Source organism: Gossypium hirsutum, chromosome A13 (genome assembly GCF_007990345.1).
Source record: "Gossypium hirsutum isolate 1008001.06 chromosome A13, Gossypium_hirsutum_v2.1, whole genome shotgun sequence".
In the NCBI taxonomy this organism is placed as follows: domain Eukaryota; kingdom Viridiplantae; phylum Streptophyta; class Magnoliopsida; order Malvales; family Malvaceae; genus Gossypium; species Gossypium hirsutum.
The window spans coordinates 71,633,831-71,705,919 of NC_053436.1; the positions used below are offsets into that span (position 1 = coordinate 71,633,831).

Genomic DNA, 72,089 nt, shown 5'->3' on the forward strand with positions numbered 1-72,089 from the left:
TCCAAGAAAGCCAATTGATCCATCTCAGAAGCTGGATTCATCATCAAAGCTGAAGATCTCTCCTCAATTTCCCTTCAGGAGTTTTGGGTTTTCTTTATGTTTTGTATTCTTTATTCTTCTGAGATGTTTTCTTATTTAGTTATGAACTAAAGCCCTTAAATACCTAAGGGGAATGAAACCTAAGACGAATCTTGTTATTATTTTCTGAATCGTATGATAAATATTTAACTTGTTCTTAATTATGTGTTCTTAATTCTTGTTTTGATATCCCAGGATACTGATTCAAGATATGCTCTTATTCAGAGGAGGAATAGACCATGTCTAAGAGTACTTTTGTCATAATTAAGCAGAGTTGATTACGCACCTAGAAATAGGGTGACAAGATTTTGCCGGATTAGGGTGAAACCTAATAAGGGGATCCATAAATTGAGTTAATACAACCCTAAAGTGTTAATTAGAGAAAAGTCTTAGTTATTCAATCTAGGGATTAGACCATATTAGTCTTGAATAGGGATAATAACATAACTTAGGGATCTCTACAGAACAAGTTGAATGAATAAATCGTCCGATTCGGAGTCAGAATAACAAGTAAAGTCTAGTTGGATTTTTCCTTAGGTATTGTCTCAAGTCAATCGATTTTCCCAAAAGCAATTCCCCAATTCTTTTCTCTGGGCGTTCTTAGTTTAGATAATTAGTTAATTAAAACAAATACCCCTTTATTCTTAGGCTAGATAATAAAAAGACAGTCATTACTAGTACTTTTAGTTCCTTTGGATTCGACAATCCGGTCTTGCTAAAACTATACTTGTAACACCCCAATCCCGTATCCGTCGCCGGAATAGATAAAGGGGCATTACCAGTCTTGAAACTCATATCAGAACAGTAAATTTTTTTTTTGAACATTCCTTTAAATAAGTACTAGAGACAGTCAGGGATACAATTTAAACTTCTATAAGTAAACATTCAAAAGATGCCATTTTCGCATGGCTTATATACATTAACCAAAATATCCTCTCACAACTAGTCTATTCTATACATGCCATAAGATAATCCAAAACGTAGCAGTACCAAACAATGGATAGTGATAGTGTGACTAGTTGCTGATGATCCCCGAGCCTGTAGCTTCCAAATGAGATCTATAAAACAGAGGAAACAAAGTACACGGAGTAAGCATTACAATGCTTAGTAAGTTTTAAGATGTGTCAACAGATAACAATCAAATTATAACATAGTTGTTCGTATTTTTATTTCACTCTTCCTTCGGGCATACCATCCCTTTACCGAATATATACATCTCATCATATATAATAGGCAGATAAATTCTCACTTGATAGTGACCTCTTATGATCATAGGTACATTACATATTTTTTTTTCCTGACTTTCCACATTGACCAAATGCACAATAATCATAGAACAGTCTTATTGCTTTACTCACATGTGCATCACATAAGGACCTTGTGATTTAGTCTAAATCAAACTTAAATATAATCTCAAAATACATACCTGACCAACTTAACGCATTGAACGTATTTATTACCAATTGTTACTGTGAAGTTGTATAATCTTACGCTTTACTTGAATCTTCAGCAAAACCTTTAGTTCGAGGCTTACCTGGACAAAATCTCCACACGTAGTCATCGGGTCTTTAGAGCTCGGATATAGTACGAGCACGAAGCTTACGGACATTAATCAGTGATAATATTCTCGCATAAAGCCTGCGGGGTTTTAACCCGGATATAGTACTGACACAAATGCCCTTCGGGACTTATCACATTTATACACTTTCACATCCATCACATTGGCCACTCGGCCCTGTCACATATATACACTTTCACATTCATCACAACGGCCATTAGGCCTTATCACATATATACACTTTCACATTCATCACATCGGCCATTAGGCCTTATCACATATATACATTTTCACATTCGTCACATCGGCCATTAGGCCTTATCACATATATACACTTTCACATTCATCACATCGGCCATTAGGCCTTATCACATATATATACACTTTCACATTCATCACATTGGCCATTCGGCCTTATCACATATATACACTTTCACATTCATCACATCGGCCATTAGGCCTTATCACATATATATACACTTTCACATTCATCACATCGGCCATTAGGCCTTATCACATATATACACTTTCACATTTATTCAAATATACTTCACATACCACATATACTATCATGTACAGACTTGGTCTTGGCCGAATCTACATCCATCACTTTCCAATGAATAATTCAATTTTACGCCATACTATCATTTCATATTCGAATACTCATAAGCTTACAATATCACGATTTAGAATTCAAGTATGGGTTTAATCAATAGCTTATGAGCAACTAAAACAAGTTTTATCCATGTTTACAACAAAATCACATATTCACTACGAGCTGTTTTCCTGAGCAATGGTAACTAAATTATTTATAACCGGAGATACAAAACTCCAAATCACTTGCCGTTAATTTTCCTGAATATAGACTCGTATATCTTCCATCCATAAAATTTCCAGAATTTTAGGTTTTGCCAATCAATACCAGATTTTTCTTAAAGTTTCCCCTGTTTCACTGTTTGACTAATCTGACCACTCTTCACTACGAATCAAATTTCTCATTTTACAGAATTCAAATGTGTTGTATTTGATTTCATTTGAAACTAGACTCATTAAGGAGTCTAAGCATATAAATTTTATCTTATAACCATTTTTGTACAATTTATAATGATTTTCTAAAAACAGAACAGGGGATTTCGGAGTCATTCTGACACCGTCTCACACAACTTTAAATATCTCTTTATAGGAAATTTCTTTGCTCACAAGGCCTCTTTTATAAGAAACTAGACTAATTAAGCCTTGATTACATATTTTATTCAGCCTATAATTCCACACCAACAATTTATAGTGATTTTCTAAAATCACGTTACTGCTGCTGTCCAAAGCAAATTATTACAATTTGCTCTTAAATTTCCAAGTCCAAACACATATGAACTTACCATTTGAGTTTAAGACATATCATGGCCACATCATATCTTATTAAATCAACTCATTATGTCCTATTATGATTGAATTTACTCAACGTTTAATCACTTAAAACTTACCTCGGATGTTGTCGAACGATTTTGGCGGCTATTCGATCACTTTTTTCCTTTCCTTTATCCAACTTTGGTCCTCTAAGCTCTTGAGCTTAATCTAGATACAAGTATGACCAAACCTCCTCCTAATCCTCTTCCAAACCAAACATGAAGCAAGAACTCCTTCCTTGTGACAGCCCAAAGTTGACCCTAGTCGGGAAGTGGTTTCGGGACCGCTAAACCGAGTCACTAAAATGTTTGAATGTGATACTTATTGTCTAGAATATGTAATAATGAATGTGTGAAAATTTCAAGCTTCAATTTGGTTGATTTCATGTGAATTTAGTTAATAGAACTTATGTGAGAAAATTCTAAAATGTGATAGGTCAATGTGTGAGGACCTATTAGTGCATGTGGACAAAGGGGGGGACTTGCATGTCAAATTCCCCCCTAATGAGTAGTGGCCGGTCATGACAAGGAATGATGGGCAAAACATGTCATGAAACATGTTTTGTTAGTGGAAGAATAAAATAAGGAGTATGGGTAATAAAGAAATGGAAAACAAAAGAAAAAAAAATGTGTGTGTGTAGTGTTTGTTCCCCCCATTGCCGTGAGCTAAAGAAGAGAAAGGGGGAATTTTGTTCATCCTTTTCTCATCTTCATGCTTGCCAAAACTAGAAAGAAAAACAAAGAAAAATTTTCTCATCCTTTGGTTCATCCTTGGCCAAAAATTTTAAGGAGGAAAGAAGAAGAAAGGTGAAGAGATTCGGCCATGCATGTAGCTAGGCTAAGGTATGTTTGATGATGTTCCATGAGAGGCATGCATGTTTTAGTTGTTAGCTTGAGTTCTACCTAACCCATGGTCTAAATCTTGCTATGTGATGGAAATGGCACTTGACCATGGATGCATCATTCTTGGTTGATGTTTGATGTTGTGGTGATGAGGCATGAGGATGAGTTAAGATTCGGCCTAGGTGGAGGTTGTGTTAATGCCATTGCATGCAAAATATGAAGCTTGTTAATGATGCATGTGATGATGGCTTGATGATTCTTGAACCTCCTTTTTAGCATTTTTTTTTGTGTGAGCACATATGTGCATTGGTTGCTAAATGGAGAAGAATCGGCTAGCAAGATGTGTGCTAAGGCCGAATGTAACTTTGCATGTTAATGAGCAATGCATGTGTTAAATTGATGAAAAGGGGGAGGATGCTTTACTAGTGTGTATATGTGTGTATTAAGTGTTGAAATCGACCCCAAAAATGGACATGCATATTCGGCCAAGGGCAAAGAAATTAGCTAATATGTTGTGTTGATGCATGATTTTTGCATGTATGAGACTTTAATGTCTAATGTATAAATATGGGCTAAGTGCCTTGTGTTCATCTTTTGATGCCTAAATGATGAAATCAATTTATTTGTTTGATTAAGCTCAAGAGCAAAGGGGAAATAAAACCGATAAAGGGAAGGAAAAAGTGGTTGAATAGCTAGCGGAATCGTTCGACAACACCCGAGGTAAGTTCTTGAGTAAGAGAGCTTAAATTTCGATGTGATTAAATCATGCTCTATGTGTGGCTATTGAGCCGAATGTGCAAGGACAATATGTGCCTTGTGTTTGAGTTTCGTAAACGAAAATGAAATATGAATGTACCATGAATTATTGTTAGATGTGCATGATTAATTGAATGCTGTCCGGGCTAAGTCCCGAAGGCTTTGTGCTAAGCGAATATATCCGGACTAAGATCCGAAGGCCTTTGTGCGAGATACTAAATCCGGGTTAAGTCCCGAAGGCATTCGTGCGAGTTATTAAATCCGGGTTAAGTCCCGAAGGCATTCGTGCGAGTTATTAAAGCCGGGTTAAGTCCCGAAGGCATTCGTGCGAGTTGTTAAATCCGGGTTACGTCCCGAAGGCATTGTGTGAGTTACTAAAACCGGGCTATGTCCCGAAGGCATTTGAACGAGGAGCTATATCCGGTTAAATCCCGAAGGTACGTGATTTGGTAATGAATGAGCTTGCTGTAAAATTCCAGCGAATACTCGAAAAACATCCCAATATGGGGATATGTTACGTATGTGTTGAATTTAATCGAGCCCTTACAAATAAATGTTCGCTCAGTTGATAAACGAGCTACCGGCCTTCGGCCAAGTTAGTTTATTGTGTATGTACATAAGGGTTGTTAATGTTGTGAAGCAAGTTTGATATCGGTAAATTGCGTATTATGAAATATTCCGTTTAGCTAAATGTGTGCTATTCTTTGTGCATGCTGGAATTCCTTACTCAAACTTACTAAGCATAAATTGCTTACTCGTTACATTGCTCCTTTGTTTTATAGATTTTTGGTTCTCCAGCTATCGGCCTCGGGATCTTGAAGTCGAAGTCGCCCACACTATCAAAGGCTCTTTTGGGTACTATTTTGGTTGAATTTTGATATGGCATGTATAGGACTACCCATTGTTGTCTTTCGAGTACTTTATGAAATGTATAAGTGTACAGCCATGCGAAAATGGCTTGTAGAAGTGGAGTATGGCATTAGACCATTCGTATTTATGAATGTATAGATGGTTTCATGATGTAACTATAGTTGGAATGGAAGTGTTGAGCAAATGATCAGCCACTAGAATGGCTAAGTATGATCATATGCGGGCTTATGTATGACAAGGCCCTAGTTGGTCCATGAAACCCCAAATTAGGTAAGGTTCACTTTGAAAACAGAAGCTGATAGCAGCAGTGGTGTGGATTGGAAAAATCACAAGAATTCATAGGAGTGGAATTAAATAGTGAATAAATTATGTAATCGAACCTTGATGAATCTACTTTGATATGGAAGTAACGAAACAATCATAGGAACAGTACAGTAAGAGATATTCGGGTTCTTGTGAAACAGGGCCAGAATAGTTTCTGGATTCCCTGTTCCGCCTTTGGAAATTCACTATAAATTGACCAGAGATAATTAGGGGTCATACCATATATGTATGGATTCCTCTCTGAGTCTAGTTTCCATAGAAACAAACGGCATCAGTATTGAAGCTCTGTGTAGAGAGATATTCCAGTCGAAATGGGAAAAGGTCAGTGTAGTCGACCCCTGTAACATGGGAGACTTTGACTAATAAACTGTACTAATTGGCCCAACCAAAAATTCTAGAAAAAAATAAATAGGTGGGGACATGAGTCTAGTTTCAGGGAAAAATCACAAAACTGATTTTCGAGTTGTGAAACTCAAGATATGATTTTTGAAGCGACTAGTACTCAGACTGGGCAGTGTCTGGAAAAATTTTCAAAGTTTGTTAACATCTCGTGTCCGACTCCGGTGTCAGTCTCGGGTTCGGGGTGTTACATTTTATTGGTATCAGAGCTACGGTTTAGTCGATTCTAGGACTACCGTAATGTTTTGGGTCTAGCTATACATGCCATTTTATGTGATTACTTGATAGTGTGGTGATTTCTGGCAATTGTAAATGTATTTATTTATAGTAATGGATCCCGATCGTGACCGAGAGGTAGCTGATGATCTTGAGAGTGTAGCGCCTGCTCCCGCACAAGGGACAGTGCCGGCAGACTCTCAACCTAATGCTAGTAATCCGAATGATGAAGCTAGACAAGCATTCTATAGCGTGATGAATGATTGGTTTAACCAATACATTCGAACTAATATGGCTGTTCCACAACCTCCATTCCCGACAAATACTACCCCCGCACCTACAATACCACCGGTAACGGACCAAATAAGGTCAAATAAGCCCCCAGTTGACAGAATTCGAAAACATGGGGCTACTGAATTTAAGGCTATGGATAGCGATGATGCCGAGCAAGCTGAATTTTGGCTGGACAACACTATCCGGGTACTCGATGAGCTATCTTGTACACCCGATGAATGCCTAAAGTGTGCTATCTCCTTGCTACGTGATTCTGCCTACTATTGGTGGAGTACTCTGACTTCTATTGTGCCCCGAGAGCAAGTAACTTGGGAGTTTTTCCAAACTGAGTTTCGGAAAAAGTATATCAGTCAGAGATTTGTTGATAAAAACGGAAGGAATTTCTTGAGCTTAAGCAAGGCTCCATGTCGGTTACTGATTACGAGCGAAAATTTGTTAGACTTAGAAATACGCTTGGGAATGTGTTTCGTCCGAAGCTATTATGTGTAAACGCTTCGAGGATGGGCTGAATGAAGATATAAAGATGTTCATTGGCGTTCTGGAAATACGAGAGTTCGTGGTACTTGTTGAACGAGCTTGTAAAGCCGAAGAGCTTAGAAAAGAAAAGCAAAGAGTTGATGAGGGAACTGGAGAGTTTCGTAAAAGGTCCTCGGGAGGGTCTCTTCAACAGACATCGAAGAGATTTCGAGATGATGCGGGCCAGTTTAGAGGCACTTCGGGCCTTTTTGGACGAGATCGTGATCGACCCCCTGTGGGTACACGAGGCACTTTGGTCGCCAGTGTTGGGAATGAACGTCGAGACAGGACGAAATGCTGATATTACGGTAAATGGCATTCGGGGAGTTGTAGATTTCCTGACCGCTCCTGTTACAAATGCGGATCAGTGGACCACTTCATTAAAGATTGCCCGAGGTTGTCGGGACAGAATGCAAATCAGAGTGGGAGACCGGGTGCTACCACTGCTCGAGGTAGACCATCTGGAAATATGGGCAATGCTGGTGGTGGTCAGAGAGGATCTAGAGATGATATAACCAGATCCGAAGCCCGTGCGCCTGCTAGAGCTTATGCTATACGTGCCCGCGAGGATGCTTCTTCGCCTGATGTTATTACCGGTACATTCACTCTCTTTGATACTAATGTAATTGCTTTGATTGACCCCGGTTCTACTCATTCTTACATATGTGAAACCTTACCCTCCAGTAAGACTTTACCTATTGAGTCTACTGAGTTCGTAATTCGGGTGTCAAATCCCTTGGGTCGTTACGTGCTTGTCGACAAAGTGTGTAAGAAATGTCCCCTGGAAATTCGAGGTTCCTGTTTCCCGGCGAACTTGATGCTCTTGCCGTTTGATGAATTTGATGTTATCCTTGGTTTGGATTGGTTGACCGCGCATGATGCGATTGTGAATTACAAGAGCAAGACTATTGATTTGAGATGCGCAAATAACGAAGTAGTCCGAATTGAGTCTGCGGACTTAGAGGGGATGCCAGCTGTAATATCAGCAATGTTGGCACAGAAATATGTAAGAAAAGGGTGCGAAGCATACCTTGCGTATGTACTTGGTGACAAAGAATTAGAAAAGAAACCCGAATCTGTGCCGGTGGTTTGTGAATACCCGGATGTTTTTCCGGAAGAATTACCGGGTTTACCACCTGTTCGGGAGGTAGAGTTTGGTATTGAGCTTGTACCTGGGACTACGCCGATTTCGATAGCTCCGTATCGTATGGCACCAACCGAGTTAAAGGAGTTGAAAGCTCAGTTGCAAGAACTGACGGATAGAGGTTTCGCTCGACCAAGTTTCTCACCTTGGGGTGCACCAGTATTGTTCGAGAAAAAGAAGGACGGAACCATGAGGTTGTGCATTGACTATCGTCAGCTGAATAAAGTGACGATAAAGAACAAATATCCGTTGCCGCGCATCGATGATTTGTTCGACCAACTGAAGGGAGCCTCAGTGTTCTCAAAAATAGATTTGAGATCGGGCTATTATCAGTTGCGAATCCGAGATTCAGATATTCCCAAAACTGCCTTCAGAACGAGATATGGTCACTACGAATTCTTAGTGATGCCGTTTGGGCTCACTAATGCCCCTGCAGTATTTATGGATTTGATGAATCGGATCTTCAGACCGTATTTGGATCGGTTCGTAGTGGTGTTCATTGATGACATTTTGGTCTATTCAAGAGACGAGACCGAACATGCTGAGCATCTGAGGCTAGTGCTGCAAATATTGCGGGATAAGCAGTTATATGCTAAGTTCAGTAAGTGTGAGTTCTGGTTAAGAGAGGTTAGCTTCTTGGGTCATGTGGTATCCGCGTCGGGTATTCGAGTTGACCCGAACAAAATTTCAGCCATACTTGACTGGAAACCTCCGAGAAATGTTACTGAAGTTCGGAGCTTTTTGGGGCTCGCCGGTTATTACCGACGATTTGTGAAAGGTTTCTCGATGATAGCCACACCAATGACGAAGCTACTTCAAAAGGATGTTAAGTTCGAGTGGACGGAGAAATGTCAGAAAAGTTTCGACCAACTGAAAACTCATTTGACTGAAGCTCCAATTTTGGTGCAACCCGAATCAGGTAAAGAGTTTGTCATTTATAGTGATGCATCCCTACTTGGGTTGGGTTGCGTATTGATGCAAGAAGGTCGAGTCATGGCCTATGCGTCGAGACAATTGAAGCCACACGAGAGGAATTATCCGACCCATGATCTCGAACTAGCTGCCATCGTGTTTGCTTTAAAAATATGGCGACATTATCTGTTTGGTGAGAAGTGCCATGTATTTTCGGATTACAAAAGTCTCAAATATTTGATGACTCAACGAGACTTGAATCTGCGACAAAGACGTTGGCTTGAGTTGTTGAAAGATTACGAGCTTGTCATTGATTACCACCTAGGAAAGGCTAACGTGGTTGCGGACGCCTTAAGCCGGAAGTCATTGTTTGCTTTACGAGCGATGAACGTGCATTTGTCTGTTCTACTAGACAGTGTGTTAGTAGTTGAATTAAAAGCTAAACCATTATTGACTCACCAAATTCGTGAAGCTCAGAAAGTCGATGGTGAATTGGTTGCAAAACGGGCTAAGTGTTTTCCGAACGAGGAATTGGAGTTTCAAATTGATGATGATGATTGTTTGAGGTTCAGAAATCGTTTGTGTGTTCCAAGGAATTCGGAACTCATTTCGATGATTCTGAATGAAGCCCATTGTAGCCGAATGTCAATTCACCCGGGGAGTACGAAAATGTACAACGATTTGAAACGTCAATTTTGGTGGCATGGTATGAAACGGGACATCTCTGACTTTGTTTCGAGATGTTTAATATGTCAACAAGTGAAAGCGGAACATCAAGTGCCTTCAGGATTACTCCAGCCGATCATGATACCCGAGTGGAAATGGGATCGAGTCACAATGGACTTTGTGTCCGGACTGCCTTTGTCAGCAAGTAAGAAGGATGCGATATGGGTTATTGTTGATAGACTGACTAAGTCGGCTCATTTCATCCCCGTACGCACGGATTTTTTATTGGATAAACTAGCTGAATTGTACGTTTATCAAATTGTGAGATTACATGGGGTACCTGTTTCTATCGTGTCGGATAGAGATCCGAGATTCACCTCACGATTTTGGAAGAAATTGCAAGAAGCTCTGGGTACCAAGCTGCATTTTAGCACTGCTTTTCACCCCCAAACCGATGGTCAATCAGAGAGGATAATTCAGATACTTGAGGATATGTTGAGATGTTGCATCCTCGAGTTCAGTAGTTCATGGGAACGGTATTTACCTTTGATTGAATTCGCTTACAACAATAGTTTTCAATCAAGTATTAAGATGGCACCTTACGAGGCTTTGTACGGTCGTAAATGCCGTACACCATTGTTTTGGACCGAGCTTGGTGAAAGCAAAATTTTCGGAGTTGATTTGATTAGAGATGCTGAACAGAAAGTAAAGGTAATCCGTGAAAGTCTGAAGGTAGCCACGGATCGTCAGAAATCGTACGCAGATTTGAAACGAAAAGACATCGAGTATCAGGTGGGAGACAAAGTGTTCCCTAAGGTTTCACCTTGGAAAAAGATACTCAGGTTCGGCCGTAAGGGCAAGTTGAGCCCAAGATTCATTGGGCCATACGAAATCTCTGAACGAGTTGGTCCGGTTGCGTATAGATTGATTTTGCCCCCGGAGCTTGAAAAGATTCATGACGTCTTTCATGTTTCGATGCTTCGACGCTATCGATCTGATCCATCGCATATAATTAGCCCATCAGAGGTTGAAATTCAAGTCGACATGAGCTATGAAGAACAACCGATGCGTATCCTAGCTCGTGAAGTGAAGGAGTTGCGAAACAAAAGAGTTCCGCTAGTAAAGGTGTTATGGCTCAAACACGGGATCGAGGAAGCAACTTGGGAGACCGAGAGCTCGATGAAAGAACGATACCCAAACCTATTTACCGGTAAGATTTTCGGGGACGAAAATTTCTTAAGTGGGGAGAGTTGTGACAGCCCAAAGTTGACCCTAGTCGGGAAGTGGTTTCGGGACCGTTAAACCGAGTCACTAAAATGTTTGAATGTGATACTTATTGTCTAGAATATGTAATAATGAATGTGTGAAAATTTCAAGCTTCAATTTGGTTGATTTCATGTGAATTTAGTTAATAGGACTTATGTGAGAAAATTCTAAAATGTGATAGGTCAATGTGTGAGGACCTATTAGTGCATGTGGACAAAGGGGGGGACTTGCATGTCAAATTTCCCCCCCCTAATGAGTAGTGGCCGGCCATGACAAGGAATGATGGGCAAAACATGTCATGAAACATGTTTTGTTAGTGGAAGAATAAAATAAGGAGTATGGGTAATAAAGAAATGGAAAACAAAAGAAAAAAAAAATGTGTGTGTGTAGTGTTTGTTCCCCCCATTGCCGTGAGCTAAAGAAGAGAAAGGGGGAATTTTGTTCATCCTTTTCTCATCTTCATGCTTGCCAAAACTAGAAAGAAAAACAAAGAAAAATTTTCTCATCCTTTGGTTCATCCTTGGCCAAAAATTTTAAGGAGGAAAGAAGAAGAAAGGTGAAGAGATTCGGCCATGCATGTAGCTAGGCTAAGGTATGTTTGATGATGTTCCATGAGAGGCATGCATGTTTTAGTTGTTAGCTTGAGTTCTACCTAACCCATGGTCTAAATCTTGCTATGTGATGGAAATGGCACTTGACCATGGATGCATCATTCTTGGTTGATGTTTGATGTTGTGGTGATGAGGCATGAGGATGAGTTAAGATTCGGCCTAGGTGGAGGTTGTGTTAATGCCATTGCATGCAAAATATGAAGCTTGTTAATGATGCATGTGATGATGGCTTGATGATTCTTGAACCTCCTTTTTAGCATTTTTTTTTGTGTGAGCACATATGTGCATTGGTTGCTAAATGGAGAAGAATCGGCTAGCAAGATGTGTGCTAAGGCCGAATGTAACTTTGCATGTTAATGAGCAATGCATGTGTTAAATTGATGAAAAGGGGGAGGATGCTTTACTAGTGTGTATATGTGTGTATTAAGTGTTGAAATCGACCCCAAAAATGGACATGCATATTCGGCCAAGGGCAAAGAAATTAGCTAATATGTTGTGTTGATGCATGATTTTGCATGTATGAGACTTTAATGTCTAATGTATAAATATGGGCTAAGTGCCTTGTGTTCATCTTTTGATGCCTAAATGATGAAATCAATTTATTTGTTTGATTAAGCTCAAGAGCAAAGGGGAAATAAAACCGATAAAGGAAGGAAAAAGTGGTTGAATAGCTAGCGGAATCGTTCGACAACACCCGAGGTAAGTTCTTGAGTAAGAGAGCTTAAATTTCGATGTGATTAAATCATGCTCTATGTGTGGCTATTGAGCCGAATGTGCAAGGACAATATGTGCCTTGTGTTTGAGTTTCGTAAACGAAAATGAAATATGAATGTACCATGAATTATTGTTAGATGTGCATGATTAATTGAATGCTGTCCGGGCTAAGTCCCGAAGGCTTTGTGCTAAGCGAATATATCCGGACTAAGATCCGAAGGCCTTTGTGCGAGATACTAAATCCGGGTTAAGTCCCGAAGGCATTCGTGCGAGTTATTAAATCCGGGTTAAGTCCCGAAGGCATTCGTGCGAGTTATTAAAGCCGGGTTAAGTCCCGAAGGCATTCGTGCGAGTTGTTAAATCCGGGTTACGTCCCGAAGGCATTGTGTGAGTTACTAAAACCGGGCTATGTCCCGAAGGCATTTGAACGAGGAGCTATATCCGGTTAAATCCCGAAGGTACGTGATTTGGTAATGAATGAGCTTGCTGTAAAATTCCAGCGAATACTCGAAAAACATCCCAATATGGGGATATGTTACGTATGTGTTGAATTTAATCGAGCCCTTACAAATAAATGTTCGCTCAGTTGATAAACGAGCTACCGGCCTTCGGCCAAGTTAGTTTATTGTGTATGTACATAAGGGTTGTTAATGTTGTGAAGCAAGTTTGATATCGGTAAATTGCGTATTATGAAATATTCCGTTTAGCTAAATGTGTGCTATTCTTTGTGCATGCTGGAATTCCTTACTCAAACTTACTAAGCATAAATTGCTTACTCGTTACATTGCTCCTCTGTTTTATAGATTTTTGGTTCTCCAGCTATCGGCCTCGGGATCTTGAAGTCGAAGTCGCCCACACTATCAAAGGCTCTTTTGGGTACTATTTTGGTTGAATTTTGATATGGCATGTATAGGACTACCCATTGTTGTCTTTCGAGTACTTTATGAAATGTATAAGTGTACAGCCATGCGAAAATGGCTTGTAGAAGTGGAGTATGGCATTAGACCATTCGTATTTATGAATGTATAGATGGTTTCATGATGTAACTATAGTTGGAATGGAAGTGTTGAGCAAATGATCAGCCACTAGAATGGCTAAGTATGATCATATGCGGGCTTATGTATGACAAGGCCCTAGTTGGTCCATGAAACCCCAAATTAGGTAAGGTTCACTTTGAAAACAGAAGCTGATAGCAGCAGTGGTGTGGATTGGAAAAATCACAAGAATTCGTAGGAGTGGAATTAAATAGTGAATAAATTATGTAATCGAACCTTGATGAATCTACTTTCATATGGAAGTAACGAAACAATTATAGGAACAGTACAGTAAGAGATATTCGGGTTCTTGTGGAACAGGGCCAGAATAGTTTCTGGATTCCCTGTTCCGCCTTTGGAAATTCACTATAAATTGACCAGAGATAATTAGGGGTCATACCATATATGTATGGATTCCTCTCTGAGTATAGTTTCCATAGAAACAAACGGCATCAGTATTGAAGCTCTGTGCAGAGAGATATTCCAGTCGAAATGGGAAAAGGTCAGTTTAGTCGACCCCTGTAACATGGGAGACTTTGACTAATAAACTGTACTAATTGGCCCGACCAAAAATTCTAGAAAAAAATACATAGATGGGGACATGAGTCTAGTTTCAGGGAAAAATCACAAAACTGATTTTTGAGTTGTGAAACTCAAGATATGATTTTTGAAGCAACTAGTACTCAGACTGGGCAGTGTCTGGAAAAATTTTCAAAGTTTGTTAACATCTCGTGTCCGACTCCGGTGTCGGTCTCGGGTTCGGGGTGTTACATTCCTTCTTCCTTAGAATTTTCGGCCAAAAGAAATGAAAGAGGATGAACAAATTTTCTTTTTTTTCTTTTCTTCACTCACGGCAATGGGGGGGACAATCACACACATCCTTTCTTTTCTTTTTTTGTTTCTCATCCTACTAACACTAATATTTTATTGCCCATGCCCTTTATTTTATTAATCCTTACATAATGCGCTACCCCAACATGTTTATGACATGTTTTTAGCCATAACATCTTATCCACCCATGCTCTTTATTTTATTAATCCTTACATAATGCACTACCCCAACATGTTTATGACATGTTTTTAGCCATAACATCTTGTCCACCCATGCTCATGGCCAGCCACTACATATTAGGGGGGAAAATTGACATGCAAGTCCTCCCTTTTGATTACATGCACTATTAGGTCCTTGCAGATTAGCCTATCACATTTCAAAAATGTCACCCATAAGTCCTTTTGACTAAATTCACATGCAATTTACTAAATCGAAGCCTAAAACTTTCACACCTTCATAATCACATATTTTAGACAATAAATATCACATTCAAATAATTTGGTGACTCGGTTTAGCGGTCCTGAAACCGCTTTCTGACTAGGGTCACTTTAGGGGTGTCACAACTCTTCCCCCTTTAGGGATTTTCGTCCCCGAAAATTTCTACCGATGCATAGTTTAGGATAACGTCCTCTTATTGAATTATATTCATATAAACATTAGCTCATCGATAGCAATTGTAATTCATTATTGATTTCTCATCGATCTATAAAATCATTTTCTTATCTTAAAACAAATACATAAACATTTCTACAAGTATGCACATATATCTCATTTTCTTGATTTCATAAGCAATAATCACTTAATTTAATTCACAAATGCATTTCAAACACATATTAAGCACATATTAACATGTATAATTCACATCATCAACCCACATATTTTTAACCCACATTTTCATTCATGTATAAGCTGTAACCTAACCGAAAGTACACATATACTCAAACATCCCAATAAATATCCTTTATAACTTTATCACATCTCAATATTCAACTTAACTCATTTCCAAAAGAAAAGTCAACTTCCACGTACCTGAACATTTAGTTCATTTAGCACATTCAATCATAGTTAACGTTACCCGTATACAGTCGAATAGGCATAAAGCCTAATATAATACACTGGCATGAGATTTATTCTAGCGCATAACTCGTATATCCAAAATTATCAACATTCATCAAAAATTCTTTCAAACTTTCGAATGTCGAAACTTAATAAAAATAATTTCTTGAACAAGATTAACAAAATAGTGTCCATTCAGCAATAGGACATATAACTTCATATACCGAGAATCTCATAGACTAAATCCATAACACATTTTCAACTAAGCACTTAAGTGCACATATAACATAAATCCATTCCTTAACAACATATCCACAATTTTTTTTTATGTATCCACTTATAACAAAATTACAGCCGAAACAATAATCAATCGTCAATTTATATCTATTAATCCCTAATTCAAACTCAAATACCGAATATCATTATCTAATTAAAATTCAACATCTAACTTCAATTCTACTTCTTAAGATTTGTCAATTTAAAGAGCGTCGTACTTGTCTGAGTATGTCACTTACTTAAAGCCATAGTCCAACCATAGTCTTACATATTATCACATATCGAGTCGATGCCATGTCCTAGACATGGTCTTACACAACATCTCAAATCAATGCCTTCATCCCAGACGAGGTCTTACATGAATCTCATTTCACACACTTAGTGCCCACTGATCGATCTCGCACACATAGTGCTTGGTTGAAGAACTCGCACACACAGTGCCTCAATTACCGATTTCGTACACATAGTGCTCGGTTAAAAGAATTTGCACACACAGTGCCTCTAATCATTCGCACACATAATGCCCATATTCATTCGTTATTACACATTGAAATGACTTAACTAAGTCTATAAAACATCATATATGTACACTTTTAAACATATCATCTCATTTAAATTTGAATTCGTATAGTAATGAACACTTAAACTTTGCTCAAATTACCGGCACGAAGCCTACTAGGCACGAAGGCCCGAATACACGTCACCAGCATGATTGCTCTTCCGGACCTAGCCCAGATATAACACCAGCACGAATGCTCTTCGGGGTTTAGCACGGATATATCACTAGCACGAATGCTCCTCGGGACTTAGCCCGGATATATCACTAGCACGAATGCTCCTCGGGACTTAGCCCGGATACATCACTAGCACGAATGCTCCTCGGGACTTAGCCCGGATATATCACTAGCACGAATGCTCCTCGGGACTTAGCCCAGATATATCACTAGAACGAATGCTCCTTGGGACTTAGCCCGGATATATCACTAGCACGAATGCTCTTCGGGACTTAGCCCGAATATATCACTCTCAATTCTCATGTACATATACACATTAGTATATCATTTACATTACTTGAATACAAACACAACATGCTTATCGACCATTCAACTTCCAGTTCCATAGCCACATACAAAAATCACATTTATAGTCATAACACTCTTTCAAAATTGCATCACTTATACCCTTATAATTCAATCCAAATCGAAATTCAAATACGAGTACATGATACGTACCTGATCAACTTAATAATTTAGGCATATCTAAGTGAAGTTATATCGCAAATTCTCATAGTTAGAAGCTTGCTACAGCTCGATCGGGATCAAGATTCATTACAATACAGCAAACACATTTCAATAGCCAAAAATCATCACACTATCATTTTATCACTTTATGGCATGTATAAATAGACTCACGCGTGCTACGTTAGTCCTAGAATCGACTAAACCGTAGCTCTGATACCAATAAAATGTAAAACCCCAATCCCGTATCCGTCGCCGGAATAGATAAAGGGGCATTACCAGTCTTGAAACTCATATCAGAACAGTAAATTTTTTTTTTGAACACTCCTTTAGATAAGTACTAGAGACAGTCAGGGATACAATTTAAACTTCTATAAGTACACATTCAAAAGATGCCATTTTCGCATGGCTTATATACATTAACCAAAATATCCTCTCACTACTAGTCTATTCTATACATGCCATAAGATAATCCAAAACGTAGCAGTACCAAACAATGGATAGTGATAGTGTGACTAGTTGCTGATGATCCCCGAGCCTGTAGCTTCCAAATGAGATCTATAAAACAGAGGAAACAAAGTACACGGTGTAAGCATTACAATGCTTAGTAAGTTTTAAGCAGTGTCAACAGATAACAATCAAATTATAACATAGTTGTTCGTATTTTTATTTCACTCTTCCTTCGGGCATACCATCCCTTTACCGAATATGCACATCTCATCATATATAATAGGCAGATAAATTCTCACTTGATAGTGACCTCTTATGATCATAGGTACATTACTTTTTTTTTTCCTGACTTTCCACATTGACCAAATGCACAATAATCATAGAACAGTCTTATTGCTTTACTCACATGTGCATCACATAAGGACCTTGTGATTTAGTCTAAATCAAACTTAAATATAATCTCAAAATACATACCTGACCAACTTAAAGCATTGAACGTATTTATTACCAATTGTTACTGTGAAGTTGTATAATCTTACGCTTTACTTGAATCTTCAGCAAAACCTTTAGTTCGAGGCTTACCTGGACAAAATCTCCACACGTAGTCATCGGGTCTTTAGAGCTCAGATATAGTACGAGCACGAAGCTTACCGACATTAATTAGTGATAATATTCTCGCATAAAGCCTGCGGGGTTTTAACCCGGATATAGTACTGACACAAATGCCCTTCAGGACTTATCACATTTATACACTTTCACATCCATCACGTTGGCCACTCGGCCCTGTCACATATATACACTTTCACATTCATCACATCGGCCATTAGGCCTTATCACATATATACACTTTCACATTCATCACATCGGCCATTAGGCCTTATCACATATATACACTTTCACATTCATCACATCGGCCATTAGGCCTTATCACATATATATACACTTTCACATTCATCACATTGGCCATTCGACCTTATCACATATATACACTTTCACATTCATCACATCGGCCATTAGGCCTTATCACATATATATACACTTTCACATTCATCACATCGGCCATTAGGCCTTATCACATATATACACTTTCACATTTATTCAAATATACTTCACATACCACATATACTATCATGTACAAACTTGGTCTTGGCCGAATCTACATCCATCACTTTCCAATGAATAATTCAATTTTACGCCATACTATCATTTCATATTCGAATACTCATAAGCTTACAATATCACGATTTAGAATTCAAGTATGGGTTTAATCAATAGCTTATGAGCAACTAAAACAAGTTTTATCCATGTTTACAACAAAATCACATATTCACTACGAGCTATTTTCCTGAGCAATGGTCACTAAATTATTTATAACCGGAGATACAAAACTCCAAATCACTTGCCATTAATTTTTCCTGAATATAGACTCGTATATCTTACATCCATAAAATTTCCAGAATTTTAGGTTTGGCCAATCAATACCAGATTTTTCTTAAAGTTCCCCTGTTTCACTGTTTGACTAATCTGACCACTCTTCACTACGAATCAAATTTCTCATTTTACAGAATTTAAAATGTGTTCTATTTGATTTCATTTGAAACTAGACTCATTAAGGAGTCTAAGAATATAAATTTTATCTTATAACCATTTTTGTACAATTTATAATGATTTTCTAAAAACAGAACAGGGGATTTCGGAGTCATTCTGACACCGTCTCACACAACTTTAAATATCTCTTTATAGGAAATTTCTTTGCTCACAAGGTCTCTTTTATAAGAAACTAGACTAATTAAGCCTTGATTAAATATTTTATTCAGCCTATAATTCCACACCAACAATTTATAGTGATTTTCTAAAATCACATTACTGCTGCTGTCCAAAGCAAATTATTACAATTTGCTCTTAAATTTCCAAGTCCAAACACATATGAACTTACCATTTGAGTTTAAGACATATCATGGCCACATCATATCTTATTAAATCAACTCATTATGTCCTATTATGATTGAATTTACTCAACGTTTAATCACTTAAAACTTACCTCGGATGTTGTCGAACGATTTCGGCGGCTATTCGATCACCTTTTTCCTTTCCTTTATCCAACTTTGGTCCTCTAAGCTCTTGAGCTTAATCTAGATACAAGTATGGCCAAACATCCTCCTAATCCTCTTCCAAACCAAACATGAAGCAAGAACTCCTTCCTTCTTCCTTAGAATTTTCGGCCAAAAGAAATGAAAGAGGATGAACAAATTTTCTTTTTTTTCTTTTCTTCACTCACGGCAATGGGGGGACAATCACACACATCCTTTCTTTTCTTTTTTTTGTTTCTCATCCTACTAACACTAATATTTTATTGCCCATGCCCTTTATTTTATTAATCCTTACATAATGCACTACCCCAACATGTTTATGACATGTTTTTAGCCATAACATCTTGTCCACCCATGCTCTTTATTTTATTAATCCTTACATAATGCACTACCCCAACATGTTTATGACATGTTTTTAGCCATAACATCTTGTCCACCCATGCTCATGGCCGGCCACTACATATTAGGGGTGGAAAATTGACATGCAAGTCCTCCCTTTTGATTACATGCACTATTAGGTCCTTGTAGATTAGCCTATCACATTTCAAAAATGTCACCCATAAGTCCTTTTGACTAAATTCACATGCAATTTACTAAATCGAAGCCTAAAACTTTCACACCTTCATAATCACATATTTTAGACAATAAATATCACATTCAAATAATTTGGTGACTCGATTTAGCGGTCCTTAAATCGCTTTCCGACTAGGGTCACTTTAGGGGTGTCACAATACTACTGTTCGATAGGTGCACTTGCCAACATTACAATTATAGTTAGTTTAAGAACGAGTAATTATAAATATTTAAAACCTATCACGAAACCTCGCGATTACCATCTTTCATCAACACACATCCCAAACCAACGTGTGACGCATCACTATAAACGGTGAACTCCTTTCCAGACTTCGGGTGTATCAGCACAGGGGACTCAGTCAGTACAGTCTTGGGCTTCTTAAAAATCTCTTGCTGTGAATTAGTCCAGACAAACAGTACACCCTTACGTAGCAACCTAGTTAAGGGTACTGTAATTAGTGAAAAACCTTCCACAAGCTGTCGGTAGTATCCTGTCAGTCCTAGAAAACTATGAATCTCAGACATATTCTTCGGTCGTTTCCAATCCAACACCGTCTCAATCTTACGAGGATCGACTTATATCCCCTCAGCAGAAACTACATGTCTTAAAAATGTTACTTCCCAGAGCTAGAACTCACACTTGCTGAACTTTGAATATAGCTGTTTCTCACGAAGAATCTATAGTACCACTCTAAGATGCTCATCGTACTCATCTTCAGTCTTAGAATACACCAAGATATCATTGATGAACACCACCACAAATTGATCCAGGTAGGGCTGGAATACTCGGTTCATCAAGTCCATAAATATCGCTGGTGCATTAGTCAATCCAAAAGGGCATCACTAGGAACTCGTAGTTACCATAATGTGTCCTAAATGCCCTTTTATACATATCAGCCTCCTTAACCCTCAATTGATGATAGCCCAAACGTAGATCAATCATGGAAAACACAAAAGCTCCTCTGAATTGGTTGAATAAATCATCAATCCTCGGAAGTGGGTACTTATTCTTAATCGTTAGCTTGTTCAACTATCGGTAGTCGATACACATCCTCATTGTCCCATATTTCTTTTTCACAAACAACACAAGTGCTCCCCACGGAGACACACTGGGATGAATGAACCCACGATCCAACAACTCCTGAATCTAGGCCTTGAGCTCCGTAAGCTCTTTCGGTGCCATTCGGTAGGAGGCGATAGACACCGAAGCTGTACTCGAAATAAGTTTGATCCCAAATTCTACTTCTCGGCTCGGAGGCAAACCCAGTAGCTCCTTAGGAAAGATATCCAAAAAATCCCTTACAATTTTGATGTGTAAAAGAATCCCTAAAATCAGAAACACTTATATAGGCCAGATATGCCTCATATCCTTTTCAGACCAACTTTTTCGCCACCAATTTAGAAATCACATTAGTCAGAAAATCCCTACGTTCCCCAATCACAACTACCTCGTCATCCTCCTCGGTTCTTAAAACGACCCTCTTAGTCGCACAGTCTAGACTTACTCGGTACTTAACCAACTAGTCCATCCCTAAAATTAAATCGAACTCCCCGAACAGAAGTTCCATCAGATCAGTCAAAAATACTATCCCTTGGTCCTCTAACGGAACGTCTCTATACAATTTGCTAACTCAGATAGATTGCCCCAAAGGGCTCACAACATTCACCTCACTAGAAGTATTCTCAACTGGAATCCTTAAAGTTTCAGAGTAGAACCAATGTTTATTAATGCCAAATAAGGTACATCATAAATTAAAAACATACTCGTGATGAGGTTTGGAGCATCTCTATCCTCTCGTTGACGAGCTGCATAAACAAGAGCAGGCTGCCTCTACTCAGTCTGTCCAGCACATCTGCCCGGTGCTCTCAACCTACGACCTATGCCGTTACCACTCCTAGTCTGACCACGGCCCCTAGGTTACTACTGAATTACCCTCGGTGACTGTGCAGTACTAGAAATTAGAGCTTGCATCTGATCGACCCTCAATGAAAACTCTCGAACATGGTGCTCAGTAGACCCACATTACAAACATGCCCCAGTCGTCCTTCAACATTCATTCGGATGGCGTCTACCATAATGCTTACAAGGAAAGATCCCAGTAGGTGCAATAGGAGGCCCTACTCTAACTGGCCCATCAGATCTGGCCTTTTTCTTACCCCTCTCTATCTCTATTTTGACGCTCACTGCTCTTTACCTCTTCGGTGATCTTCTCCTTCTCTACCAAAATCGAGAACTCTCGCTCCCTCTGTAGAGCTATCAGTACCCTTAAATTATCTCTTAGGTCATTCTCGAACCTGACGCACCTATCATATTCAGTTGCCACCATACCTAGCGCATAGCGGCTCAACCTCAAAAACTCGACCTCATACTTGGTCACTGATCAGTCTCTGTGTGTAAGGTTCAGAAACTCATACCTACGAGCATCTATATAACTAGCACCTATGTACTTCCCCTGAAAGGTGGTCTTAAGTAATTCCCAAGTCAGACGTTCGGGCTAAGTGCCATCCTTTACGGTCAACCACCACTGGTATGCTTCGTCGCGAAGCAAGGATACCACACCCTTTAATTTTTGTTCTGAGGTAAAATCTAAATTATCCATAATTCGTTTGGTGGCCTCCGTCCAGTACCCAGCCACGTTAGGGGTGACTCCAGTGACACCCTAAATAACTCAGCCCTATTGGACAGGAGTCGTTTCGTAACCGACCCTCGGCCCTCAGATTTAGAATTGGGTGCAGCGACCCTCTCCAAAATCGTTAGCATAGTCTGGGACAATGTGTCATCTTTGGCAATGCGGTCTTGAGGCCCAGTCTCTATGGCAGGTGAAACCGGCATCTCACTCATGTCTAAATTTGGCATACTGCCCAGTGATGAGGTCTCAGCTCGAGCCCCTCTGTGAACTCTACCTCAGCCTCTCGTACCCCATCCGCGGATACCTCGTGCGCTCATTGTAGATTCAAAGCTTATCTGTATTAATAGTTTTATGAATCAGTTACAGTTTTAATATTTATTTGCAAATATATTATGCAAAATAGTATCAGAAGTTTAAAGTTTGTTATCACAAATCGTAGTCTCTGTCAGTTTTCCCTATAGTCTCAGAGCACACTAACTATAGTGTTTTCACTGTATACTATCTATAGTAGTTCAAAATATGCTAATAATATTTTCAGATAAAACTTATCAAAGTTTCAAAAACACTTACAGGATCGGTGACGGAGACTCGGTGTACCATATACTCAGTCAAACTATTTAAAACCATTTGTAAATCAGTTCTTTGAAACTAAACTTTTTAAAACCTAAAACCCACAGCCGAGTTTTGCAACCTGTCTTTGATACCACTAAATATAAAACCCTAAACCCTGTCTAGACATTATGGTCAAATTTTTCGATGTCACATGGAATGGGATTTGAAAATGAGTTTGTCAAATTAAAAACCGTTCCAGTTAATTAACTTTTATCTTAATCCAGAGTAAAATGCATGTTCTTTGTTATGTCTAAAATCGTATCTTTTTAGTGAAAGCTTTAGAAACGTTTATTTTTGGAAAATCGTTCGAGTTGAAAGAAACCTTTGTTTTTAGCAAAAATCGAGTTTTTACCATCTAGTCGTACTAAAACCCTAAAGTAGTTAAAATCCAAAATTTAAACCAAATAGTCCAAAGTCTCAAATTTACACAAAAAATACCCAAAATTATGTAAGTTCAACTAAGTCAAGGCTGTACGGAACATTGATGGTCATCATCGAGTGCTCCATCGCACCGATCCGTCTAGAACTGGGGATTACCTGTACAGATTAAAAGAAAAAGAGTGAGTTTCTGTAAGCTTAGTGTGTAATCCCCACAGAAAATACGCATACAGATACACATCAGAATACAGTCAAATACAGTCTGGGCCTGAGCCAATTACAGATTCAGTTTGGGCCTTAGCCCAACCAGATACAATTTTAGATATAAATTAGAGCCTTGGCCCATATCAGATACAGTATGGGTAACAGAAATCATAAATCATAACCCTACCCACCAGCCTCTACACACCATCTCCGACCATCCCTACACACCATGTGGGGTTTAAAACACCCACCCATCCCTACACACTATGCTGTACTGAAATGCGGCACACAATCAGAAATTTATAACTGAGCTGTCAGATAACCAGCTTAAGAGCCTTTCAGAACACTTTCTCAGAATATCATCAACCCACTTCGATGCAATGCAACATACAATAGACGTCATGCTATTATGCAGTTAACAGTTCATATATTCAGTTCAACATACATGCTCAGTTCAGATATCGTACAGATAGTTCACATAATTAGGGGTCTAAGTAATGCTTATCGACCCTATAGTAGGTTTACATTCAACTTGGGCGACCCGTGCAACCTTAAGAAACTTTTCAGGAACATTGGCTCACATGCCCATGTGGCTTGCCCTGTGGGCCCACACGCTCGTGTGGCCCACACTGCCCAAATTTGCTTTGAGCGTCCCACAAGCCAATGTGGTTTACCCGTGTGGTCCCATACGTCCGTGTGGCCCACACAGCCCAAATTGGTCTAGCCCGTGTGTGGCACACGACCTACCTGGCCATCACACGGTCGTGTCTTATATGCACGACCTGGCTTCGTCGATCACACGCCCATATTCGGTCACACGGCCTACCACAGAGGCAACCACATGCCCGTGTGCTGTTGACAGAATACTTTTTTAGCTTTTCGCTGAACTCCATTTTCTAAGTTTCAGGTACACACTTGTATCTTTTTTAATGCCTAACCACTCCCTAGCACTCCAAGGCCTAAAATCAAGATACTCATCATCAGTTTATGGATTTACAAGTGAATTCAATAACCAAGAACGAATGAAAACTCGACTTACACCTAACGATACCCTCTGTTAAACAATGCTAAAACACAAGATACGCGATTTATTGCCCACCGCCTCTTCCTACGCCATTAACAGAAGAAAAACACATCACTAACAATCATTATCAATCCATAATGGAAAAGACGAGGAAACTTACTGAACCCGCGAAAACAATGTAGAACAACCGAAGGCAAATTGAAAATAAAATCGAACAGAAAATAGGGATAGGGATATGGGAATTTCGATAGAGAGGGAGAAGAGAGAACAAAATTTTTGCAAAAAGAAATCCAAAAGAAAAATCTTGATAACCCCCTATCCCAAATCCCCTTAATTCCCTCCACCAAACTCTCCACTACTCAGATGTCTAACACAACTCAAACTCTCTCTCTCATTGCTGAACAAAAATATTACCTACACAGGGATTTGAACACAAGACCTCAAACACAGCAACACTCCACTTAACCACTAGACCAGTAGGCCCATTTTGTTATAGACTTACCAATAATTAAACATAAGCACATAAGCATACTGAGCAAGGTTAAGGCTTTATTCAGAAAAATACCAAAATTTAACCCAAGTAAGGCTTGAACTTGGTACTTCCCATACACACCCAGAACACTTAACCACTGAAGCTGATACACAGTTGTGTCAAAACCCACAAATGCCGAAATTAAAAAAATTTAGGGCATTACAGTGTCGATGGCTACGATGGCGACGTTTCGATAGCCAGCAGTGGTTGGTCTTCGATGGTTGAGCAGCGGAAGAGTTATACTTCTACTAGGACTCTATCAGAGAATTTGATTTTAGATTAACTATTTCAAAAATAAGATTATTTTAAGAGTTTACTGTTAAATTTAATTTAACGTTTATCCTCTATTATTTTAATAAGATTTAATATTAAATTAATTTGATATTTATCTTGATAAATATTATATTAGTTTAATATTAAAACGATTAAGTTTAATCATAGTTTAACTCTTTAAACTCTTCAAATATAAAGAAAGTCTTAGGTCATTATTTAACAGACACTTGAATTCAAGAGAAAGTTGTAGAGATAAAATTTTCTAAAGAGATTATTTCAGAAAATTTCTAGAGATATGTTTCTGATTTATAACTTGACCCAAAAGTTTAGAAAAATTATGAAATTATCACACTGGTAATTTTCATGAAAAATTTTCTAATCCGAAGCGAGCCTATATTCAGTAGATGAGAGCTTGAAGATAGCGGAGGAGACTACTCGGTCGAAGCACTCATCTTAGACGAATTGAAAAGGTACAATTTTAATTAAGTGTTTATTACTTTAGATATCACAACCAAGATCTTGTTTTGGAAAATAATTTAAAACTTTGTTTTTCCTAAATTTATTTTCCGCTTTGTTTTTCAAACCCATTTTTTTCAATATGTACTAGCATAAATTATTTTCAATTTATAAAAATAGTTAAGTATTATAGCTTGTGGATTCAAAGGTGTTAATATCAATCTTATTTATGTGTTATACTAGTTGAATTTGAATATGTATGAATATTCCTATTATGACTGTGAGAAATGGTAAATGAATAAAATGTGAAAACCTTAATTGAGTTGTATTGGTATAATTGATAATAAAAAAGTAACTAGAGTGCTATAGTATTGGGTGTCTGTGAGTGTAAATTGATAAGTTCTCTAGAGCACTGAGTGTCAGTGAGAACATATTTCTAGCTCCAAAGTATTGGGTGTTCGTAAGCATATATCGATGTATTCAATAGTTCTCTAGAGCATTGGGTGTCGATGAGAACGTATTGTTAGCTCTAAAGCACTGGTTGTCTGTAGCATTGATGAATTAGTTAGTATCCCTAGAGCGCTAGGTATTTGTAATAGTCTACTTTTCAGTGAGGTCGAAAACGATGGATTTAGAACCCCATTTTTGATTATTGAGTCCATAAATATTATTATTTAATATTTGTCAGTCTATTTTAGTATATTGTTGAATTTTGGTGTAGGAATTTTATTGATTTGATAGTTAATTAAGGTACAAGTGTAACGACCCTAAAGTCAGTGATTTTCGAAAATGAGGCATCGGGATCTCGTTCTTGTAAATATTTTTATGGAGTTATTGTATAGGTGGATTGCATTTTGAATAAGTAAATTTTCTGAATTAATGATTAATTAAGGAATAAGGGCTAAATTGTAAAAGCTTTAAAATTTAATCGCTATGGATTTTTAATTTTTAAAGGGTTCAAATAGTAAATAAATTAGAGTTAAAATGGAAACTTGACCATTTTAAAATGGGTGGACGGTTAGTGCATAAAAGTTGAGTGATTTTATTTTAAAATTTTAATTAAAAACCTTTATAATTATTATGTTAAAAATAAAATAAAACAAAAAGAAAGTCATTATTTTTCTATTCCATCTTCTCCATCGTTTACAGTAAAAATGACAAGAGAAGCCCCAACTTTCTGCCCTCTTACATGGTAAGCTATTTGAAGTCATTTTCCGTAAATTTTATGTTTTTGAGATCGTGGTAACTCAATTTAGTTAATCCGTATGTTATTTTTCAAAACTGTTAAAATTTTAAAATTTTGTCATTGATGAATGCTTGAATTTTGTGTTAAAATGTTAGTTTTTAAGGTTAGAATTGAAAAAAGACTAGTTTGTAAAGTGAAAATTGTTAGTTTTGAACTTAGGGGCTAACATGCAATAATTTTGAATTTGGTGTAAAATTTTTGTAATATAGTTATTTGAGGGCTTTAGAAGGATGAAATTGAGATCAATTTCAAATTTGAGGCTCCAATTTGAAAGTTATGGAAATTTTGGTTTTAAGGACTAAATTGAATAAATTATGAAACTTTAGGAAACTTTTGTAAAATAAAAATTAAATTTTCATATGCAAACAATTATTTGATATAAGGTATTTGAGAGTGATAAATTGAAATTTATTATCGTATAGATCAAGATTTGAATCGAGTCGAAGATAATCGTGGAAAAAGGGACAATTACTGATTAGTCCCTGTAGTTCAACTTGTTTGCTGATTTTGTCAGGTAAGTTTATATGGTAAAATCATATTTAAATTGTTAGAAATTTGAATTATGTATGTATGAATGTTTAGTTATACTTTGGAATCTTTACGATTTAGTACGAAATGTGAGATATTGATTAATTTGTAAATGTATTGCAAATGTGATAATTATAAACTTGTATGAAGTCCTTATGTAATATCTCATTTTGCGGTGGGGTTAGAAACAGAGGTTTCAAGACCACAATTCTGATATGTGAGGTTGTGTTCTAGTATTTAATTAATGTTTATGGAGTTACATTAGGGACGTATTAAATTTTGGTGAAGAAATTTTAATGTTTATTTAGTTAATTTAAGAAAAAGGACTAAATTACAAAAGATGGGAAATTCTAGTTATAATTGAATTATATGGATTAAGTGGTTTAATTATTAAAGGAGGGAGGACTTATGTGGTAATTAGACCATAGTAAAGTCAAATGGATGGTTTTGCATGTTGAATTAGCATGTTAAATAAAAAGGGTAGAATTGTAAATTAATAATAAAACTAAAGTAAATTAATAAGAAAATAAACATTTTCATTTTCCAAAATGAATTGCAACCAAAATTGGGGAAGAGCACAACTGTTAGAAAGCTTTGAGTTCGACTATTACAACCTCTTTGCGTGTAAGCTCGTTTTAAGCCCGTTTCTTGTAATTTTTATGTTTTTGAGATCCTGCAACTAGGTCCAGCTAACCCATAGCTTTGTTTTGAAGCTGTTAAAGATTTTAGATGTTGCCATTGATAAATATTTGTTATTTTGATATTAAGTAATGAAGTTGAAGTGTTGGTTGTTGGATTAAATTAATTTATTAAGTGATTTTTGATAGTTTTAGTTAATGGAGTAAATTGATAAAAATTTAAAGTTTTATGGAATTGGTGTAAATTGTGGACTACCCTAGCATAAGAAATTTGGTTGACTTGGGAAATTGTAAAATTTTGCTAAATTTGAAAATTTTGAGCTTAGGGACTAAATTGTGAAAAATGTAAAAGTTTAGGAAAAATGTGTAAATAATGAAAACTTGAGGGTCTCATACATTGAATTGAGTTTGAAATATATGTGAATTTAATAAATTTAATTTAATTACTATATAGATTATGAACAGAGTCAAAAGGACAATAACCAAGGCAAGGGGAAAATTGCAGAGTAGTCCTTGCATTTTAACCGGAAGTGATCGTAGGTAAGTTCATAGTGTTTTGATACGTAAATGTAAATTTGTTATTATGTCATTGTTTTCTAGTTAATTGTATATATATGACAATTTTTATTGGTTACCTCTATAATATCGATTATTGCAATTGAGTACGTATGAAAATAAATAGTTAATGGTTGCAATTCTTTTGATTGCATATTATTTACATTAATGCATTGAATTATAGTATGTGTACGAAAATGATGAAGTGCCTCTGAATGGTGAACGTGTATCAAGGTAACGAACTTATGTATAATGCCTGTTGAATGTAGTAAACGCTTAGGATACGATTGGCATGCCATTAGGGTCAGTATGCACGCTTGTACGGGTTTGCACTTTGGTGCCTCTGTTTGCACTTCGGTGCCTCTCATCACACATTTGTGCCTCACCATAGTGTACGAGTCAAGTTACCAGTTCATCGGGCTATTTAATAATTGAATTACAACTTATTTATGTGCTTAAAGTTTATTGCATATTCATAATACTAGTAAGTGAAAAATATTATAATGAATTTCTTGGTTACATGTATGAATTGCTACATTGAGGAAATATGATTCATGGTATGTTAAGCTCTTTGAGAAGGGGTTATTATGATATATTTTAATATGTGAACAATTACTAATGTAATTTGTGAACTTGTATTTGGTTATCAGGAATTATAAATTATCTTTTTTAATATTTATTTTGAATAAGGTAAGTTAATTTGATGTTTATACGATGAGCTTACTAAGCTTCTTTAGCTTACTTGTTTCATTTATGTTCTTTTGTAGTTGTCAAGTTTGCGGACTAACCAAACGGATCGATTGGAAGGTCACACTATCCAACTATTTTGGTGGTTGTTGTTTTCTATTTTGGGATGTGGCATGTATATAGGTGTTTTGTTGTGAATATGTAAATGTTATGTTATAATGGTAATTCTAGTGAAATGGTTAGTTTTGAATGTATGTATTTGAAGTGTTTTGGTTTGGTAATCATTAATGCTATGGATTAGGTCATGATGGTTAGTATGGTAACCTGATGTGTTTATATTTTGACCAAATTGGTTGATAGTTTGAGCATGAATAGATGATTAATGCCATTTGATTTCCTAGCTAGGATAGTGGACTGAATGATCTTTGATTGTGGTGCTTTTAAATGGCCTATTGGTTAGGCATAGGATGAATGAAATTTTAACATGTAATTGGTGATTTGAATGTGTTTTTAAACCATGGAAATTAGCTAGTTATGGTATGTCTTGTCTTGCAACGAATAGTGCATGAATTTGCTTATTTTAAGGGTTAGAAATGGAGCACGCGGCCTGGGACACGAGTTGTCACACGGCCGTGTGACCCAAAATAGTTTGTTACACAGTCTAGCACACAGCCTGCGACACGATTGTGTGGCCCTATTTCGAATACTCACATGGGCAAATACACAGGTTGGGATACGACTATGTATCTTGAATTTGATTGTTCACACGGTCTAAGCTATGTCACACGGCCATGTGACCTCTATTTTACAAATTTTCAAGTTTTTCTATAATTTTTTGATTTGTTTAGATTTGATCCTAGATTGTTCCTAAAACTATTTTTAATGCCACGTAAGCAAGATTTTAGGCCCATAAATGTATTTTTACCCTGAATTGATTTGATTTTTAGATGTTTATAATTTTATTTGTTTAACTATTTTGTGACGAAGTCAAATGTTCTGTTTTGCTTGGTAACTATAACATCCCATTTTTTATTGTTGTCAGAAACAGTGGTTTTGGGACCACAAATTCGATCAGTAAGTTTGTATAATTGGTATTTAAATTATACTAGTCAATAATAATTTTTATATTGAATTTTGATTTGATAAATTTTAATTAATTGAATTAATGGTTAATATAAGTGGTTGTCCCAAAAGTCAACTGGTTTCGAAAATAAGGTATTGGGACCCCATTTCTGTAAACCGAGCTCGTGAATATTTTTATTAAATTTTAGAGAATAATTATTTTGGTATGTGAATGTTTGGTTCAGAAATTTTAATGTTTAGATAGTTAATTAAGGTAAAAAGATTAAACTGTAAAAGGGGTAAAAATGAATTGCTATAGATGTAAAATACTAAAAGGACCAAAATGGTGGTTAAACCATTGCCAAAAGTCCAAGCGATGGTGGATGTCAATTATTTCACTAACCTTCGGGTTATTTGTTCTGTAGGTCCTAATACTTTAGGGTTAAATTGAAATAAAGCTTAGTTAATTAATAATAATAGAATAATTGAATGATCAATTGTGTAATTGGACCTTCCTTAAAATGGCAAACGGTAGGGGAAAGAGAAAATCTCAGAATAGTCCCTATATCTTTGTCATCGTTGCAGTTTAGTCGGTGAGTTCATTTGATTTAATTTTAATACATTTTTAGAAATATTATATGAAATTAATTGTATAATGTTGGATTATGTTGATGCATGTATTTGAAAATGGAAATAATGAATTGATATGACATCGATCACTGATTGAGATATTCTAGGCCAATGAATGTTTGAAACTAATGCTTGCATATGGAATATGAGATAGTAAGATATTCACGTATTGTTTTGTGATGGAATGCTCAACCAATGAACATAAGATAGAGTATGATTGGCATGCCAATAGGTTATTATCCATGCGGTACAAGATTGATTTGAGTAGTGAAGATGATTTCTGTATATTCTTCGTTCACTAGATATGCCAAGGTCCTGCATTTGTTGCAGACTATCGTGTTATATTACAGTGTTATCTGGTGTGCTAGATGGTACTGGCTCTTATATGCATCTGGTGTGTTGGATGGTTAACCGTGTACCGACATCCACTTATCGTTTATCGGTCTATGTTTATTTATCTCTAAAAATTATTAAAATGTGGAACTAATTTGTACTATTGTACTAAGCATTACTCACCTGTTGTGAGCCGTGATTGTCAAAATTTCTGAGAATAACTTTATTGACAGGAGCTCTGTTTAGTAACCTCGTCATTTGATTTATTATGTTTATTCGGTAAGCTTTATCATTTTAATTTACAAACTTACTAAGCTATATAAAAACTTACTCATGTTATTGTTTTATTTCCCTATAGATATTGTTTGGGAAAGTCAAAGATCAGATCAACCTGAAGAAATCACACAATCGAGGATCTTGGTAGATTTTGAATTTGAACTTGGCTTATATGGCATGTAATGAGGGGATTTGAGTTTGTTTTGTAATAGTCCATAAGTACTCATCTTATATAGTTTGGTGTGCTTATCATGTTGTTTAGTTAAATGGCTATTGATATGTGCATGCATAATGCAAGTTGTGGTTGATTGGAAATAGGAAAGTGTAAGTCTTAACATTCATTATGGTTTGATACTTGTGTGATTGCTAATCACTAGGTTATATACTTGTGAATTGAGATTCTAGTTTAAATGATTTGAATAACGAATGGTTATATGCAAGCCTAATTCTAAGTTTAATTATAAGTGGGTGAGCATGAAATGGTAAGTTGGCATGAGTTAGGTATGGTATTTTTGGGTTTAAATGTTAGTCAATTTGAGTGTGTTGTGGCTTGTGCATTTTAACTATTAATGAAATGTATACATTTGAATTATGGTGTCAATGATAGCACATTGGCTAGGCACATAAGTGGATCCTTTTGGCATACTTTGAGTGCTTTAATTTGGTAATAGAGACGAAAATAGGTTATGGGTGTTACAGTAACACTCCGTAACTCTAATTCGATAACGGAGATGGGTTAGGGGTGTTACAACTGATGGAATATGGAATGTGTTATAGTAAAAGTTATGTACATGATGATGCTACAATGATATAAAGGTTACGAATTCAATATTAATGCCCACGTGAACTTAGTAAACTATTAAGATACGATTGGGATGCAAATAGGGTTAGTTACACACTTGTACGGGTTCGCACTTTAGTGCCTCTGATTTCACTTTGGTGCCTCTGTACAATTGATGTCCACGAAACCAACTAAAAATTTGACTAATGCAAGTGCACTTGTCAATTAATAGTATAGCTACGGTGAGCATATATATCATTCCCACAAAGACTAAAAGTACTAATAATTACTGTCTTTCTATTATTTAACCAATAAATTTTAATGATTAATTAAAACTAAAATTAACTAAATTAATTAACTATGAATGTGACAAAGAATGAATCAAGAAAATAGTCGAGTAAACAACCAAGAAGTGAAACAATACCCAGGAAAGAATTCACCTGGATTTCATTTGTCATTATAAATCTAAATTACGCAATTACTTTACTTAGTATCTTGATCCGTAGGAATCCCTAAATTCTGCTACAATCTCTCTTCAATAATAAGAGCAACTAACTCAAAGTTGATTAATTGAAATTTCTTTCTAATTAAAACCCATATTATCACATTAAGTCGATCTATGGATTCCCTTATTAGATTTGAGTCTAATATAGTAGATTTATGTCATCCTGTTTCTAGGATTGCATGTAACTCCACTTAGTTATGCTAGATCTACTCTTAAACAGGGTCTATTTCTCCTCTGATTTAAGCACATAAAACAGGGCTTAATAATATAGAAATATTAAACCAAAAATTAAGCATATATAATTGATAATAAGATCTAAATATTTATTGCATAAAATAAAAATCAAGCGACAAAATTCATTATAGGTTTCATCTCCCTTGGTATTTAGAAAATTGGTTCATGGTAGCAAATAAAAATATCCAAAATACAGTATAACCATAAGAAACAAAGAAACTCATAATATTATCAATAATATCCAAAGAAATCAAAGAGAATCTTCAATCTTGATGGAAATCTGCTTCAGGATTGGCTCCAATGATGTTTTTCAAGTTGTTTTCTTAAGTATTCTATATCGCTCACTCCTATCTTCTCGTTTTTGTCTTATATAGGTCTTAGAATACCCGAAAAACCCTAAAAATCGTATTTTTTCATTAGTTGGAGTGTAATTTGCAAAATCAACATGGCCTGCCACATGGTAGTGTAATAGCCCATGTGGCTCACATAGCCGTGTGTCTAAGCCATATGGAATGGTCTAGCTCATGTAATCGCTATACCTTGTTTTAATTTTTCGGTTTTCGCTCCTTTTGCTCCCAAATGGTCTTACAAGTATAAAAACATGAATTTAAAGGTTAAGAGCATAAAATTCATTATTAACATAAAAAATCACTCAAAAACGCATTATGAATGAGACTAAAACATGTTACTTTTAGCATTATCAACAACACTATGGTGCTTTCTAGTGTGGTGTAGTTACTCATGTATCCAAATTTATTTACTAGTATTCATCGGGCTAGTAGATTAATAGACAAGGGAAAGGATTGTTACATCTTATGAGACTATGTTTAAATGGTTATATGTTGAATAAATGATACGAATGGCATTGAATTGGTATAATGTATGTGTATAGTAATATCTTGAATGATATATTACTTACAATAACATTATATAACTTGGTTATTCGTGGAGCTCACCTTATTACTATGAAATGCTATGCTAGGTTTACTGTGTTGATCCATTACTTTGAAATGTATAATTTGTATGTTAAGGTAAGTTAATGTTTATTTCATATGAACTTACTAAGTATTTGTAATGCTTATCTCATTACTTTCTTTCCTTTTTTTTTGTAGATTTGGGCTTCCGAGACATGATGATCGGATCGTATAGAAGCTCACACTATCTATCTATTAACTCGATAGACTTTACTTATTTTGTAACTCGGTATTGTGGCATGTGGATAGGTGTTTGTCTATGTGTTTCTTGTTAATGTTAGTTTGGGTTGAGATTAATATAATGCTTAATATTGTAATGTTATGTGTATATATGTAAAAACACATGTTTTGGTATGTTTGGAGGTTAATGGATAAGTTAAGTATTTGAAATAAAAATGTGATGGTGAATTGGTAAGATATGACATTCATAGTGTATAATTAGCATCAAATGGAATGGGAATTTGATAGTAATAAATAACTTCCATTCATGTTAACATATTTGGTATGATTTGTTGTGAAATGGTGCCAATTGTGACATATTGGTTTTAGTTGGTAATGTTTGATCTATCATCAATTGATATTTAGATCATGTTTTGGCTTGGTATGGTAAAAAGTTATATGAATGTATTATTATTGTGTTAAGTTATAATAAATAATATTCGAATTGTTATTGAGTGTGATAACCATGTTAAAATGGATGATTTTGGATGATTATGAATTAAGGAATGGTGGGTTGGATTGGTATATATTGGTTTGATTTGTTGTCAATAAAATTGTGAAAAATGCTGGAATGAAAGTTTAGAAATAGTTGAATGAATGCTTAGACATGATTTTGGAATGGTTTGGTGTAGTGCATTATGCACCATTTGAGCTAAAGGTTGGCTTGGCATGGAATAGGTACCAAATGGCCTAAAATGTAACAAAACAGAGTCCAGGTTGAGACGAGATGAGAAACTCTCCTCATGCAACATCGGCTTAATAGTTTGTGACGTATCGACATCAAGTGGTCGGACGTCACAACAGGAAAACCTGTTTGGCGATGTCACAATGTAAAGAAGGTGATGTCATGACGTCGTCCCTGGATTTTCAAAACTTTTCAATTTGGTCTTAATTCATGTTTGGGTAAGCTCGATCAAGTCTTAGACTTCGTTGTGAGTCATATTATGAATATGCTTAAGTTATAATTATTTGTTTGATTGGTATAATTATTGTGTTTTTGTCAGTAGTTGCTTCGAAAATGATTGTAGTATCCTGTAACTCGGACTCAACGATCAAGCCGGGCAAGGGTGTTACAGTGTTTTTGAGAACCAATGTTAGCTCTAAAGCCATGAGGGTTCGTGAGTGTATATTGATATAATGATTCGCATATTTGCCCATGAGTTTAGAATTAATTAATAAATGCCACATGTAAGAAAATTGCTATTGGCTACTCGATCTAAAATACGTTGAACTGTGCTTTGGAATTGAATAATTATTAAAGAATATATTTGTGATTAGTTATGGATAAAATTACCAAATTGAAAGAACATAGTGAATATGTGTTATGATACTTGAAATTGATATGCATATATACCCATAGGCTACATCAATTTGTTAATATGCGAAATTGAAAATGACCCATGATTTATTACTTAAATTATTTTGTAACAAAACCGAGTTAATTTGAATTATTCTAGTAATGTAATGTGACGTGACATATCACAATGTAATCATGATAATGGAAATTACAGTGTTGGTTTGTAGTTTGATTATCCAATTAAAGATGGATTTAGAGCTGGAAAAGAGATTTATACTTTGGAATGTGTAGTGGAACACAGGTTGCTCCCAGGGTAACTACCATTATTATTATTGCTCAGAGAACTAGAGAGAGTATATTAATCCAAATCTTAAAGATTTTGAGTGATAGAGATTTTTTTTATTAAAAGAAATCAATTTTAGGGGCGATGGAAACAACTTTTTAATTGAAAATTTAAGAATTGAGTTAAGATTGGGTTTTGATTAAACCCACATCACCTCACCTAGAAAAAAAACACCAAAATACACTTTTTTTCAATTTAATAATTAATTTATATATTCTTTAATTATACATTTGAAAACTTTTATAAGATTTTAAAATATTCTACTATTTTTTAGATTTTAGTTAAATATTTGTACTTTTTATCATACATATTTTTATTTAATCTTAAAAAATTCAATATAATATAAAATATTTAATATTTTAAGTCGGGTAAAATGAAAGTCAAAGAAATTATTAGTTGAGATTTTGAAGTTTTAAATAAAATCAGCTTTTGAACATCAGGGGAATTATATCAAGCTCGAAACCAAAAAAATCACCCTGCTTAGTTCTGTTGTTATCTGTCTGGGGATTATGATTGAGCATTAAATGGTAAAAGGTCCGAATTTTTATTGTTTTATTTTTCAGAGGGCATTTTTTAAGTGATTGGGGGGCTTCCGAAAGTGGAGTTGAACTAGTTAATGATTTTTGTACTAGGTGTTACATCTTGTTGTACATCAGTGATCACCAACCGAGTCCTAAATAAGATTCGAGTCACCTACTCGTGACCCGAATAGGTCCCACGAAATGATTAAGTGTGAAGCAAACTGCGAGAGGATAGTAGGAGAGTTTATAAATCTAGCTCACAAGGCAAGCTTGCAGATCCAGCTTGCACAAACTGAGTGAGGATCATGGCCCCAAACCGCATATACCTAATGTGCTTGTAAAAGGCCCAAGGTGCTCACAGAAGAGAGATCACGTGTTCTGCAGGTGACCTAGAGTGAAACATATGTCCAGCAGGCCTAAAGCCCGCTCAAAATGTCAGTCCTAGGAAAAGAGAAGGCCGCGTACATTGTAGGCGATCCAGGGAAAAACATGTGTTTGGCAGGCCTGGAGCCCGCACAGAGTGTCAGTCCTAGGAATGATAGATTCAAGACAAAACAACGGGGTTAAGTGATGAGCTGTGATAGTACAAATACTCGAATGCTCTTGTTGATGAGATACAAGACAAAATGACTCAACAATTGGTGTAGTAAGCGTGGACAGACTTCTGATCATCAGATTCTAGCAAGTTTGGTTTTCTTTTCTTCAGTCGAAGAATATAAATGGCTCACCCAAATGGGAATTTTCTCTTCAACCTTTTGTCAGAATAGGCAGAGCCTCAAGCTCTAGAGGTCAGCATAATGAAGCGGATTTGTTTGCCGGATGGTTCACCAGGGAGTTTTTGACTCTCTAGACCTGAATGTTTCCGCCAGCCAAGGATTGTCGCTTCCTCTTAACCAAGAGGCACCTCTATAATAGTTCTTTGCTCTGTAGGAGCAAATGAGGTTCATGAGGGAGAAAATGGCTGCTCAAGAGGCATAGTTCAAGCAACAACAGGCTCTTCAATATTAGCTACTAAATAACTTTGGCTTTTAAGACAACATGAACACATGGGATAAGGTCTCGGTCATACAAGTGGAAGAGTGGCAAAATAAGACGGACGAGTTACAGAGGGATGTAAGGGCGTTACACTCTGAATTTAAGGACATTGATTGATTGTTCTACTCGAACAATTCATTAGCCCCCTAAGATCGCAGTAGTGAACTTCCCATATGACTTCAAGGTCTTAAAGGATAAGTTTGAGGGAAGAAAGGACACGCGAACCCACTAGATGCAATATAAAGACTACATGAATGTATTAAGGCATCAGATGCAGCAAAGTCCAAGGCCTTTTCAACGACGCTTAAAGGAAGTGCCAAAGACTGGTATTTGTCCCTTCCCTAAAGTTCGATTAGGAGTTTCTCCTAGTTGGGGTAGATGAATCTAGAAAAGATCTCAAGGATCTCAACCAGAACACATAAGGAGATATTTTTTCGAGGGCAGGTTTGAAGCTTATACCCCTTGAATGCCACCTATGCCTACATTTTCAGCCAAGTCAAGAGCCTTGGCATCTTACCTAAACCACCCTCGATGAGGAGCACTGTAAGAAGATTAAATTCAATATATAGGTGTGCCTTCCATGATGACATGGGAAACAAAACTAAGGATTGTTTCACACTGAAAGATGCTATAGATGAGACAGTGCAAAATGGTGAGCTCGCAGAGTTTATAAATCAGAGTGGCCCCAATAGGGTCAAGGCTCGCATAATGATTCTAAGGGTAAATAGAAAGTTAAAGGTATCATCCATGTAAATGTAGGCACGGATAAAGAATGGATAAGTTCTAACATAAAGTGAAGGGCACACATGAAAAATATGATGTCGCTTAGCACTCTCAAGAGGTCACATCAGCAGTAAGGGTGGAGTGTTGAATGTAGTAGTGACAAGTTAGTCTGTGACAAAGAGAGTGATGACCCGATGGTTGTCTTAGCGACAATTGTATGTTTAAAAGTTAAAATAATTCTTGTAAGTAGTGGGAGTGTAATTGAGCTGTTGTCTTGGGATGCATACCAAAAGATGGGGCTAAAAGAGCAGGCTTTGTCTAAGGCTAGTCTGTTGTATGGCTTTGTGAACCATCCCATTAAGGTGAAAGGCTCGATCACCTTACTAGTCACCTTAGGGGATGGCGAGCACACAACTGCGGAGTATGTTCATTCTACATGGTAGACCACCCAATGGCATACAATGTTATCTTTGGGCAACCGGTAATGAGGATGGCTAATATAGTGGTCGCAACATTCTGCATGAATATCAAGTTTCTGAGAAGAACTGGGGTTAAATTCTTGCACTCAGTTCAGTAAACTACGAGACAATGCCATATGTTACCTATTAATCGAGCACGAGAACCTATTGCCAAAGGACAGGGTTCACAAGGGACATTGTTAGCGAATTAGGTCCTACATTTAAACAGCTTGGACACAAGGGATGATGAGAGAAGTAAAAAAACTTGAGAAGAAAACCATTAGAATCTCGTTAGCATTGGTGGTGGAAGAAAATAGCGTACTGTCAAGTGTTTAAAAGAAAATTTGGTCATTTTTGCCTGGTCAACAGCGGATAAATTGGGGGTGGACCCTCAGATAATTGTCCACAAGTTGAATGTTATCCCAAAAGTAAAGCCAATGAAGCAAAAGAAGAGGAAATTCGCATTGCAGGTGGTGGAAGCAGTAAGACAAGAAATAGCTAAGTTGCTATCGGTATGTTTAATCAAGGAGGTAGAGTATCTGGTTTGGGTATCGAATGTGGTCGTGATGAAGAAAGAAAATGGAAAATGAAGAATTTGCATCGACTTCACGAACTTCAACAAAGCGTGCTCTAAAGACAATTCTCCCTTACCTTCAATTGACTGTTTAGTTGATGCAGAACATGTAATAGGTTCATGAGCTTCATGGATGCTTTCTTGATCTATAATCAGATTTTTTTAGATCATGGCGACCAAGAAAAAATGGATTTCATCACAGAAGATGGGCTTTTCTGCTATTAGGTTATGCCTTTTGGCCTTAAGAACACAGGAGCAACCTATTAGAGGTTAGTGGACAAAAATTTCAGAAACCAAATAAGTCACGAGCTTGAATTCTATGTGGATGACATGTTAGTAAATGGCGAGTCAATGGGGGAACATGTGCACAGCTTATCTGAAATGTTTGCAGTCCTAAGGGCTCACAACATGAAGCTAGATCCTGAGAAGTGTGTCTTTGGCGTACGAGCAAACAAGTTTTTGGGCTTCTTGACTTCATAAAGAAGGATAGAAATGAACCCAAAAAAAATCTAAGCGATCATGGAAATGCCTCCCCCGCAAACCATAAAGAACATACAATGCCTCACAGGCAAAGTAGTAGTACTCAACAGATTCATTTCTAGGATGGCAGACAAGTGTCTCCCTTTCTTCAAAGCCTTGAGAACCTTTTCTCATGGACTGAAGAATTTCAGAAAGCCTTTGAAGAATTGAATTTGTATCTTACCTCCCATTCGCTTTTGAAATCACCTCAAGTAGGAGAAACCCTCTATCTTTACTTGGCTACCTCAGAGGAGACAATTGTAGCGGTGTTAATTAGATCAGAGGGCATTCATCAATTTCCAGTGTATTACATTGGCAAAGTACTCCAAAACGATGAGCTAAGGTACTCGAAAATAGAAAAGTGTATTTTTTTACTTTGATAATTGCAACTCATAAGTTGCGACAGTACTTCCAAGGCCACCCGATTGTTGTTGTGACCAATCAGCCCATGAAAGAGGTATTGTCCAAATTAGACACTTTAGGAAGGGTAACAAAATAGGGTATCAATCTAGCTATATTTGGAATAAATTGCACTTTGTGAACAATGATAAAAGCGCAAGTGCTAGTTGATTTTATGGTGGAGTATTCTTTTGAGAAAGCTGTTGGCACAACAGGTAATATAGTTTGCAATTTGGAATATAGAATAACGAATATCCTAAAAAATTGAATTTTACATGAACACTGTTGAAAACTAACAATCCAATCTATCATATTTTATGATGAGGCATGATGAATTTAGCACTTTATACGAAGATTTCTTTTTCACTTGTTGTGCACCATTTAGTAGTTAACCCACCTCTAGAAAGTGTACATGCAATTGATAATTCAAAAAGTTGGCTAGTGCACTCCTAATTAACCCCAATGGCAATGAATGGTAGTATAAATTGTCATTTAGGTTTCAAAAGTCCAAGAAAACCACTGAGTATGAAGTTTTGGTATCAAGATTGCAAACCTAATTGTCCACACAGATTCACAAAAGGTGGCAAAACAGATGAATGGTGAATACGATGTAAAAGAGGCGCTGCTAAAAACATATCATACAATCGCAGCTCAGTTTCTCACAGGGTTTGACAAAGTTTAGATTAAACAGTTCCTGAGAAGTGACAACATACGTGATGATGTTTTATCCAAGTTAGCATCCTCTATTGTCATTGAACAAAAAGAGAAAATCCTACTCGATTATAGAGAGACCTCGAGTTATGACATACCACAAGTACTATGCATGGATGAGGAGGAAACTTGGATGACCCAATAGTTTTTACTCTCCAAGGTAGACAAGATAACCAAGGGAAAAAGGAGCTCGTGAAGCTACAACGTAAAGCTGCAATATGTCATTATTACAAATAACAAGTACCTGCATAAACAATACGTGAATTGAATATTTGAATGTTGAGAACTCATTTAATCCCATAATGAATTAAAACAACACATTTTGTCCTATGTTTGATAGATACACCTTTGGTCTGATTGATGAGCTCAGGGAAATAGCTAAAGTAAAAAACGCAGCATGCGATCAGCAGGTGGCTCGCAACTACAACACCAAGGTTAAAAACAAGCAGTTCCAAGTGGGCGGCCTTATTTCAAGAAATACCGAAGCTAGTTTACCAACTTCCCAACAAGGAAAAATGACTCCAAGCTAGGAGGGGCCATATAAAATTGTAGAAAAAATTGGTTATGGAGCATATAAGTTAGCAAGGATGGAAAGCCTAATTGTACCGCGAACATGGAATGCCGGACACCTTAAAAAATATTTTATATAGTTCCTTACTCCTCGAATAAAAGATGTTTTCTTGCTGATACTTATACTCATCAAAAACTCAAATGGTTAACGAGAGTTAAAAGCTCCCAACTGTCATTCTAAGGCTTGCAGGTTCAATACCACAACCCTCAAACAGTTAGCAAGAGTTAAAAGCTCCCAACTATTATTCTAATGCTCGCAAGTTCAATACCGCAGCCCCAAATAGTTAGCGATAGTTAAAAGCTCCCAACTTTCATTTTAAGGCTCGCAGGTTTAACATTGTAACCTCAAAATAGCTAGCGGATTTATATTCCCAACTAATTATTTCAAAAAATAGGCCTAAGTTCAAAACAACTCGCGGATTTACATTCCTTGCAGAGTGTTTCAGAAAATATGCCTAAGATCAAAACAGTTCCCTACTAATTATATAAAAAAATAAGCCTAAGCTTAAAACAACTTGCGGATTCACAATTGATGATTTTCGAAAATTTGTTTAAGTTAAAGATTTGATAGCGATGAAGTCATACAATAAATGTGATAAGTTCACAGAAACTAAAAGGTTATAACAATAGTTAATAAAAGCAAATTTCCTAAAAAAAATAAAACTTCATTTCATTATAAAGAGGGAGATACAAGGTTACAAGGATTACAATAGGTTAAACATCAGTCAAGACCATCACAGGTCTCATTCTCTCTCCCCCTCTGCTCGGTAACTTCAATGTTGCCAATACAAGCTCAATTGCAACATTACCTCTCCCCACTTCCTCAGCAACCTTAATATTTTCAATAGCAGGCTCAGTAGCAGTATTGCCAATAACCACAACACTTGTCTCACCAGGACCATCTTCAAGGTAAAAGTTCGTCAAACCCTTCCATTTTGCCGTGAACTCTTCCCATACAGTCCTTGAGGGGAAGTGAACATCAAAACCTAAGTTATCTATCTCTACCTTGCAGAGAGCATAAAAATCAATATGGCGAGCATTGAAGGGACCAACTACAACTTGGGTATGTAGAATGATGTTGGACTTAACTTCAGCAAAAAGACCCAACATGGTCTCTATAGAGCTTTTCCTAAGTCCCTCTAGGGCCTCAGCACACTTCTACTCAGCTCTTAGTATGGAAGTTTCATGTTCAGCAACAAGGGTGATCTTTGGTTACCTTATAGTCCTCAATAACCCTTATCAGCTCAGCCTCTAAGGCCCTATTCTTATCTTTATTGGTTGCAATTTCGGCAGGCAGTTCACCGATTTTTACTTGATATACTCCCAAGTTCCCAACAAGATCCTAGTTCTACTTGTACAACACTTCATTCTACCCTCTCATTTCTAGAAATTGCTCATGATCCCTCTCACGTAAGGCTACGAGCTCTTTATAACGAGCCTGAACCCTATCAACATTTTCTTTAACACCCAGGCTAACTGTGATAGCCTTAGTGAGCAAATTATGTAAAAAGAGGTAACCTGGGTAAGTAGAGTCACTTCGTAACCACTCGACGATCTAACACCACGTATTCGGTCCTTAATAGTCCTAGGAACTGAAACTTCAACACCTTCTATCACCCCTTGCAAGTCTCTCGCATTCATATACCTATGAGTTGAAATGAGCTTGCTATTATCTTTGGCAGCAAATTATTCAATAGAAGGTAGAGGAGTAGGAGCACAAGGTGAAGCAGGAAGAGGAGGGTTATCAACAACAGTAATGGAGGAAATCACCCAGGGAGCAGATTTTGCAGGAAAGGCAGTACTGACAATCACCATAGTAGAAATCCCAATAGGATCTTCTCTCATTTTTTCACGATATTACAATCTCCCACTATTCATCTCTTCCTCACTATTGATTACCATGTTGATAGCTCCTGTCCCAATTCTATGCTTTTTGTGTACTGCTAGAAGTCTAGTTCGCAGACCCAAAGCATCTTCCATCTCTACAGAATTGCTAAGTGTTTCCTCAGAGTCACTTCCTAAAGCCTAAGTAGTATCTGCACCACCAACAATCCTAACATTAGTGGGAGCAGTTAACCCTTTCTACCCACGAGGAGGCCACCATCTATGGACGAGGCCTTATCCCGCAATAATTGTAGAAATAGTTTGCAAGCTCCTTTCGAAGACCGGTCAAAATTCGGCCCTAGTTATCATTATTAATACTATTATAAATTCCATGTGACCATGACCAATTTTCAATAGCTGCCCCTAAGGCTTCGGCAACTTCTCTACTATTACTTAGCCTATATCAGTTAGGACTATGACCCTCCACACAGTACGAAAACACATTCCTCACAGTGATGAGATCCTCGATGATCGAGAGACTCCCTCTGCGAAGCCTTTTCAGTTGAGCTTTCCCATAATCTGTCCTTATGGTCCGCTTAAACAAAGACATATTCTGGCTCGACATGGACCACTCCGTATGAAAACTGAACTCGTCTGCAACCTTGCATCTAACCCTAATATGTTTCTCTCATTTTAGAGCATCGGTTCGCAACTATTGTTTCACATTTCAAGCGATGAGAGAAATAATAGAAGCTTGGCCAATCCCTTCAATTCCGAGCCTTCAAAAAATATAGACTCTAGAAAATGACAAGCTTTGGTGCCTCATTTAGGTGATGGCAGTCAATGAAATACGACACTGCAATCCACCAAAATAACCCACAAAATTGCCCAGGAGCAATCCATATTCGCTTAGGAGGCTGCAGAAAAACGGATAAATGGGTAAATGAAACCCAGCCTCCAAGACGTGGACGGGAAGTAGGAAACCACCATCGCTTATGTCACTAAAGCTATGCTCCCCCTCGGAACAGAGAACTCATACGCGAAATGAGGAATTTTGATCCCCCCCACATGCAAACTCCGTCTCACCTATTCATACTTTATGGTACATGGAACAACTTTAGCCTCAACGGAGGTCTTGGAAACATGTTCTCACAGTGGGAAACGTGGCAATAATCGGTCGTCGGCTCCTCTCATTCTAGGCATATTCGATGAAGGAAAGAAAAGAAAGAGGCAGAGAAAATTTTCTTTTTTACCATTAGAAAGATATTTAGTTGATTATGATTTCAAGAGTGAGTAAGCGTAAATATTAGGGCTTCGAAAAACTCCTCTTTTAAAGAAAAATTTCCTCACGCTTTGAAAGTTCAAATAGCCGAGAAGTTCCAATAGTTAGATATGTGCGAGCATGACCCGTCTGAACATGTGATGAAACATACATCATATTCCAACGACCAACGCGTATCCCACAAGCTACAATAAATGCGAAATGACGGTATAACACTCCTTAGGCCCAATAGGGGGACTATTGTTATACATTAATGATCACCAATTTGAGTCCTAGATAAGATCTGAGTCACCTACCCGTGGCCCAAATATGTCCCACCAAATGATTGAGTGCGAGGCAAACCTCGAAAGGACAGTAGAGGAGTTTGTAGATCTAGCTTGCAAGGCGAGCTCGCGGATCCAGCTAACACGAATCGAGTGAGGATCACGGCCCCAATCCGCATATACCCAAGGTGTTCACAAAAAGGAGATCACGTGTTTTGCAGGCGACTTAGAGTGAAACACGTGTCCAGCAGCCCTAAAGCCAACTCAGAATGTCTAGAGAGGATCTTAAACTGTAAGAATAGAGAGGATCGCGTACACTGCAGATAACCCAAGGCGAAACACGTGTCTGGCAGGCTTGGAGCCCACACGGGGTGTTAGTCCTAGGAATGATGGAATCAAGACAAAACAGTAGGGTCAGGTGGTGAGTTATGATAGTATAAATACCCGAATGCTCCTGTTGGTGAGATACTAGACAAAATGACTCAACACATCTTAAGTAATACTACAAGTAATATTAATTTTTTATATAATTATAGGTATTTTATTTATTTTACAGTTTAAGATTAATTTTATTTAGACCAAGTGGTGTTTGAGTAAAGTTCTAATAATGACTATTTTAATATTTGAATTCAGTCCAAATTTTAGGAAAAGTTCTTTGTTACTCATTCCGATCACTTTTATGTTGCAAGGCAATTTTGACTTGTAATCATTGATTTAATTACAACAAATATTAAGATTTTATTTGTAATAAGAAACTGGATTGAGTTTATCACTATTATGAGTAAAGACTGGGATGAAAATCGGAAGGATGATGACCTTCATGGTGAAAATCTAGAAGATTATTTTGTGGAGATTGATCAGAAAATCATAAATTTTGATGAAAAACACAACTTAAGAGCATCAAATCTACTCAAAAAGGAGTTTTCTTTACGGATGCATTTCTAAGATTATTTTATCACAATTGATGGTTGTATCGATAGTGAATTTTTCTCTCAAGATGTATGTGTACGAGTAAGTGTCAAGTGTTGTTGATTGTGTTGTAACAACTTTAACAACACCGTCGATAACCTTACTTATCAGATTGCAATTGCATAAACCAAACCCAATTTCGAAATCGCAAACTAAAATAAGTGTTCCGGCACGTAACCCCCAAAAAAAGAATGTATACAAGTATATACTAAAAAATAACCACAGAATACTACGAAACAGCATCCCTCACCAGGTCTGACTTATTTATACAGAAATGAATAATGTATATATATATATAAAGAAGAAACCAGAACAATAATCAAATAAACATAAATCATCAAATATCCAAGTAAAATCGACTCTCAGTGATGAAACTGCAGACTGGTGACTGAGGGTCTACTTTAAGCTACTACCATAGAACTATAGCCATGGACATCATCCCAATCGCCACCCAATGAAGCTTCCCTGGAAGGAATGTGTTGGCTGAAAACACGATAAAATATCAGAGTTTGAAACATAACATGGAAGTCAAATATGAGAAAGCCGTTTAGTCAATTTTGAACAATTGAAAACACAAGTAGTATGATGTTGAAAGGCAGCTATAATTTTGAATAAGGACTTGAAAACTGATATTGGTTTTAGTTTGACTTATATTTTCTTATGCCATGAAGTTGGGTTTAGTTATTCAAAAGTAGGGGTTATTCAGATATCGAATTTGGAACTTCTGTCTATTGAAGCCTTAAACAAAATAATATTTAATCATTAGAGGTACTTCACCTTTCCCTACTCCACCATCGGGTGTAACTTCTTGACTTTCGACCGTAATCCCGAGGCGGGAGCAATCGGATCCGAGGGTACCTTAGAAATCAAGAAAACCATGAGCTTGATTAGTTTCTTTCAATTCTGTTCTTCAACTTCAATTAGTGTTCACAAGAATTTGGAGTTAGAGTCCATACATTGACTGTAGCAAGGGAAGTATGTCCTATTGAGAAGATTGGAAAACCCAGATCTGCATTCGCATACGTACTTGTATGTTGCAGTTTTGTTGCAGGTTCCTTCTCCACAGTATGCCCAATAGCAAGCTATTAAACCAAGAAGCTGTCAACTATGGAAGATTTGGGGAGACAAAAAAAAAAAGAATAAAGATTAAGATGTAGAGTGATTACGATCAAATAAAGATGAATTGCGAGGAACTTCTCGCTGAGGTACTGGAGGAGGAGCTGGTTGACAAGAGTAGTCAAGAGTGCCTGCGACAAGAAACAATAGAAACTTGCTCAATTAAACTGCATGAAATCGAATGATATAATCTTCCATGATCCAAACATAACATAGATTGTTTACAGTTGGGAATAACGCATGGCAGAAACTTATGATCATCATCATCATCACTGTCGTCTTGAGTTCTTTTCCAACCAGCATCACACTCACAGATGTAGTTCAAAGGGTAGCTTATGTCCGCTTTGCATGTTCCCTTTCCACAATCAACATCATCACACAACCTATCTGTTTTTCAAAACCAAACAAAAATAGTGTTTCATATACTTGATTTTCAGTAGTTTGTGTCACAGATGAAGCAACTTAAAGTGAGGAAAGTACCATAGAAAGGAGATAGAGCAGGAGATAAGTCACCTAAATCTCCATTGACGGCTACGGGTAACAAGATCAAGAACAAAGCTGCGAAAGCTAAGATTTGGTAGGATGCCATTTTCTCACAGGGAGACTTAGATTGTACTTCTAACACAAGAATCTGATGCTAGTGTTTCGTTTAATTAAAGGGGTATTTATATATAGAAGTTATCATAGATTGAAATTTTCTTAGGTACCCAAAAACATGAAAGAAAATATATACATATATATTATAAGGTACAACAATTTTTTATTTTACCTAAAAGAATCTTCTACAGGCTGAAGAAGAATTCAATCTAAGGACTTAAAATAGTGTATTATGTTATAGTTCAGGTTGAATTTCAACAATCCTATGCCATTTTCTACTCTTTTTTTTTTATTTGAATTCTAATTTCAGTCTTTTTCATCAGTTTTAGCTTTCAATACTCAAATTATATTTTATTGGAATTTCTTTTCATTTTTCTATATATATGTATGCGATATCATATTATCAATATGGCTGCATTCGTTTTTTTTTTTTTTTTGGTAATGGTCGTTGGTTACCTTTTATTATAGTAAATTTCCTCTTGGAATTCGCAGCTTTTTTTTTCGAGGAAGCAGGCAAGCAGCCCTTTTATATGTACATCGTGATGCACATGTGATATATTCAAATTTAGACAGATTCTAAATATGAAAGAATTTTAATTAGAATAAAATTTAGAGGTTAAAAATTAATTTTAATTTCTCAAAATTTTTGGAATCTCGATTTTACCGTTAAATCAAATCATCGTGTTTATTTTATTTAAAATATATGTTTGATGTTTATATTATTTGAATATAACATATAAAGATATGTTAGACCTTATAAGAGTAAGAGTATCAAGTGGATAGAGAAATTTCAAATTCGGATTAAACAAATCCGAAAGAAAAAAGTATTATTAAAAATATATATATTTAAAATTTAAGAATAAAAATATTACAATATTAATATAAAAACATTTAATATTTTTTTAACCACAAAATAGAATATCAAATCAGCTTAACTTATTAAATTATACTATATTATGGCTAATGTTTTGGAATTGGATGAATAGACAAATCAATTAGGCCACCAATTTTCGATTCATCTGGTTTAAATTAGATAAATTATTAAAATTTTAAAATTTTATAATACTATTAAAAAAAACATAAAATTCATAAATAAGTTGATATTAATTTACAATCAGTCGAGCTTTTACTTTAATTTTTCAATCTGACTCTATCAAATTTTCTAACCCGTTAGTTTCTTTTTCCTAGACAAATAAATGTACTTATGATGTTGAAATATACACTCAAATCGAACAGAAGGTAAAAGAATCGGAGTAACGTAACCTAAACCTTTGGGGAAATGGGATTTTTTCTATTTGTTTATAAAGGTGAAGTGGGAAGTTTGATGCTAAATGTCAAACAAAGAGATTGCCGTCTCAGTTGGTAATTGTAGAATACAAGTTAGAAGCTTCCATTGTTCTCAAATTCACATTTATGTATATAATAAAACACACACCTGGTTTGTTTTGGTTTTATTTTATGTATTTTGCTTCTGTCTTGTTTTCTCAAACGTGGTTTACTTTTTTTAAAGAAAAAAAATCTCTCGTTTTCTAACGTATCAAATTTTAAAAATTTAGCTTTGGTTCTAGATTAAGCCTAGAAAGTCAATATTTTTAATCAAAGGTGGATCTTAGAACACGGTTCGATTTTCTTTCATATAATTTTAATCCTCTTATAACATCATGCTAATAATGTACATATATTGTTTTTTATTATTCTGCACTATCTAAGTTTTATCCTTTTTAACTTTAAAAAGAATTTAGAAAACTACCCATATCCAAATAAGCAAAACAATTATTGCATACATTATCTTTGCATGCATCGTTTTGATCCTTTTAGGCTCGTCAATAGCAGTATCACCTTCGTCAGAAGAAACCTTCTCAAGAAGATTGTCTTGAGAATATCATTTTATAATCTAACTCCTGACGGAACAATTTTTAGAAAGGTGTTAAAATTTTGGATTATGGAGTCAATTTTTTTAAAAAATTAAAATGTTTATCAAAGTCATATAAATTAATACATAATATTTCTTTTTCATGTTGTTCTTCATTTACGGCATTACCAGGCTTTCTTTTAAAATATTTTCTCATTTCAGTTAAACATTTAACAAATAAATCTAAGTCTTAAAAACATAAATGTTTTCATAAATACAATATACAACTAGTAATTTTCTTTCACAAAAATAAAAATTACTTATTGCTTTTTTATGTCATGAGAATGTAAGATATCAAAATTTTAAATACAAGATTCATGATAATCTCACTAACAACAATTATTTTTAAATAAAAACAACTAAATTTCTAATCAATATTCAGGAAATTTAATATTTTAAACAAAATAATCCTAATTTCTTCAAAATTTTATATTAATCAACCTCTAAAGTTTATTACCCAATCACAATGTTAGGAATCTTAGACAAAATTAAAATCACAAAATTTCTATCATAAGAAAAGCCACAATCATGAGATTAATTAATAAAATATGATAACAAAAGAAGAGTTGTTATCAAATAAGGAAGGCCAACATCTTGTAAAAATTCTAGAGAGAGTGAGACAATAAAAGAAATTTGAGATAAACGTGGCGAGTATTGAAAAAAAAATTAGGGATTTTTGAATTTTAGTGAGTATAGAGAAATTCATTTATTTTACATAAAATAATCCCTTTTCCAAAAATTTGGCAAGTCCTTCTCAAATTTTAGTTTTAATTTTTTTGGGGGATTAATACATTTATTATATGTATTTTAAAATTAGAAGTATTTTCTTTTTTTTACTTTTTTCTTGAATGTGGCTCTGCCACTAATAACTACGTTACTCAAGGTACCTCAGTCAACACTTTGACCATGAAAGGGTTGGCTTATAAAAAGACTTGCCCAACTAAAAACTCTTGCATGCTTACGATGTGGACTACTACCAAATCACATACAGATTCACTTGCAGACTTCTCTTATCACAATCAAGTGCAGGTGCAATAAAGTCTTGGTAATTTTACTACCAATCCTCCAAAATATGATCCAATTACATCATATCTGAATAGAGTTGTCTATTAACTCTACTACCAATCTTACACAGTAGGAGAAATGTTTAGAAGAGCCCACACCAAGCTCCCCTCCATATAAACCTCATTTTATAATTACAAAGACTCCAAGCTATTTATCCATTGCTGCCTAAATCTCATCAATGCTCTCCAAACACTCCTAGACAAGCATTAGTAACTCTTAGCACACAGTGAAAGCCACCTCTTACCACCAACATCATATCTTATCTTGTATTAACAAATTATTAATTTATGAAGTTAGAATAATTCAAATAGAATTAATTATTATAAATACTGAATTGAATAAATAATTCAATAATAAATTCAACTACATATTTATATCAGATTTAATTTGAACCTACAATATCAAAATTATCAAGGCTTCAACATTACCATTAAACCAAAACCTCGTTGGTTTGTATAAATAGATTGTTGAAAACATAATAATATAGAAATTAGTATTATACTAAGACTTAAATAAATTATAATTGAATTTATCTAGAAAACATTTTATAATTTTTATAATTATTCATTTAATTTGAATTAGGAGTAATTGAAACCAATTTGAAAAATCTGTATTTCAAAATTCAACCATATAAATCAGCCTGTAAATATATCTACTCGACAAGACATTAGAGCTTGTGTTTAACTTCCCTTTTAAGGCGAGATTTATAAACCAACAATCGTGGTGATTTTAGTTAAAGTAACTGGAATGCGATCAGATTTTTTTTAAAAGAAATTGAGACTACTTTTCGATTAAAAATTTATCAACTCACACTGTAACGCCCCCACGCTCGAGACCATCGCCGGACTCGAGTATGAAGTGTTACTAAGCTTAGTTTAACATTTTTAGAACTTTGGATTATTGTTTCTGCATTCACAACTTTTAAGCTACTTGCATCACAGTCACAAGAAAAATCATATCTCGAGTTATGAAACTCGAAATCAAGATCCGTAAATTTTCCCTGAATCTAGACTCATATACCTATCTACTAATTTTTTTCTATAATTTTTGGTTGGCCAATTAGTACAGTTTATTAGTTAAAGTTACCCCTGTTTCAGGACTCGACTGGTCTGACCTCTATTTACTACGAACCACATTTCTCTCTGTACAACATTCATATGACTATGATATTTGTTTGTACTAAAACTATACTCAATAAGGATTCTGAGGATATAAAATATACCACCTAATTATAGCTTTATAATTTATGATGAATTTCTAAAGTTGGAACAGGGGATTCAAAAACTGCTATGACCCTGTTTCACTAAAATTCAAATATCTTCTAACATATAATTCCTTTACCTGTTTCATTTGTTTCATGTGAAACTACACATAATAAGCTTCAATTTTATATGTAGTCCATCACCAAATTCAATTGCTATGATTTTTAGTAAATTTTCAAACTCACGTTAGTGTTGCTGCAGTATTCTGTTTATGGCAAATTTCATCCTTTTTATGAGTATTTATGCACTAAGTATCTTAATAGTTTTCCTTAACATCAAACATAATCTACACTAACCATTTTCATAATTTATCATTATCAAGCATTTCCTCAACCATTCCACAACCATACCATAAGATCATTTACTGTAACACCCTTATCCCGTAACCGTCGCCAGAATAGGTAAGGGGCATTACCGGACTTGTAACTCATGTCAGAACAGTAAAAATTTAAACTTTTTCTTGAAATAAAGATCATTCATTTAAATAAGTACTAAGCACAGCCAGAGATAAAATTTAAACTTCACTAAGTAAACATTCAAAAGATGCCATTTTCGCATGGTTTATATACATTAACCAAAAATATTCTTCCGCCACTAGTCTATTCTATACATGCCATAAAATAGTTCTAAACATAACAGTAACAAGCAGTGGATAGTGATAGTGTGACTAGTTGCTGACGATCCCCGAGCCTGTAGCTTCGCAATGAGATCTATAAAACAGAGGAAACAGAGTAAACGGAGTAAGCATTACAATGCTTAGTAAGTTTTAAGCAGTGTCAACAGATAACAATCAAATTATAACGTAGTTGTTCGTATTTTTATTTCACTCTTCCTTCAGGCATACCATCCCTTTACCGAATATGCACATCTCATCATATACAATAGGCAGATAAACTTTCACATAAAAGTGAGCTCATGTGACATAGATATATCGTATGATTTCACATAACCTCTCACACTGATCCGATGTCACATAATCATAGGAATAGTCTCATAGATTGCTCTCGTATGCATCACATAACTACCTTATGATTTAGTGCAAATCAAGCTCACATATAAACTTGGAGTACATACCTGTTTAACCTTTCGCATTGAATATATTTATAAGCAATTCTTATTACGAAGTCTTACCCGGACATAATCTCCACACGAAGTTATCGGGTCTTACCCGGACAAAATCCCCACACGTAGTCATCGGGTCTTTAGAGCTCGGATATAGTACGAGCATGAAGCTTACGGACATTAATCAGTGATAATATTCTCGCATAAAGCCTGCGGGGTTTTAACCCGGATATAGTACTGACACAAATGCCCTTCGGGACTTATCACATTTATACACTTTCACATCCATCACGTTGGCCACTCGGCCCTGTCACATATATACACTTTCACATTCATCACATCGGCCATTAGGCCTTATCACATATATACACTTTCACATTCATCACATCAGCCATTAGGCCTTATCACATATATACACTTTCACATTCATCACATCGGCCATTAGGCCTTATCACATATATACACTTTCACATTCATCACATCGGCCATTAGGCCTTATCACATATATACACTTTCACATTCATCACATCGGCCATTAGGCCTTATCACATATATATACACTTTCACATTCATCACATCGGCCATTAGGCCTTATCACATATATATACACTTTCACATTCATCACATCGGCCATTAGGCCTTATCACATATATACACTTTCACATTCATCACATCGGCCTTTATGCCTTATCACATATATATACACTTTCACATTCATCACATCGGCCATTAGGCCTTATCACATATATACACTTTCACATTCATCACATCGACCATTAGGCCTTATCACATATATACACTTTCACATTCATCACATCGGCTATTAGGCCTTATCACATATATACATTTTCACATTCATCACATCGGCCATTAGGCCTTATCTCATATATGCATGTTCACATCCATCACATAGAATCCTAAATCAAAATATAGATTTTCATGTATTCACATCACAATTATCCAAATATACTTCACATACCACATATACTTTCACGTATACACACTGTCTTGGCTGAATCTACATCTATCATTTTCCAATATCACAATTTAGAATTCACGTATGGGTTTAATCAATAGCTTATGAGCAACTAAAACAAGTTTATCAAGGTTTACAACACAATCTCAAATTCAGCACAAGCTGTTTTTCCTGAGCAATAGTCACTAAATTATTTATAACTGGAGCTACAAAACTCCAAATCACTTTCCGTTAATTTTTCCTGAATATAGACTCGTATATCTTCCATCCATAAAATTTCCAGAATTTTAGGTTTGGCCAATCAATACCAGATTTTTCTTAAATTTTCCCCTGTTTCACTATTTGACTAATCTGACCACTCTTCACTACGAATCAAATTTATCATTTTACAGAATTCAAAATGTGTTGTATTTTATTTCATTTGAAACTAGACTCATTAAGGAGTCTAAGCATATAAATTTTATCTTATAACCATTTTTGTACAATTTACAATGATTTTCTAAATACAGAACAGAGGATTACAGTGTCATTCTGCGCTGTCTCACACAACTTTAAGTATCTCATTATCGGAAATTCCTTTGCTTACACAGTTTCTTTTATAAGAAACTAGACTCATTAAGCTTTAATTTCATGTCTCATTCAGCCTCTAATTCAAATCCATAAATTTATGGTGATTTTCTAAAGTCACGTTACTGCTGCTGTCCTAAGCAGACTATTTCAAATTACCCTTAAATTCCCAAGCTCAAACACTTAAGAACTTACCATTTGAGCTTAGAACATATCATGGCCACATCATATCTTATTAAATCAACTCATCATGTCCTATTATAATTGAATTTACTCAACGTTTAATCACTTAAAACTTACTTCGGATGTTGTTGAACGATTTCGGCGGCTATTCGATCACTTTTTCCTTTCCTTTATCCAACTTTGGTCCTCTAAGCTCTTGAGCTAATTCAAACAAATTTAACTTATTAAAGTCTCATTATGCTAGCTTATGGCCGAATATGACAATGAATTTGATAGTTCATAAGGCCACCTTTAGCTCAAATACAAAATGGTCATACGCATTTTTAATCACATTAAGCAATTTAGTACAATTAATCAAACATTTCCTCATGTGCACCTTTAGGACCAAATACACACATCATTAACCTAATATCAATTAACTAAGCACTTAACAAATTCTCCTTGAGCCGATTGTCTAAGTCAAGATAGGATCATCATTATGCTTACCTATAGCCGAATGTACAACATCAATCTATGCATTCATTCGTGTGGCCGAACATGCATGTCTATGTTGAGGCCGATTGCATACTTAATACATTCTACAAGTATGGTCACTTGTATTGACCAAATACCATTTTGTTTCAAGTTCAAAACTTGGCTAATACACATATATGCACTATTAAAACATCCTCTCCATTCCATCAATTCAACACATGCATTACTCATTAATATACAAAATTATATTCGGCCTTAGCACACCTCTTGCTGGCCGAATTTTTTCTCCATCTAGCAACATTTTATGTACTATGCCGAACCAAAAAGATCAAACACCTAGCTTAATCATTTCCAAAACACTTAACCGGCCTTTGACCAAGATTTTAAACAAAGTCTATGTTCGGCTATCACACATATGGGCAATCACATAATCAAACACTAAACCTTAACTTCCAAGCCAAAACAACTAGCAAATTCAACACATCCAACATAAATTTCCATGCTAATGACATCAAAACAACTACTAAGAATTTCAAGCTCCTTGGCCGAATTTCAATCTTCCAAAATAACAAAAATTTGAACCATGAAATAGGTAGAATTCAAACTAACCGTTCAATTTATGCATGAATTTCCAAGAGTAGCATTGTACATACCTTAATCTAGCAATCTCCTTAGCCGAAAATTTTAACAACAAAAGGAAATTTCTTCTCCACCCTTTCCTAGCTACGGCAATGGAGGAATAAACCAACTTTGGTTTCTCCTCCCACTAACACATTATTTTTATTACCCATACTCTTTTATTCATCTTTAATTCATTTAATACATTTTTTATTATATATTTCTCACCACTAATAAATATAATAATATTAAACCATGCATATAATGCCCATACTTATGAGCTTGGCCGGCCACTAGCATTAAAAGTGGCAAATTGGCATGCAAACCCACTTATTTGCATCATTCAATAATTAATCACTTAAAATAAGCCACACATATATTCAAAGCTTCTCACATAAGTCCTTTTTATTTAGAAACACATTCAAATTGACAAAAATCAAAGCATTCAAATTTCACACATGCATGATCACATATTTTAGACATAAAATATTATATTCAATTATTTTTGCAACTCGGTTTAGCGGTCCCGAAACCACTTCCCGACTAGGGTCAAATTAGGGGTGTCACATTTACACAAAATAGGTATATTGCTATACATGCCATACTTAAATTTACAAGCCATTACCAAAAGTCTTCCGGATAGTGTGACTGAGCCTTCGACCTATCCCGACTCCTGAGCTGGCTTGTCCAAAACTACAATGAGTAAGAAGGAGGGAGTAAGCATAAATGCTTAGTAAGTTCACATGCAAATAATAAGTAACATAACAAACAGTTATACCAATCAACATTAGCATACATCACTAAAACACATATCACATCTCTGATCAATTTTCATCATCTTATCACCTTATAGTGGTTGTATCAATACTCAACCCGAGGGTTAAATACATACATGTCCAAAATAACCATTTCACATCACTCACCAATACTTCTCTTTACATCTCAAATATTCCTCCATTGAGTAGAACTTTACCCGTTGAACACATCGGAATATAATTCGGATACATGGATAACTTGCACATAAGTGCCATATATGCAATCAAGCAATCATGTAACCCGCCCATAAGCGAACTCGGACTCAACTCAACGAGCTCGGGCGTTCGCATCCATAAGTGAACTCGGACTCAACTTAACGAGTTCGGATGCCTAGTTACATCTCACGAACTCAGACTCAACTCAACGAGTTCGGACATTCGCATCCATAAGTGAACTCGAACTCAACTCAACGAGTTCGGATGCTCAACCATCCTAGTGACATGTCACTTGTATCCTAATCTATTCCTAAGGTTCAAACGGGCTTTTTTCCTCGAACACTTATCCTTGCCATCTTCCGTAGAATGCCGAAATCAATACTCGGTAACAATTATATTTAACAAGTAGTTCACATAATTTACATATTATTTGAAATTAACCACAAAGCATACATTTCATAATAAAATTCAGCATAACATATAATTAACATCAGTAACTTAAAAATAACCATTATGCTACATTATTTACACATGAACTTACCTTGGTACCAAAATACAAAGATTTTGCAATTTAGTCCACAATCTTTTCTTTTCCTCGATTGAGGTCGATTCCACGTCTTTCTTGATCTAAAATAACACATTTAGCTTATTTAATACTCACATTATCAAATTAATCCTTAACTCAAATTTTGGCAAAATTACAATTTTACCCCTAAACTTTTGCATATTTACATTTTTGCCCCTAGGCTCGGGATTAAACTTTATTCCTTATTCTTATGTTTTACAACATGCTGATCACTTTTCTCTTCTATGGCAACATCAAATTCTCACTCTAACATGTACTTGTGACTATTAGGTATTTTTACCGATTAAGCCCTTTTACTCGTTTTTGCTTAAAATCGAGTAGTACAAGTTGTCTAACATAATTTAAAACTTCATATTCTATCATAAAACATCAAAATACACAAATTTCACCTATGGGTATTTTTCCAAATATAAACCCTAGGTTAAATTATTGCTAACATAAGCTTTATCGAGTTATCAGGATCTCAAAAACGTAAAAATCATTAAAAACGGGGCTTGGAATCACTTACTATGGAGCTTGGAAGCTTGAAACAAACCCTAGCTATGGAGAACCCTTGAAATTTCGGCCTAATGAAGAAGATGGACAAAAATTGGCTTTTAATTTTGTTTTTAATTCATTTTAATAACTAAATGACCAAAATACCCTTACTACTAAACTTTCCAAAAATTCCTTCCATGTCCTAATTTTGTCCATGAACTTAAAATTGGTCAAATTGCTATTTAAGACCTCCTCATTAATATTCCAAAACAATTTCATACTAAAAACTTCTAGAATGCAAGTTTTGCAACTTATTCGATTTAGTCCCTACTTTCAATTTAAGCACTTTAGGCATAGAATTTCATCACGAAATTTTCACACAATCATGCAATCATATCATAATCATCAAAATAATTATAAAATAATTATTTCTATCTCAGATTTGTGGTTACGAAACCACTATTCCGATTAGGCCCTAATTCAGGATATTACAACTCTCTCCCCCTTTAAGGATTTTCGTCCTCGAAAATCTTACCTGTAAATAGATGTGGGTATTGATTTCTCATAGTTTCTTCAGATTCCCATGTAGCTTCTTCTACTCCATGCCTTTTCCACAACACCTTCACAAGTGCAACATTTTTATTCCTTAGTTGTTTGACCTCTCAAGCTAAAATCTTAATCGGTTCTTCTTCGTAGGTCATATCTGGTTGTAGCTCAATTTCCGTCGGTGAAACTACATGTGAAGAATCTGAACGATACCGACGTAACATAGATACGTGGAACACATCATGAATCTTCTCTAATTCAGGAGGTAATGCTAACCGATATGCTACCGGTCCAACTTTTTCAATTACTTCATACGGCCCAATAAAATGCGGACTTAATTTGCCCTTCCGTCCAAATCTAAGGACTTTCTTCCACGGAGACACCTTTAAAAATACTTTATCACCAACTTGAAATTCAATGTCCTTTTGTTTTAAATCTGCATAAGATTTATGTCTATCTGAAGCAGCTTTCAAACAATCTCGAATTACCTTCACTTTTTCCTCAGTTTCTTTTATTAGATCAACTCCATAAATCTGATTTTCCTTGAGTTCAATCCAATACAAAGGCGTTCGACACTTACGACCATACAATGCTTCATAAGGTGCCATTTTCAAGCTCGTTTGATAACTATTGTTGTAAGCAAATTCTACCAACGGCAAATATCTTTCCCAACTTCCTTGAAATTCCAATACACAACATCTGAGCATGTCTTCAAGAATCTGAATTACTCTCTCTGATTGTCCATCAGTTTGTGGATGAAAAGCAGTACTGAAATTCAACTTTGTACCTAACGCGTCTTGCAACTTTTGCCAAAACCGCGAGGTAAACCTTGGATCTCTATCTGAAATAATCGACAATGGTATTCCGTGTAATCTAACAATTTCTCTAATATACAGTTCAGCCAACTTGTTAAGAGAATAATCCGTACATACCGGGATAAAATGAGCCGACTTAGTTAATCTGTCAACTATTGCCCAGATGGCATCTTTCTTTCCTGGAGTCAATGGTAATCCTGAAACAAAATCCATAGTAATCCGATCCCATTTCCATTCAGGAACCATAATAGGCTGAAGTAATCCCGAAGGCACTTGGTGTTCAGCTTTCACCTGTTGACAAATTAAGCATTTGGACACAAACTCTGATATATCTCTTTTCATTCCATTCCACCAATACATTTTCTTCAAGTCATTATACATTTTCGTACTACCCGGATGAATCGAGAAATAACCACTATGTGCTTCCTGTAGGATCTTTTGAATCAATTCCTCATTCTTCGGTACACAAATCCGATCTTTAAACATTAAGCACCCATTAGAACCAATTTTGAAATCTGACTCTGTATCAACTTCACACTATTTTCTCTTGGCTTGCAAATCTTGATCATCTTTTGAGCTTCAGAAATCTCTTGCAAAAACATTGGTTTTGCTCTTAACTCTGCTAGAATCGAACCATCATCTGACACTTTCAACTGAGTGTTCATAACTCTCAAAGCAAACAACAACTTTCTGCTCAAAGCATCAGCAACCACATTTGCTTTTCCCGGATGATTATCAATAACAAGCTCGTAATCTTTCAACAACTCCAACCATCTTCGTTGTCTCAAATTTAAGTCTTTTTGTGACATCAAGTACTTAAGACTTTTGTGGTCGGTATATACCCGACATTTTTCACCATACAAATAATGTCGCCAAATTTTCAAAGCAAACACCACCGCAGCCAATTCCAAATCGTGAGTAGGATAATTCCTCTCATGAGGTTTTAACTGCCTCGAAGCATATGCCACCACTTTTCCTTCTTGCATGAGCACACACCCCAAACCATTTAGAGAAGCATCACTATACACCACAAATTCTTTACCTGATTCGGGCTGTACTAACACTGGTGCCTCTGTTAATAACTTTTTCAATTCTTCAAAACTCTGTTGACATTCTTCCGTCCATTCAAATTTAACATCCTTTCAGAGTAATCTAGTTATAGGAGCAGCAATTATAGAAAATCCATTTACAAACCGCCGATAATACCCAGCTAGCCCCAAGAAACTTCTAACTTCAGTTACATTTTTCGGTGGTTTCCAATCAACAATGGCTGAAATTTTACTAGGATCAACCCGTATACCATCACCTGAAACAATATGACCCAAAAATCCAACTTCCCGGAGCCAAAATTCACTTTTACTAAACTTAGCATACAGCTGCTTATTTCTCAAAGTTTGCAAAACTATCCTCAAATGCTCAGCATGCTCTGTCTCATCTTTTGAATAAATTAAAATATCATCTATAAACACCACAACAAATTTGTCCAAGTATGGCCGAAATATGCGATTCATTAAATCCATAAACACAGTAGGATCATTTGTCAATCCGAATGGCATAACTAAAAATTCATAATGACCATACCTTGTTCTAAAAGTAGTTTTAGGCACATCCTACTCTTTTACCCGCAGTTGGTAATACCCAGATCTCAAGTCAATCTTTGAAAACCATGTCGCTCCTTTTAGCTGATCAAACAAATCATCAATTCTTGGCAACGGATACTTGTTTTTGATTGTCACCTTGTTTAACTGCCGATAATCAACACACAACCTCATAGAACCATCCTTCTTTTTCACAAATAGCACGGGAGCACCACAAGGTGAAAAACTCGGTCTCACAAAACCTTTATCAGTCAACTCTTGCAACTGTGACTTTAATTCCTTCAACTTTGCTGGTGCCATTCTATACGGAGCAATCAAAATCGGAGCTGTTCCCCGTATCAAATCAATACCAAATTCTACTTCCCTGACTAGAGGCAAACCCGACAATTCTTCTGGAAATACGTCCGCAAATTCACACACAACCGGCACTGATTCAACTTTCTTTTCAACTTCTTTTGTATTAATTACATACGCCAAATAAGCTTCATAACCCTTTCTCAGATATCTTTGAGCCGACATTGAAGAAATCACACTAGCCAATGCCTCTGATTTATCTGATTCAACTCGCAGAGTTTCACCATTTTCACATTTTAATTCTATAACCTTTTCTTTGCAATTTATTTTAGCATCATGCAATGTCAACCAATCCATACTCAAAATAACATCAAACTCATCAAACGGCAACAACATCAAGTCGGCCGGAAAGTAATGATCCCGAATCATTAAAGGACATTTCTTACATACTTTATCAACAGTCACACATTTGCCTAACGGATTCGACACTCTAATCATAAATTCTGTGTTCTCAACAGGTATATTCATACTAGACACCAATTTCATGAACACATATGAATGAGTAGAACCGGGATCAATCAAAGAAATAACATTAACATTATAGAGAGAAAATGTACCGGTAATCGCATCAGGTGAGGAAGCATCTTCACGCGCTTTAATAGCATAAGTTCTAGTCGGAGCCCTTCCTTCAGGTCTAACCGGTGCATCCCTGGCTACATTCTTACTGCTTGTTTCACTTCCAGCTTTTCTCGGATATCTTCCCCTCGAGTCTACACCACTAGCTTTTACATTCTGAAATTTTTCTTTCTCAGCTCTCTCTGGGCAGTCTCTAATAAAATGATCCGGAGAACCACATCGAAAACATTCATTTGCTCTGCACGGACCAAAATGATTTCTACCACACCGCTGGCACTCGGGTTTAACAAATCTCGAGTTCCCTACACTGGCTGCAGAAGTATTCTGAGATTTAGGACCCACATTTTGCTTCTTATAATTCCCATATGATTGTCCAGCTGAAGCTTGGGAACGAGGATTCATATTCCTTGACTTTCTAGGTTGCTGTGAAAATGAACTACTCATCGGTCTTTTCTTCCAATTTCTAGTCTCAGCCTCTACCTTTTTCTTTTCTTTAAGTAGTTCTTCAGCCTTGCAAGCTCGATCAACCAGTACTACCATTTCTTTTAGTTCAAGGATCCTGACAAATACTTTAATGTCTTCGTTGAGCCTGTCTTCAAATCGTCGGCACATCTTGGCTTCTGTAGGAACATATTCCCTGGCATACTTACTCAATCGAACAAACTCTCTTTCATATTCTGAGACTGTCATATTACCTTGCTTCAGCTCAAGAAACTCTTTACATTTCTGATCAATAAACCTTTCACTAATATATTTCTTCCGAAACTCTTCTTGAAAGAATTCCCAGGTTACCCTCTCTTTCGGTACCACCAAAATCAAAGTCTTCCACCAATTATAGGCTGAATCTCTCAACAAAGATGTAGCACATTTCAAACATTCTTTAGGTGTACAAGATAATTTATCAAATACCCGGATAGAATTTTCAAGCCAGAACTCTGCTTTCTCTGCATCATCATCAATATTTGCTCTAAATTCTTCAGCCCCTTGTTTGCGAATTCTGTCAACGGGGGTTCTGTGAAATTTTATCATATCCATACCTTAAGGCATCGGGGGTACAGGTTGAGGAATTGGGGGAGGTGGGGGAGGTCATACATTTGGGTTCGTACGAACGAACTCAGTGTACCATGCACTCATCATTTGGAGAAAGGCTTCCCGATCCCTTTCTCCTCCTCCCTGACCAACAGTAGGGGGTGGGTTTTCAGTCGGCGCTGCTCCTTCAGCCGGAGCTGGTGCATTACTCTCTACTTCATCTGCCACAGCTGGATCAGGATCCATTTACTATATAAAAAAATTCATTTAAAAAGGTCAGAAGTCGTCACACTATCACAATTCATACATATGGCATGTATAGTAAAATCTGTACATACAACACGTAGTTCGAGAACCGACTAAATCTGCTCTGATACCACTAAATGTAACTCCCCCACGCCCGATACCATCACCGGAATCGAGTATGAGGTGTTACTAAGCTTAGTTTAACATTTTTAGAACTTTGGATTATTGTTTCTGCATTCACAGCTTTTAAGCTACTTGCATCATAGTCACAAGAAAAATCATATCTCGAGTTACGAAACTCGAAATCAAGATCCGTAAATTTTCCCTGAATCTAGACTCATATACCTATCTACTAATTTTTTTTCTAGAATTTTTTGTTGGGCCAATTAGTACAGTTTATTAGTTAAAGTTACCCCTGTTTCAGGACTCGACTGGTCTGACCTCTGTTTACTACGAACCACATTTCTCTCTGTACAAAATTCATATGACTATGAGATTTGTTTCTACTAAAACTAGACTCAATAAGGATTCTGAGGATATGAAATATACCACCTAATTATATCTTTATAATTTATGATGAATTTCTAAAGTTAGAACAGGGGATTCAAAAACTGCAATGACCCTATTTCACTAAAATTCAAAATCTTCTAACATATAATTCCTTTACCTGTTTCATTTTTTCATGTGAAACTAGACATAATAAGCTTCAATTTTATATGTAGTCCATCACCAAATTCAATTGCTATGATTTTTAGTAAATTTTCAAACTCGCGTTAGTGTTGCTGCAATATTCTGTTTATGGAAAATTTCATCCTTTTTATGAGTTTTTATGCACTAAGTATCTTAATAGTTTTCCTTAACATCAAACATAATCTACACTAACCATTTTCATAATTTATCATTATCAAGCATTTCCTCAACCATTCCACAACCATACCATAAGATCATTTACACAAAATAGGTATATTGCTATACATGCCATACTTAAATTTACAAGCCATTACCAAAAGTCTTCCGGATAGTGTGACTGAGCCTTCGACCTATCCCGACTCCTGAGCTTGCTTGTCCAAAACTACAATGAGTAAGAAGGAGGGAGTAAGCATAAATGATTAGTAAGTTCACATGCAAATAATAAGTAACATAACAAACAGTTATACCAATCAACATTAGCATACATCACTAAAACACATATCACATCTCTGATCAATTTTCATCATCTTATTACCTTATAGTGGTTGTATCAATACTCAACCCGAGGGTTAAATACATACCTGTCCAAAATAACCATTTCACATCACTCACCAATACTTCTCTTTACATCTCGAATATTCCTCCATTGAGTAGAACTTTACCCGTTGAACACATCGGAATATAATTCGGATACATGGATAACTTGCACATAAGTGCCATATATGCAATCAAGCAATCATGTAACCCGCCCATAAGCGAACTCGGACTCAACTCAACGAGCTCGGGCGTTCGCATCCATAAGTGAACTCGGACTCAACTCATCGAGTTCGAATGCCTAGTTACATCTCACGAACTCGGACTCAACTCAACGAGTTCGGACATTCGCATCCATAAGTGAACTCGGACTCAACTCAACGAGTTCGGATGCTCAACCATCCTAGTGACATGTCACTTGTATCCTAATCTATTCCTAAGGTTCAAACGGGCTTTTTTCCTCGAACACTTATCCTTGCCATCTTCCGTAGAATGCCGAAATCAATACTCGGTAACAATTATATTTAACAAGTAGTTCACATAATTTACATATTATTTGAAATTAACCACAAAGCATACATTTCATAATAAAATTCAGCATAACATATAATTAACATCAATAACTTAAAAATAACCATTATGCTACATTATTTACACATGAACTTACCTTGGTACCAAAATACAAAGATTTTGCAATTTAGTCCACAATCTTTTCTTTTCCTCGATTGAGGTCGATTCCACGTCTTTCTTGATCTAAAATAACACATTTAGCTTATTTAATACTCAAATTATCAAATTAATCCTTAACTCAAATTTTGGCAAAATTACAATTTTACCCCTAAACTTTTGCATATTTACATTTTTGCCCCTAGGCTCAGGATTAAACTTTATTCCTTATTCTTATGTTTTACAACATGCTGATCACTTTTCTCTTCTATGGCAACATCAAATTCTCACTCTAACATGTACTTGTGACTATTAGGTATTTTTACCGATTAAGCCCTTTTACTCGTTTTTGCTTAAAATCGAGTAGTACAAGTTGTCTAACATAATTTAAAACTTCATATTCTATCATAAAACATCAAAATACACAAATTTCACCTACGGGTATTTTTCCAAATATAAACCCTAGGTTAAATTATTGCTAACATAAGCTTTATCGAGTTACCGGGATCTCAAAAACGTAAAAATCATTAAAAACAGGGCTTGGAATCACTTACTATGGAGCTTGGAAGCTTGAAACAAACCCTAGCTATGGAGAACCCTTGAAATTTCGGCCTAATGAAGAAGATGGACAAAAATTGGCTTTTAATTTTGTTTTTAATTCATTTTAATAACTAAATGACCAAAATACCCTTACTACTAAACTTTCCAAAAATTCCTTCCATGTCCTAATTTTGTCCATGAACTTAAAATTGGTCAAATTGCTATTTAAGACCTCCTCATTAATATTCCAAAACAATTTCATACTAAAAACTTCTAGAATGCAAGTTTTGCAACTTATTCGATTTAGTCCCTACTTTTAATTTAAGCACTTTAGGCATAGAATTTCATCACGAAATTTTCACACAATCATGCAATCATATCATAATCATCAAAATAATTATAAAATAATTATTTCTATCTCAGATTTGTGGTTACAAAACCACTATTCCGATTAGGCCCTAATTCGGGATATTACACACACCATTCCGCTTGGTAATTTTACTAAAACATCCCTCTTTAATTTTATAACTACGATAAACTATTGAAAGAAAACTTATCTTTTTAATATAATTCATTTCTTTTAACATCATATTATATTATAAAACAATTTAATTATACTTTGTATTTAATTTTAAGTAATATGCTAAGTAGATTATAAAATTTAAATTCAACATTTAATTTTTTATTGATAGTTTTTTTTCAACCAATACCTAATTTTATATATTTTAATTAATATTTTAAATTTTAAATTTTATAATGATTTCTAAACTTTTACCTTTTTATATATTTAGTTAATTTTTTTAAATTTTTATAAGATTTCATAATTATCTTGTATCAATTAATGTAATATAAAAATTATTTAATATTTTGGAACGGGACAAGTAAGGATCGAGGGTTTTTCTTGTGGTTGGATTCGGGTATTAAATTTTTTTAAAAGACTAGTTTCGTGATAAGTTAAAGCAAAAGGTATAAAAACTAGGCTGAAGTCGAGGCAAGTAACAAAATCTCTCCACCCTATCTTATTGCCATCCCAAATTAATATAGCAATGAGATTAAAATTAATTTTAAAATTTATATTCAGATTAATATAACAATGAGATTAAAATTAATTTTAAAATTTATATTCAGATTTAAACAATAAAGATGAGAAAAATAATTCCCCAATAAAAATATTAAATGAAAATTTTACATTATTTGATATTTATGAAATTATAAAAAAAAATTAAATCATAATTTCATTAATAAAATAATAATGTGTATAATATTTTTAGCTTTACTTTTATTAGCGATGTAGTTCTTTATTATTTATTTTTACATATGTATGGAATTATTATATAAATTTAAGTGTGGCATTTGGAGCTGTTATTCTGGATACAATCAGACAAATGTGTAACATCCTATAATTGATCCAGTCAACGGATATAAATGCAGGATGTCACATTCGTTCCTGGAGCACTTCAAACAATACAAATACAAAACACCGAAGCTAGACAAATAATCATGGCATGTAATTATTGAGTGAAATATTTGTTAAAAGCATGAATAAGACTTTAATAGGGCCCATTTATGAAAGTTTAAGGTTAGGGTTAGGGTCGATCAAATACGAGCCTAGTTACGAATCCTAAGACAAATTATCAAAATGCAGAATTAAGTCTCGAGACTTGACCTTAGGTGTCAATACTTAGTCTTAAGTCTCAAGACTTAAGCCTAAGTTTCAACTATTTTAGCTTTGATGTTTTGAGGTGTCGAAACTAGGACAAATTATCAAAAAGTACATCACTTTTTTCATGAAAACACTTTCCATAATACTTTTTCTTCCACTTCATACATACTCGATCTCCATTCTCTTCAGATCAGCATACGAATTTTGTCTATGTGATGTCGTCTTTAACGGATTCTGAATCAATCGAACCTTATCTTTCATTTTTGCTATTAACTCTAGTTCCACCATTTTTCTCTCACCAAGTTCCATCCAACATAATGGAGTGCGACACCTTCAACCATATAATCCTTATATGAAGCCATTTGAATACTCGATTGAAACCTATTGTTGTGGGGAACTCTACTAATGGCAAATAACGTTCCCACCTTCCTTCTAAGTCAATAATACAAGCCTGCATTATATCTTTCAAAACATGAATAACACGTTCTGACTGACCATCCATTTGTGGATGAAAAGCAGTACTAAAACTCAACCTCATACCTAAAGACTCATGAAACTTCTTCCAAAACCTTGAAGCAAACCAAGGATCTCAATCCAAAACAATCAACACTGGCACATCATACAACCTTACTATCTGTTTTATATATAATTCGACAAGTTTTCAAAAAGACCAATTTGTTTGTACTGCTAGAAAATGAGCTAACTTAGTCAATCGGTCCATAATGACCCATATAACATTCTATTTTTTTTCTAAGTAATCGGTAATCCTATCCATAGTCACTCTTTCCCACTTACATCCAGTAATCGCTATTGGCTGAAGCAATTCCAACGAAACTTGATGCTTGTCCTTAACCCTCTGACAAGTCAAACATCTAGAAATAAACTCAACTACCTCCTTTATATTGGGCCACTAATATAGTTCTCACAAATCACAATATATTTTTGTACTATTATGATGCATAGCAAAAGGTCCATCATGGGCTTTTTGAAGAATCTAACGCCTCAACTCATCATTATTAGGCACACAAACTCAACCATGAAATTGTATATACCCATTCTTACAAATATTGAATTTTTTAGCACCACATTGTTCAATTAACCTTCTTTAGTCCAACAACTTGGTATTAGCCAATTGAGCCTCTCTAATCTACTTAATTAAATATGGCTTCACTTTTAATTCAGCCAACAAATTATTATCATCACACGCACTCAGGTGAGCAAACATCAATCTCAACTCGACTAATGAATTTTGACTCAAAGATAACAATGTTTACCTTACCCAGGTGATGATCAATCACACAGTCATAGTCTTTTAATAGTTCAATACATCTACAATTCCTTAAATTCAAATCCTTCTAGGTAATGAGATATTTAAGGCTCAGTTTGAATACTCTTCTCCAAGAGCAAAAGCCTAATTTGACAGGTTACACAACTTGGCACAGAACTCACCAATTGTCTCAGAATCTTGCATTTTCAAGGCTCAAATTTGGTGGTTAAATATTTACATCTTGGATTACTTGACCGTATTAGTTCCCTCATTAACAATTTGAAGTATTTCCCATAGTTCCTTTGCAACCTTGCGCTTTAAAATACGTTTGAACTCTTGTATATCAATGCCATAAAATATGCTATACAGGGCATTAGAGCTTGCATTTACAACTTTCCCTTCTTTAGTTGTCCATTCAACCTCAGGCTTATGAACCTCTCTAGCGTCTGAATCAATAATAGGAGCTCGCCATCCAATGAGATCAAATCTCCATGTCTTTTCGTCAACAAACATAATGTACGCTTTCATATATAGCTTTCTAATAGGGATCGTTACCATTCTCAAGCATAAGGGGACGAGTAATCTGTTGGAAAAAAATTCGGTTTGAAAACGGTTTTCTTGCACAGCAAAATATTAAAATTTTGAAAATTGACCCAGTTTGTGATATTTATAGTAATAAATCCTAACCGAATTCATACTTGATGTTCATTGTTCCCAGCTTTCAACCAAACAATTTTTTCTGCTATTCTTGTACCACGAACTGCTTCGAGTGTGGGTTCAAACTAATTGAATCGAAACACTGAACTAGAAAATGTTTTCTCTATTTTTTTGGGTGAAAATGAAAATTCTCTCTTTTTAATAGAAACTAGTAAAATTGTTATGTTAGAAAAATATATCTAACATTTGAGAATAAATTCTCTTTATTTTTTAGCAGAATAACAATCTCTCAAAACTCTGTAAATAGCTCTATCGATGCCATTTATTTATAGGAATAGAAAGTAAAACCCTTGTAGAGTTGTAGAAGCTTATTTCTACTAGAAAAAAAGATATCCCTGTTTAACTAGGATGTAAGGGTAGCAACCCTACTTAATAATACTAGGGTTTTGTCGTCCCATCTTGTAACACCCCGGATTTTGGGGCTAAAGTTTTGAGTTTTGTGGGTTCGGGTTAGTGAGAAGGTTACGCTATTGCGTTTAGTTGTGCGTTTAAGTGTCAGAATGTGGCTGCTGATTTGGCGGTAGATTGTATGTTAGTGTGCCTTTGGGTTCTGGGTTTGAGTCTCTGTGTGTGCATTTCGAGAAAACATTTTTATATAATTTTTTTGTTAAATAATAGTTTTGTTTTCTTTCTCTTGGGAAACGGTTTTCGCTATGCATATTTCAAAGAATTTTGCTCCTCCGTTGTCAAATCAGGTGTGGGTTTCGTACTCTTTCTATTGTATTTGCGAATTTTAATTATACTCTTTGAAGACTCGACAATTGGTGTAAGTGTTTAGCAATCTGTTATTTTCGATGTGGTACCACTTTTTTGTGCTTAGAACCTGTTAGTTTTGGTATAATCTCGAGTTATCGAGGGGAAGAAAGTGCTATGAGGGTGAAAGCACGATTTTTGGGGCTATTTTAGGGTGATTTTGTGACCACATGGACTGCCACACGGGTGTGTTCCAGTTCACACGACCATATGCTTTTAGGAATTAGGGTTTTTCGGTAAATTTTGGTGTCATACGGCCATGTGGCTAAATTAGGGAAAATTAGTTGATTTTCACACGGCTGTGTCCTCTGGGCACACGGGCTTGTTTGTTTGGGAATTAGGGTTTGAATGATGTGGTGTCGCACGGCCTGGCCACACAGGCGTGTGTTTTGGACACATGACCATGTATTGTGGGCACATGGACGTGTGAGACCCTTACATGGCCGTGTCTGCCCTGTACTCTATTTTAGCACAATTGGATAGTGAGTTACACGGCCTGTTCCTACGGCCATGTCCCTGGTCCACACGAGAGTGTGCCTCAGTCACACTGGTGTGTGCCTCTTTTCACACTAGCGTGTGCCTCAGCCACACGGCTGTGTGCCCCTCTTCACACGGGCGTTTGCCCTCCCACATGGCCTAGGCGGTTCCACACGGGCGTGTGACCTGTAACACCCCTAACCCGTATTCATCGCTGGAATAAGGTTATGGAGCATTTCCGAACTTATTACTTAAACAAGCATACATTTCTCATACATTTTTCATATTCAAATAAAAGTCATTCACAATCAATCATATTGTCCCTAATACCAGCCCTCAAGGCTCAAATCAAACATTAGAACTTGGGAAAAATTTTGGAAAACATAGAAAATTTTCAAAGTACAGGGGACATACGCCCGTATGGCCTAGCCTTGTGTCTCACACAGCCAAAGACATGCCTGTGTCACAGGCCGTGTGGACATTCGAAATGGGATCACATGGCCGTGTCTCAGCCCGTGTCCTACCCCATGTAACTCCCTAACTTGGGTCACACGGCCAACCACACGCCGGTGTGACTAGCCCGTGTACCCTTCAAAATGGCCTCACACGTCCGTGTTCCAGGCCGTGTGCTAGTTACATTTCTCACCCAATCTTGCAACAACCTAAATGACATATAACCAAATCCTCAATAGGCATTCAAACCAATCACAACCAAGCATAAATCATACTATTCCAATACCAACAACTATAATACTCATAACTATCACAATTAGCCATTCAATTTCATACCAATTTCACATCCAAAAATCACCTAAATGATCAAACTTACTTAGTAGACTTTGTGCCTAAATCAACATGCATACCATATCTCAAAATCCAACCATTTGGTACTCAAAATACCAATTCACAACAAAACATTCAAATAGCAATTATAAACCACATAACAAAAGACCATTTTCACATATATGCATAACCAAGAATAACAAAATAAGCCAAATCACATGGCTACACACATAACCAAAACATACATCATTTACAAGCCAAATCAATTGGCTAAATACATTACAAAATTATAGGCCATATTAACCACAACTTCTATACATGCCAGATAACCAAGTACATAAGTACAAAAGTACCAAAATGACACCTAGATAGTGTGATGAGATCTCCAACAACTTCCAATCCGAGCAAGCTTCGAAATCACTATAAAACACGAAAAAATAAACAGAGTAAGCTATAAAGCTTAGTAAGCTCGTATTGCTAATAAGTATCACTTACCAGTCATTCACAATTTTGGGTAAGATAAACAAAATATACTACAATTCCATTTAATTACAAGGTTAACACAATATTCATTCACATAGCTGAT

The 72,089-nt window shown here is 35.9% G+C and overlaps 1 protein-coding gene across 2 annotated transcripts; it reads right to left on the reverse strand.

Annotated features, from left to right (window-relative positions):
- Positions 1–46,566: 46,566 nt before the first annotated feature.
- On the reverse strand, positions 46,567–48,360 carry LOC107899355 (slit homolog 2 protein). Of its 2 annotated transcripts, none has more exons than XM_041085130.1 (6): positions 47,980–48,360; positions 47,725–47,886; positions 47,550–47,630; positions 47,340–47,465; positions 47,161–47,241; positions 46,567–46,866 (listed from the first exon to the last, which is right to left on the reverse strand). In XM_041085130.1, the coding sequence occupies exons 1-6, from the start codon at positions 48,086–48,088 to the stop codon at positions 46,793–46,795; spliced, it is 633 nt and encodes a 210-aa protein (XP_040941064.1). In that variant the 5' UTR covers positions 48,089–48,360; the 3' UTR covers positions 46,567–46,792. The 2 variants fall into 2 exon arrangements, with proteins under 2 accessions (XP_040941064.1, XP_040941065.1); XM_041085131.1 differs by having other exon boundaries at positions 48,013–48,201.
- Positions 48,361–72,089: the final 23,729 nt, after the last annotated feature.

Bases quoted from the DNA above. Each gene is read 5' to 3' on its own strand.
- LOC107899355 (XM_041085130.1), bottom strand. From the start codon at position 48,088: ATGGCATCCTACCAAATCTTAGCTTTCGCAGCTTTGTTCTTGATCTTG. The intron at 47,887-47,979 runs GTACTTTCCTCA...TTTGAAAAACAG, and splicing joins TGCTCTATCTCCTTTCTATG to ATAGGTTGTGTGATGATGTT. The intron at 47,242-47,339 runs GTATGGACTCTA...TTGATTTCTAAG, and splicing joins CTTCCCTTGCTACAGTCAAT to GTACCCTCGGATCCGATTGC.